General features: G+C 34.1%; 5 protein-coding genes across 11 annotated transcripts; 4 read left to right on the top strand and 1 right to left on the bottom strand.

Annotated features, from left to right (window-relative positions):
• LOC105162111 (fe-S cluster assembly factor HCF101, chloroplastic) lies at window positions 4,980-15,145 on the top strand. The gene is made up of 15 exons (XM_011080056.2): window positions 4,980-5,185; window positions 5,270-5,413; window positions 7,482-7,618; window positions 7,705-7,755; window positions 7,936-8,091; window positions 9,204-9,347; window positions 9,424-9,566; window positions 10,528-10,597; window positions 10,726-10,821; window positions 10,983-11,072; window positions 11,265-11,318; window positions 12,697-12,820; window positions 12,920-13,044; window positions 14,111-14,233; window positions 14,795-15,145. Exons 1-15 carry the CDS (start codon window positions 4,984-4,986, stop codon window positions 14,861-14,863), a joined length of 1,728 nt encoding a protein of 575 aa, XP_011078358.1. The 5' UTR covers window positions 4,980-4,983; the 3' UTR covers window positions 14,864-15,145.
• LOC105162109 (2-oxoglutarate-Fe(II) type oxidoreductase-like) lies at window positions 17,271-25,052 on the top strand. Of its 5 annotated transcripts, none has more exons than XM_011080051.2 (12): window positions 17,271-17,433; window positions 19,137-19,298; window positions 20,262-20,457; window positions 20,572-20,670; window positions 21,269-21,320; window positions 22,380-22,501; window positions 22,578-22,678; window positions 22,759-22,817; window positions 23,293-23,349; window positions 23,953-23,998; window positions 24,421-24,500; window positions 24,749-25,052. In XM_011080051.2, exons 2-12 carry the CDS (start codon window positions 19,179-19,181, stop codon window positions 24,825-24,827), a joined length of 1,011 nt encoding a protein of 336 aa, XP_011078353.1. In that variant the 5' UTR covers window positions 17,271-17,433; window positions 19,137-19,178; the 3' UTR covers window positions 24,828-25,052. The 5 variants fall into 5 exon arrangements, with proteins under 5 accessions (XP_011078353.1, XP_011078357.1, XP_011078352.1 ...); XM_011080055.2 differs by having other exon boundaries at window positions 19,133-19,298; window positions 20,262-20,406; XM_011080050.2 differs by having other exon boundaries at window positions 19,128-19,298.
• Window positions 26,181-30,957, top strand: LOC105162108 (trihelix transcription factor ASIL2). 2 transcript variants are annotated; one of them, XM_011080049.2, is made up of 2 exons: window positions 26,181-27,234; window positions 30,322-30,957. In XM_011080049.2, exon 1 carries the CDS (start codon window positions 26,301-26,303, stop codon window positions 27,201-27,203), a length of 903 nt encoding a protein of 300 aa, XP_011078351.1. In that variant the 5' UTR covers window positions 26,181-26,300; the 3' UTR covers window positions 27,204-27,234; window positions 30,322-30,957. The 2 variants fall into 2 exon arrangements, with proteins under 2 accessions (XP_011078351.1, XP_011078350.1); XM_011080048.2 differs by having other exon boundaries at window positions 26,182-27,242.
• Window positions 32,562-48,036, top strand: LOC105162107 (DNA mismatch repair protein MSH7). 2 transcript variants are annotated; one of them, XM_020694087.1, is made up of 17 exons: window positions 32,562-32,931; window positions 33,332-33,884; window positions 34,464-34,568; window positions 34,701-34,756; window positions 36,328-36,394; window positions 37,313-37,408; window positions 37,588-37,716; window positions 37,807-37,840; window positions 37,930-37,977; window positions 38,481-38,671; window positions 38,760-38,886; window positions 38,966-39,243; window positions 40,103-40,297; window positions 41,621-42,016; window positions 42,111-42,207; window positions 46,355-46,482; window positions 47,326-48,036. In XM_020694087.1, the coding sequence occupies exons 1-17, from the start codon at window positions 32,711-32,713 to the stop codon at window positions 47,800-47,802; spliced, it is 3,198 nt and encodes a 1,065-aa protein (XP_020549746.1). In that variant the 5' UTR covers window positions 32,562-32,710; the 3' UTR covers window positions 47,803-48,036. The 2 variants fall into 2 exon arrangements, with proteins under 2 accessions (XP_020549746.1, XP_011078349.1); XM_011080047.2 differs by having other exon boundaries at window positions 32,563-32,931; window positions 34,473-34,568.
• On the bottom strand, window positions 51,322-57,138 carry LOC105162106 (aldehyde dehydrogenase family 2 member C4). Its single transcript, XM_011080046.2, has 9 exons — window positions 56,960-57,138; window positions 54,706-54,848; window positions 54,235-54,618; window positions 53,788-53,877; window positions 53,489-53,662; window positions 53,047-53,184; window positions 52,103-52,240; window positions 51,957-52,018; window positions 51,322-51,872 (listed from the first exon to the last, which is right to left on the bottom strand). Exons 1-9 carry the CDS (start codon window positions 57,060-57,062, stop codon window positions 51,599-51,601), a joined length of 1,506 nt encoding a protein of 501 aa, XP_011078348.1. The 5' UTR covers window positions 57,063-57,138; the 3' UTR covers window positions 51,322-51,598.

Here is a 57,186-nt window from a genome sequence, read left to right as displayed (position 1 = left end):
TAATCATAAAAATTGAAGGAAAAAAAAAGAGCATAAATATCAATTTTGCTCCCTCAATAATGTCACTATTTTGAATTTGGTTCCTTACTTTTTTTTTCCGGGAGAATAGCAATTTATCCCCTGTAATATTGAAAATGAGCACATTGCCCTCTTATAAAAAAAAATAGCAATTTACTCCCCTGTACTTTTTAAAATGAAGCAATTTACCTCCTTATACAAGGAGGTAAATTGCTTCATTTTAAAAATCATAGGGGGGTAAATTATTGTATTTTAAAAAATACGGGGATGTAAATTGCTATTTATTTTTTCATAAGGAGTTAATGTGCTCATTTGCAATATTATAAAGGGGTTGTTTGCATTATTTTATATTTGTGTTATTTTAGTTGGTTATATTTTAATTCTTTATTATCAAGATATATAGAGAAACTTGAAATGGTTATTAGTATGATTTTTTTTATTTCACTTTTAGGTTTTAACAATGTTTTATTCCAACAAAAGATCAGAATGTGTTTTGTGAAGTCCTGAGGTTAGCATCTCTCCAATGGAAGAGCCCGGGTTTGAATTCTCCTAAGCCCTTACATGATTTTTTTTTCTTTTTTTTGCAAATTTGGTAGTTTTAACGAAATTTTAATGTCAAGGGCCAAATTTAATAGAATTTTTAAATGTAAGGGACTAAGTCTGATGAGAAAGAAATGTGAGGGATCAAATCCGTATAAATGGCATAATTGAGGAATCAAAAGTGATATTTACTCCAAAAAAATAATAATGTTATCATAAATTGATACGGGAGGGGGAATTTCTTCTTGAGTTAAAATAGTCCAAAATACATTTGAAAGAACACTGATGCATATATTAGTAACATTTATTTATTACAAGAGTGAAAAAGTAATCTTTACATACAAGCCACGTGATAAACACATACACATTACCACATTATAAAACTCGATATCATTATAAATATCCCATATATTATTTTTTTAAACCGACTTTGATATTTACGATTTGACAACTCAATACTTTCTCACTCTAAAAAACTCTCGCTACGGATATTTGACTTAGAGCAGTGTGTGTCGAGGATAACTCTGGTTAAACTACTCATTTAATCCACAACTGCATCATTTTTGCCATCTGTAGAAAATAGTTACCCCAGCATTAAGAGCACAGACCATGTGTCGGGCACGAGATGTTCAGGGGGTGGACAATACTCATGAGGCGCAAGAAAATGGAGTAGGGTAAGCAACACCCCGTGAACAATCACCTTGTGAACCAACGCTACTTAATGGAGAAGTCCCACCACCACGTAGCAAGACCCGTTTTCATGTGCAAGGCCGACCTTCATGAGCAACCCCATTTCTGCTGGTAGAGAAACCCCCTCTAGGTGTTCCACCTCAAGAAATGATGACCCAGTTAACAGTAGAAGTTTTATCGGCCCTGATTTGTGATGCGCCCACTAAAGTGACTACACAAGTGACCTCTTAGGTTCACTCTAGTGATAGTAATGGGTTCACAACTATTGTCACTCACCAAATTTAATTAATCATATTAACAACATTATTTTAAAATCAACACCATAATTCAAAATAATAAACTCAATAATCATGGTTGGTGCCTAGCAAAACATCATGAAGACCTATATCTAGATAAAGGTGGTGAACCTTTAGACAACGAGTCTCGTGCAAGTAAAGTCCTTTCATTAATTATCTCCTAATAGAGTTCAAAGCTTTGATAGTGAATCAGAACCCTTGTTGAATCAATAACTATGCATCACTTCCTTCCATTTCTTGATTAAGACGGTCAACCTAGAAAACTCTTGCCTAGTTATATTAGTGTCTCCACACCAGCGTTCATGAAATGAGATGTTCTGTAACGTTCATAGATTCTTGTATATAATTTGGAGATTTATTGATAATTATTAAAAAATTCTATATTTATTAATAAATGAAATTTGAATAGAAAAATTGCATAAAACCCCCCGCGTGTTATCAAAATTCAACTAAAAACTCCCCGTGTTAAAAATATAAGCAAAAAACTCCTTGTATTTTTAAAACTTGCACACGCTCCCCTTACTGTTCGTTTGACTTAACGAGATCAATTTTTTTTCCTATTTTTTCATTATACTCCTATATATTATAAATTATTATTATTATAATAATCTTTGGATTCTCTATAATCGCATTAGAACTTTAAGATCTAATCAATTTTTAATAATCATTGATCTTAAATTGTTAAAAATGAACAGTCTAAATTTCATGTATTTTAAAATATATTTTATTTATATATAAGTGTTTAAATATATCATAAAAATATAATATTGTATAATACATATATTTACTATCTGTATTGTATATATATATATATATCATGTATATATGCTGGTGGAGGGCCATTGCTCCACCTCCACCAGCCATCGTTGTCTGGGTAGCGATATCGTGCCCAGATTTGGGTAGGCGACGATGCTCATCCAGGGCCGCCCCGCCATAGTGGGGCAGGGGGGGCCGCGGCTTGGGGAAGACGATGTTGTACCTTTTTTTTTTTCTCTTTTTAATTTTATAAATTTTAATTTATGAATTATGTTAATTATGTATTTTTATATTTAAATATAATTATATTAAAATATTAAAATTTATTTACTGTAATTTATATAAATAATATAATTTCAAAATATATTCAACACAAAATCAAATAAACTAATCATATTTAGGAAAAAAGGATACTATATTTGGTCCGTTAAGTTTTTATTTAAAATCACTTTAGTCCCATAAGTTCATTTTTTGACTTTAGCATCCCTTAACTTTACTTTTTGTCTCAGTTTGATCTCTTTAACCATTTTTGGCAAAAATTTGGCCGGATTTTGATTTTTTTCACTTAAATTTATAAAAATTATCAAATTAATCCTTTCTTACATGAAAAAATAACTTTTTATATTATTTAATGCAGATATATTGTAATTATCTTATGTGAATAATGAAAATTTTGAACTTTTGTAAATATAATAATGATATATTGCAACTTAAAATAAACAGTTTTATTTTAGTAGTTAAAAGAAACCAAAATTATGAATAAGTTTAATAAAACTTATCTAATATGAAAATATAATGCAAAAACCTAAGTCAGTAATTTTTTTATTTCAAGAGTTAAAGATAAGTTTAAAAAAGTTAAACCTTAACAATATTTATTAAATATTTGAGTTTTCGAATAAAAAGTTGGTATAATATGCTTTTTAACTAGATTATTTGGTGGATTTTAAATATATAAAATTTATTTAAGATGTTTTTTAAATATGTAGTCACATTTTTATAGAAAAAGATCTATAAAAACCTGTGAAAAAGAATTTTATATATATTTGAAATCCATCAAATAATCTAATTAAAAGGTACATTCCACCAACTTTTTCTTCAAAATTATAGCTGTTAATATTTAATAACATTGTTAAGATTTAATTTTATTTGACATAGATCGATTAAAAAATCAACTTACATTTTTTTATATTTTTAGATAAGATAAGTTTTATAAAATTTATTTATAATTTTGATTTTTTTGGTCACTTTTGAAAGTGAAAAAAAAAAGAGACTATTTTATTTTGAGTTAACCAATATGTTAATATTATATTCACAAGAGTTCAAAATTTTTATTTTTCATATAAGATAATCACATCATATTCACCATATAAACATATAAAAAATAATAATTTTCTTCCTTAAAAAGGACTAATTTGATAATTTTATAAAGTTAAGGGACTAAAGTGGTAAAATCAAACTTAAATTGACCATTTTACCCTCCAAAAAGTGAAACTCTAGCCACATTTTCATCGAAAAATAATCTGAGCTGCCAAATTGAGATAAAAACTAAAGTTTAGGGGTGCTAAAGTCAAAAAATAAACTTAAGGGACTAAAATGAATTTAAACAAAAACTTAAGAAACCAAATATAACATTTACCCAGAAAAGAATTATTTATTTTGATTGTAAAAACTTATAAATATTAAAACAATCCTACAAAATTTTTCATATGTAAAATATGTATAATATTTAGTTTGATGTAATAATATGTTTTACATATAAATATTTCATGATACTAATTGTTTAGTATTTATAATATTTCTTAGTAAAATATGAAAAATATAAAGAATTAATTAAAAATAAAAAAAGAAAATAATTAAGGATAATTTTGTTCATTCAAAGAAGTCAAAGGCTGAAATTAGGTCAAAATATTATCTCGCTCTCATTTATAGCGCGTGTAGGCCATTCTCTATTTTTTTAACGGAGAGGGTTTGTCTTTTTGCAGGGTTTATAATTATAAAGGCTTTTTTTAGGCTATTTATTGAACACGAATAAGGTTTTAGCAATTTTTGTATAACACCAGGGGTTATTTTGCAATTTTTCCATTTGAATATATTAAAACTTTAAAGGACTAAATAAAAGAAAGTGTATAGGTGGGGAAAATTAAAATAAGCAACGAAAGGTGTAACTTTATTTAATCCAATATTCAAATAAACTAAAACCCAACTCCAATAATTAATTAATTAAATCAAGCACAATATTTATTTAATTTGTAATAAATTAGTAATAAGTCAATCGAATGTAAACATATATTTTTTTTCAATTTTTTTTGTTAATATTAGTGAATTCAGTCAAAATTTAACGGAGTGACTTATTTGTTAGATGAAAGTAAATATCAAGGGTGTTAATTGTAATTTTCTAAATTACGGGAGGTCTACGTATAATTATACCAAATTTTAGGAGAGGAGAGTCTACTTATCTATAAATAAAATAACTCATTATGGAGTGCAATTAGGTTAATTTTGTCTAGAAATATAATGAAAGTCAGTAAATTAGGGTTTTTAGAATGAAAAATTGATGAAGGGATGGTTTTGATTAATTTCAGAATTCGAGAGGCAAATTCACTAATAATGAAACGTTAGGGACAAAAATATATAAATTCTACAAAAAACAAAAGCCAGAGAAAAGAGAGAGTGGAGTTTGCAAATGGAGAGTCTGACAAGAAGATTACATGCCACCCGTACACACAAGAGCGAAAACGTGAGGCCCCAATTCTCTGCTCAAAAAGGCTTGATTTCTCTTCCACAAACACACATACACACGCACAACGGAAGAAAAATGCAGCTTCTTCACGCTCCGTTTTCTTCTACTCGGGCGCTTCACTGCTCCATATCGCAGTCAAAAGAGAGTGAGTTTCTTTATATTCAGTATCTGTATATTGAGAACTCCATTCTCCACTCAGAAGCTAAGATCAGTTCTTGTACTCACGTAGGACCTGTGCATGTCGCTGGTAAATCTCTGCTTGAACCCGTTACTGCTACGTTATTTACATCTAAAAGACATTTGAGGCGAGCATGGTATTCGTATAAGGATTCAGGATGTAGTTCAGTCACACCTAAAGCTGCTCCATCCCAAGGTGAACTTCTTCTCTGATTATTATGACTGCCCTTTTCTGAATTTTATACATTCCCTTTGTCCAAGAGCTATGTTACTTCTTTGTGGTCTAATGAGAGAGGAAATTATTATAAGGACGTGTTCTGGCACTATGGCCACATTCTAATAGTGGCACTTGAAAAATATGAAACCTTGGTTCAATTGCATGAGTGTTTCTTTGTTGATGAATTTTATTGAAGCTGCTGCTTTATGAAATCGTGTTGAGTTGTTAATCTGTTCTGTAAAGTAACAGCTGCTATTGACTATGAGAAGGCCTAGTGAAGTTGGAATTTGCCCATTCCAAATGTTTTTCAATGAGAAGTGCAATACCTGCTGGACAACTTGAGAAGGATTGCTAGTGTGTCCATAGCAAGGGCGGAAACTTGATTAGATCATATGGGTCCTAAACATAAAAAGTCTAGATGTGCTACCTACTTCAAGCTTGAGAAATGCATTCTAGTTTGCTTTTGAATTTTCCAATTGCTTTTGGCCTATTGAGCTGCCGCATGGTTTGTGGACAGTACAGGTGGTCTTTAATAAATTGGACAAGGTTTACAAAAAGGAGATTGAAGGAAAGTTTAGATATGCCCAAGAAGTGGAAAGGACAGGGGAGAAAGAATGAGACTGGAAAATAGATAATCTGGGGAAAGGAAAGGCAGTATGGAAAGTGAGCTGATTATTAATATGGAAATGAAAGATTTTAATAGCTGTTTGAAAGGGTCAGGGTGTATTACGGACTAAACTATCCGAACAAATCAAGGGAGGTTTTTGCTGTTTGTTCATTTGATTTCCTTAGAAATATTTTCCTTCTCCTGCACTTGTATTCAAACAAGGACTTAAAGATTTGAATTGAAGTCTTTCATATGTCCAAAACAACTACTGGTTTACTCTGTTACATGAGTATGTTAGTGTTTGTTTTCGCAATATACCAGCTAGTATTATTCTTTGATATACCTCCTACCCAGTCAATTGCATGGGAAAAAATCGTGCATACTGGAAGAGTCTGCATTACATTTTACCGCTTAGATCTAGCTTCCATTACTCATGATTGAGATGAATGCTAATGTTCATCATCTTCTCATCAGTTGATTGTATATGTTAATAAAACTATTTGTTATTTAACAAGGAAAGTTTAGATATGCCCAAGAAGTGGAAAGGAAAGGGGAGAAAGAATGAGACTGGAAAATAGATAATCCGGGGAAAGGAAAGGCAATATGGAAAGTGAGCTGATTATTAATATGGAAATGAAAGATTTTAATAGCTGTTTGAAAGGGTCAGTGTATTACGGACTAATCTGTCCAAACAAATCAAGGGAGGTTTTTGCTGTTTGTTCATTTGGTTTCCTTAGAAATATTTTCCTTCTCCTGCACTTGTATTCAAACAAAGACTTAAAAATTTGAATTGAAGTCTTTCATATGTCCAAAACAACTACTGGGTTACTCTGATACATGAGCATGTTAGTGTTTGTTTTCGCAATTACCAGTTAGTATTATTCTTTGATATACCTCCTACCTAGTCAATTACATGGGAAAAAATCGTGCATACTGGAAGAGTCTGCATTGCATTTGACCACTTAGATCTAGATTCCATTACTCATCATTGAGATGAATGCTAATGTTCATCATCTTATCATCAGTTGATCATATATGTTAATGAAACTATTTGTTATTTAACACTAACTTGTACAGGTTTACTTGGGAATATAGCTTCTGCTTATTTGCTCCTCGGTAGTTTTAAGTAATACTTTGTCAAAGATTTGTAGGAAAGTTCCTGGACTGCCTTAGCAAGGAAGATGGAAATCTTCTTGCATATCGCATTAGAGTCTTGGACGAGTTACTGATCATGTATATGTAACAATAATTTGCAACCCTTATGAGCATCACTGTTTGGAGATACTTTGTTTAGCAAATCAACTGTTTTTATGTTTGTATATCAGATTACCTGGCTTAAGAAGCACGTCTTGAAGCTGATTGCTTTTACCTCAGAAACCACTGCTTATCTTGATATATTTCTGAAAGTTCATCTAATCAAAATAATAATTGCTGCTGCAGTTTCAGAAGTAGCAAGTGGAACAGCTGAGACTGATGTCCTAAAAGCCTTGTCCCAGATAATTGATCCAGATTTTGGCACTGACATCGTCTCATGTGGGTTTGTGAAGGATCTTAAAGTCAGCGAGGAGTCAGGAGAGGTCTCTCAAGAAATTGGATTTGAATGAGTTCTTCAATTACATATGGAGATAAATGCCTCATCCGTCATTCTCACTTTGAATCTCAGGTTTCATTTCGGTTAGAGCTCACAACACCAGCATGTCCAGTGAAGGATATGGTATATAAAACACAATCACTAGTGACATTCTTTCTTCTCACATTCTCCTTGAGTAGCATCTTCACTCAGCTAGATCTTTCTAATACAAAATGATAGAGGATAAATTTTTTGTCTTCTTGGTGAATACTGTAAATCCTATTTAAGAAATGATCTGCTAAACTCGGATATATAACCTTGCAGTTTGAGAAGAAGGCTCATGAGGTAGTGGCAGCACTTCCCTGGGTCGAAACGGTCAAGGTGACCATGTCTGCGCAACCAGCGAGACCTGTTTTTGCTGGTGAACTCCCAGCAGGTCTACAAACAATATCAAATGTGGTGGCTGTTTCTAGTTGCAAGGTAGCATGTCTCTGTACTTAGTTCCAGTATATGCCTGAAATATGTTATCAGCTTTACTTTTATTTTCTCTTGTTCTTTCCCTTTGGCCTTCTCCTTTTTTCGCTCTATCTTTATCTACAAATAGGTGTGATAATGTTGTGAACATAAAGTTCATGGAGGATGCGGAGTTGTTTGTGATTTGTTTTCCATTGCTCATCAGTCATTTAGTTTATCTAGCAGAAAATGATAAGATGGTGGGCTCGTTCACATAAAACCTATTAGATCTACTCATGATGGATCTTAAATCTGGATAGGATTCAGAATACCAAAATTGCACATAGTAAAGAGTGATAAAGAAAATAGGAAAGACATGATTATTTGGATTTAGTGACTTCTTAAAACTACATGAACCTCACTCTAGGAAACCCTAACATCCCCATAAGAAAATAGAGACTCGATTTATCTCCTTTAGTGTGGGATGAAGATGTAACATAGGCTACATAAGCCTATGGATGCCGTAGAATGCGTCTGGAGAGTGCTCAACGTAAAGGAGGGCATTGACAAAGAACTGCCTTTCAATTACCAATTTTGGATAAATTTATTGGATGGATATTGGGTGATTTGGCTGACAAAGAAGATATTGTCTTGTGATAGATGTAGGGGCAAGATATCTCAAAGAGCCCACAACAACCTTCTGCCAATTGTAAAGGGATCACTTCACTGCATACATTTATTTTATTCAAGATTCTTGGTGGTCATTTAGCCATATTGGGGTAGTCATAAGGATGTTGGATACCAGAGTAACTTGGAAAGAATCACAATGTCTTGATGTTGTCTCTAGCTGAAACTTCCGATGAGACAACTATATGGAGGGGACAGGTCCGAACTTCTGAAAGTGTAGCTTTCATATCACCATGTGTGTTAGCACTTGTATGCCTGTATCTAGTCCTTATCAATACTAGCTCTCTAATAGATCTGGCACTTCTATAAAGACACATGTACAATGTATTTATTATTACCTTGAATGTAAGTGATTCAACCAGCATTCTTATGTTGTTTGACTTCAATGTTCATAATTTCTTGGAGGCTGCCCTACAATTTGCGTTACAAAATGATCACTCCAAAAACTGCAGGGAGGGGTGGGAAAATCAACCGTAGCCGTAAACCTTGCATATACTTTGGCAGGTATGGGTGCAAGAGTTGGTATCTTTGATGCTGATGTATATGGTCCTAGCTTGCCAACAATGGTGTCCCCAGAAAACCGGTTGCTTGAAATGGTAATTCACCAATTCTTGCTATAGATTGCCTGTAGCAGTCTGTGTCACCATATCACAGTTGAATGATATCTTGTAGAATCCGGAGAAGAGAACTATCATCCCAACTGAATACATGGGTGTTAAACTTGTATCTTTTGGATTTGCTGGACAAGGCCGTGCAATAATGCGTGGACCAATGGTTTCAGGGGTCATCAATCAACTACTGACTACTACTGAATGGTATGGTGTGTTTCTTGCTGCATCATTAACTAAGTGTATCTTATAAGCTGCTGAGATGTAGTTGTGTTTCCATTAATTTTTGTTTTCTGATTTATGGAACATACTTTGTATCTTTCATGACCTTTCCCCGCTGCAGCTAGTTGTGCTGCATCCCTCCTGCAAAAGATGTCATGGTGGGCTTTTTGTACCAAAAAATAAGTCAATGTTGTGACTGTTTCTTCCAAAATTACCCCATCATTTACCTAGGAAAAGTTTCAAAAGTATTTACAATATCTCTAGTTCGTTTTTAAGGACTTTCCAACTGAAAACATAAAAAATATATCACCTACATAATAACTCAAAAAGGGAAGGGAATGCCTACGTGATTATGGTTAAACTGGGAAGAGTGAAGAACAAATTGCCTTGCAGAATGCTGGCATGATTTCTGTTAGGTCTCTAGACTCTCTGCTTCTTGTCTCCTGTCCATATGTAAGACCTTCCATATTTAAGAAATTACATTACAGCAAGAAATTATTTAATTTCCGTCTCTTTAAATTAATATCGAGTATTTATGAGACATGCTTTCTATCGGAGTAAAATAATTTGGAACAGACATGCTTTCTTTAGGAGTAAAATAATCTGGATATATTTTTATGAATACATGATAACTTCTCAAGTATTTTCAGGAAGTAGGTGAAGTCCAGAAAATGATGATCCTGTTTAATTGTGTATCAAGGGTTAACTTAATACCGATATTCTCACAGTTAAAATGTTTTTACATTGTGTGGCTACTCTTTCATTTATTGTGTTAAAATATAGTCCAATCCTACTGTATGCATCCTGACCTGGAGAACCTAATTAGTTATCTTCACGTACCTGGAAGAATTCTGTACTTGATTTCAAGTATCACTGTAAATTGTATTTCGTCCATTTGATCATCTATTGCATATTCTGACTCAAGTTGTATGTTCCTATTATATAGGGGTGAACTTGACTACCTCGTCATAGACATGCCCCCTGGAACGGGTGATATTCAACTTACATTGTGCCAGGTGTTCTTTTGACGCATCTCCTAGTTTATGATTAATGAAGTTGATGTGTTTCCTTTCGGTATACTTTATGCAGTTATTACTAGTTCCTAATGACACTCATAATTAACTGAGGTAGATTAAACTTTCAGGTCGTCCCATTAAGTGCGGCTGTTATTGTTACCACACCTCAGAAGCTAGCATTCATAGATGTTGCCAAAGGAGTCCGCATGTTTTCTAAGCTAAAGGCCTGTTTCTTGTATCCTATCACTTCTTTTCCATCCATTTGAACTATAAAATTGACTTTTCTATTGAAATCAATATGGGAGTGACACATAAATTAGATACCATTATACCAAAACTGTTTTAGTCTATCTCGCGCTACATTTGAACTGTATTCTTTGTACAGGTTCCTTGTGTTGCAGTGGTTGAAAACATGTGCCATTTTGATGCTGATGGAAAACGATATTATCCATTTGGCAGAGGTTCAGGTTCTCAGGTTTTTCTAATGCTTCAATATCTTGCACATGTTTAACCTACCTTTTGGTGTACTTAAGAAACTAACATGTCATGAGTAAAACCCTCTCATGAAACATTGAGAATAGTAGTTAAATACATGTAAACAATATGAGAAGTTTCCATACATATCTTTTGCAAATATAGCTTGCTCATTCAAAATACATATCTGCAGGTTGTCCAGGAGTTTGGGATCCCCCATCTATTTGAGCTTCCTATCAGACCAACTGTGAGTTGCTCTCATGATTGTGTAAATAGTGTAGATATACTCAGATAAATTGGATTTCATTTCTTAAAATTAGAGTATGAGTGCATTTCCCTGAAGAAAATTTCTCTACTTTAAGGCTTATTAGCAAGCTGTTCACCATCAGATGTTGTACGTCCTCCTCCATGAACTAGAACTTGTATATGATGACATATAATGCAACTGCCCTGAATGTCAGTATTCTCATAAAGTATTGATGTGCTAAGGGGACAAAAGATTGAGTATTCAATTGTAACTCGTAATTGGAGTTTCTTATAAAAGAAAAAAGATGAGGATTCTTTCAGTTATTCTTTTCTGACTTCTTTCCTTTCTGTTTTTAACTGGAGTATTTCTTCACAATGTAAATAAATCGCTCGTAGAACATAAGCACAATGACAAATGTCCCATTATGATATCTGACTCTGTAACTCTAATAAGGTGTCATAACATGTCTTAAGATTTTACATTCACTCTTGTGTTTGTCTTTGCGTGGTATCATTTTTAGTTGGATTTGAAATCTTTTTAATACAAGTGTTTACTTCACTTGACATGGTCAAAGGAATACTGGAAAGGATGAGTCCATTGTTTTATATCTTCCCTTTCATTTGATGTCAATAGTTTAGACTCCGTAAAGAATGCTGCAAATGATTTCATTTTTGAGATGCCAATTTAGTTGTATACTGTAAAATTTATTAATATTTTAAATATTTTCAAATGCTTATAGTCCCCACGTAGCTTATCTCAGAATCCTTCTCATTTTTGTTTCCATTTTGCTTGATCTCTGCTTGTTTTAGATGAAGATGCTTGAGCTTAATGAAAATCATCCATACTAGCTAAGTAATTGGATATTTTATGTGCTTTATGCGTTAAATTTCACAAAATTAACCTCTAAAACATTGAATTATCACTGTGCTAGGTTCGATGTGCTAATGTCATATTCCATCATCTTGAAATAAACATCAGCATGTTGTGCATTCCTTGTAGTGATAGGCTTGTTACTAGTAATGAGAAACTTTTTGGGATACTTCACAACTTGAAACATTTTAACGAATACAGGAGTTGCTATTAGTTGTTCCATCTGCATGACAATAAAGTCTGTTCTACATCTAGTATCAAGCACATTAACCCATAAATAACCATATTAATAGGTTATGCAACATGATTTGGATCAGAGTGCAGGGTAAACAATATGTTCCTTGTACTATTAGACTAAATCAAGGGACCACAAATAACCATTCTGCTCTATTGATCTTCCAACTTAAAGTGACAATTACCTGTCATTTTCTATTTGAAAATATCAAACATATTGAAATTAATACATCAAAACTATCCGCATTTCTGACATAAGGTGATTGCTTGACAGCTATCAGCTTCTGGAGATAGCGGAGTACCTGAAGTCGTGGCTGATCCTCAAGGTGAAGTTGCGAGAGCATTTCAAGATTTGGGTGTCTGTGTCGTGCAACAGTGTGCCAAAATCCGCCAACAAGGTAGCTTAATATTTTGGTTCATTAGTCAATGAATGATATTCTCTCTATTCATGAGTCCATGGCTACCGATCTAAGGCTTGTTATGCTTGTATGGTGCAGTCTCAACAGCAGTCACTTATGACAAGTCTATGAAGGCAATCAGAGTCAAAGTACCTGAATCAGATGAAGAGTTCTTTTTGCACCCTGCAACTGTGAGGCGAAATGATAGATCAGCTGAAAGTGTGGTATGGCAAAAATCTTGACATTTGAATCTTTGAAGTGATGAATAATGAAACACCTAGTGGCATATCAGCAAATTTGACAACTAAGATTGATTGTTGCGAACATGAATTTTAAGGTACTTGTGTGCATGTTAAGTTAAGAATGGTCACATCTGTCAATTATGCATTTATAGTCCTTGAAACGACAACCGTTACCAGCCAAAAGTTCTGAAAGCCAGTGGATATTACTACTAAAATTACTTCTCAGAAGAAAGCTTTTATGGATACAGCATGCTTTTACAGTATACTCTGGTAATTGACTGATACATCAAGTATATTGTTTTGGTGATTGAAAGGCCAAGTGTGCTTTCCCCAGACACACGAATGTAACTGGAATATGATGTAAACATTAATAATAAAACTGATAAGCTGACTCCCTTAGCAGACTTTAACCATTTTCTTTCCTAAAATAGTCCATTAGTTTTTCCCTAGTGGCTTTTACCCAAAATTGAGCTCCATTCTGGTTTCCGCTTTAATGATGCTTTATAAGAACAATTCTATTGGATCCTTCTGTACCTATATATTTGTTCATCAAGAGTGTACCAGGAGGTGGTGGGGAAGTTGATATTATTTCGTTGCATTAAACAATTTTAGGCTGATATGTGTAATTTTTATGCAGTGTGCACATACCCTATGTCATAATCGTAGTTTGGGTTTACTGAATGAGCATCAACCAATTGGTCAAACTTTGTCCTGAATTGCTGTCGATGTAACCGAACATATATAGCTCTATAAAGATATACTTTCAGTAAGGAATTTTCAGTCTCCTGAGGAAAAAGAAAACCACAAGTTTAATTAAAGAAAAATAATAAAGCCCTTGACAATACCGTCAGATTTAGCTCCAGAAAGGGATCAGATTGAGATGTTGATAGACTGATTTCCTATAATAATAAATAGAGTCAATGATGACTCTGCCGTGGGAAGAGCCGCTTCCTGTAGCCATTGCTGTGGATCCAACTGTCAAAAACTCTGGATCCATCATAGAGCTACCTGTACCTTTCGTTGAAGCTTTTGTTGCTGGTCCAAACAGGATGAATGGACTGGTGAGCAGAAACTACAGTATGCCGACATCCCTGAGGACATTGAACCTGAAGAAATTCGGCCAATGGGGAATTATGCTGTATCAATAACATGGCCAGATGGTTTTAACCAGGTATTTTATTTATCATTCCAGTTGTCACTTACCAACTATCAGCATTTAAAAACTATTTCTGTTAAATGAACATTCATGCTAGAGCTTTCCTAAGTAGGCTGGTTGTGATTTCTTAAAAGATGTATGTATGTAAGGATTAGGGACTTGTTTAGCTGCCAACCTTACCATTAGGTAAAGTAAAACTCTCATTGTTAGCGATCAAACATATTAGCAATATCAATTGTTGTTCAACATTTCAGTGGTGGCGCTAGAGAGTTGGTGAACCATTGCTTAAGATACATGTAACTAGTCACGAGTTTTAGTTATAACCACTGGAAAGCCAGTTAGCTGATAACCTATTGCAAAAGCTTGGGAACCTAAAAATGGGGTAATGAGAGATGCTTGCGACCTTAATTGTCAGCTACAGGGGATTAGGCTAATATCTATTGTTAATTACATGATAAATGGTAGGTTGTAGCCGCTTATCATTGCTTTTGATTGCATCTAATGGTAGTTTGCAGGGCTATATTCATTTTCATGGTAATGCTTCAGGCTCAACACATTTGGTTCTTTCTACTGCAGATCGCTCCTTATGATCAACTGCAAATGATGGAGCGTTTGGTTGATGTTCCTCAGCTTCTGCATCAATAAAACATCTTTGATGACACTCAGAAGTCGCGCTCATTGGTTTTTCTGGAATTTATCTAAAGTTTACGGTTGTGGAGAATCTCTCTGGGTTCCTTTGTTGATTCACTAAATTCTTTTTTACACTTTGAGCGGCATCAATAACTCAAGTATACTGCAGAAGCTCATATTTCATTCCTTCATTCAGGCATAGGCTGAACTTCAAGTTGTATATAGATATAGTTTAAAGATGCTCTTAACAGTGGTTACTGCAATCAAAGAAAATTAATGTTACAAATTTTCATATTCTTTAGGTTGCATTTGGTTTTATTCTTGGGCTCTCCTCAGACAGTACAAGACCTATCCGATGTTTGGAAGAAGTTTTGCTAGGCATGAACACCAGCGAAACATTTTTAAAATCCCAATCTGCAGAAAAAAAATTGTGCTATTTTGCAAAATGGCTAAAATGCATAAACGTTGTCTATGTTTTAAAAAGTCCGTTAAAGATCCTCATGTATTTTAAAAATAGGTGAAAAATCCCTTTCTGTTTTTTTAATGTAGCTCAATTGCTCTTCTCCGTTAAATCGTGTTAAAATTTTCATAAAATAACCGTTATACCCTTACTTAGTATATATTATTTTTTATTTTACTGATCGTTTGCTCTTTTTTGATTAAATAATGATCGTTCGATCTAATCGATTAATTCAACCGTGAGATTTTAAAAATGAAAGGACTGGATTCAACAAATTATCTAACTTATATTATATATAAATAATTTTAAATTATAAAAAAAATATTATTATTATATATTAAAAAAACTATAAAAAAAAAAAAAAAAACCTAACTACCCACCCCCATCGCTGCCTACCATATATAAATAATTTTAAATTATAAAAAAAATATTATTATTATATATTAAAAAAACTATAAAAAAAAAAAAAAAAACCTAACTACCCACCCCCATCCCCAGGCTGCCTACCCCCTCCCTAACAATTTAAAATATATAATTTATTAAGGATAATTTTACATATAATTAAAATAATGGAGGGGAGAAGCATACATTTGACAATTAGCCCAAAACTGAAAAATAACTCTCCGCAGCGCAGGCAAATGCGTCTCCTATCATCTATTGGAGCGCTTCCTGCGGCAACTACACTATTCGAGGTTAGGGTGCTGGAGGTCTGAAGCCATCCTCACTTGGCCCAATTCCTATTATCTCTATCTTGATTCCTGAAGTGGGTCTCTGTTCATATTCTCCGAAGCTTCCCATTATGTTGTCCCTCTACCATAATTTCCTCGTTTGCCCCAGAGTTTCCCACTCGGGATCGCATTTGCATCCTTAGAATTGAGGTTGTAAGTTTTCCACGTACGACGCCAAGTTGATATTGAACAGAAATAAATTTACACAATAATCTAATTAAATAAGATAAAATGATTTATTTAATATACAAGACAATTACAATCACTGAAACATAGCAGACTTCCCTTTACAACTGAAGGACTTTCCAATACACTTAAATAAATGCCCATTGCAGAGGTTCTACTTTCCAATCTTTCATCAACCTATTCCCATCATAGAAAAGAGAGGTGATATTTATACTATCGATCTATAAAAAATACAACGTGATCCATTACAATCCTGCTTTTTCCCTCCAAATTCTGCTAAAAATGAAAAGTTCGTGAGGATTTAAAGGTATAATTTCCCTTGATCCCCTTTAATATCTTTAATCCCAACTATCATGCTTCAATTCTATGACTCTTGCCCAAATACCCCAATTTTAGCATAATTCTCATGATTTTAGCCCTATTCTTGATACTTAATATTCTTGTAGTACATAGAGTTGACTTTGTATTCTTTCAACATGACTTTTTTCTCCATTTTTCAGTAACTTCTTATAATATATTTTTTTTTATTCAATTAAGATAAAATAATGATATTTTTAAACTTTAATCAATTGCGTCACACACATTAATTTATTTTAAAGGAAAATCAAGAAATATGTTGACCATTCGGGCTTTTTAAGTAAGCTGAACAACTCCCGCTAATTCATATAAAAGTTTATTCTTTAAAAAAATTATAAGTTCAGAATTTTTTAAAAATCCTATAATAAATAATTATCAGAGCCCGATCGATATAAGAAAAATTAATTATAATATTTTTAAATTTCTTTCACACGTGTCATTTATTCTAGTAACAAAATAAAAGTACATTATATGATGATTATATGTGTGTTTTATTCATTTGGGATTTATTGGATAACACAAAATCTTGGAAGGGTGCTTGAATTTTGAGAAGAATATATTAAAGTTGAAATTAGAATTGACTAAACTAATTGGGGGGATCAAAATTTTCCCAAAAGAAATATACTTTCCTTCTTGTCCTTTTTTTTCTTTTTTTTTGGAGGAAATATACTTTTAATATTGCCCAAATAGGTATAAGCAGCAAATGAAGGGGAAAAAAAACAAAGAGAGAAAAAAGAAAGAAGGGGAAGAGAAAGGAGACAAGAAAAGTGAAAGAACAAGGGAAATCTTATCCTTTTTCACTAAATTCACTAAGAGATGTGAAATTCATACTTGCCACAGCTGTGATTAGTAAGGTATCTTATTTGTAATTTGTTTGTTAGATTTTTGAGTTTGGGTTTATATAGAATTTGGGGAAAAAGATGGATTAAGTGGACAAGTAGTAGCAGGACATTTTCCTGTATCAGTTAGCTTCTGTATTTTGTGTTATCTTCACTTTCACAACTTTATTTTAATGATTCTTGTGGCGTTGGAAATTTCTGTGTGTCGGCTAAAACTTTGTGCTTTTGGTTACAAGCTAGTTCCTTTGTTCAGATGATCAACTTGAATAAAAGTTTTTGTTGCAGTTCAGACCATGCTGTATTGAAATCTTAGTAACTTACAATCTATAGGTCCAATTTGTGTAATTCTTGTGGGACTTGAAACTAGAGCGATATTAGAGGGTGTGGGTGAAATGGTACTTATATTGGATGTATCAAATTTTGGGGAGAATTGTGAAGTCAGTACATAGATGCTTTCTTGTTATATGAACTTAACAGTGATGTAAGTATTTGAATTTTATTCTTATGAATTGAATAGAATTTCAAAATGAATCAACATTTGAAATATCATTAGGAGCCGGAAGTGTTGGAAAACACACTAGTGACAAGCTAAGACCTCATATTATCTAGGATTTCTATAAGTAAACAATTAGCATTATGTCCTAATTCCCTGTATATGTATTAATTCCTCTGCATTTTACTTTTATATATGAAGCCCAATTTGTGCTAGAAGTAATCTACTGGGACTTGTATAGTTGATTTGGGATTCGATTTGAATGAATATGATGTGAAAGTGGAAGCAAGAGAAGGAAGTGTATAGCTATGTTCATGTTTTGAATAAAAATGTTTCCTCGTGCTTGTAAATGATGTTGTGATGAAGTGGAATTAATTTCTTAAAAGAATGGTGATTAATGAATTGTTAGGATGATGAAAAATGAAAAATGTGCATGAAGACCCCTTTATGTGGCCTCGAATGGTTTTTGTGGATGATAAATGGCCTCTATGACTTTGTGTGGAATATAAATGGCCCAAGAAGGCTCTGCGTGATTATAAATGGTTCTCTCAATGGGTAATAAATGGCATTGCTTTCTGTCGATCATAGCCAGCTCTGGAGGCTTTGTATGGATTATAACTGGCCCGAGAGGCTCCTGTGGAGAATAAATGACCTCAGTGGCTGTGTGTGGATTATAATGGGGTGGTGGTGATGAACTCATGGTAGAATATCATGTCTACTCTCTTGTAAGCAAATCATTAAATGATGATGCATTTGATTGTGTCAGCATGATTATGAAACAACTTATGAATTTGTGTAATTTTGTTGGCATTCGATGGAAAGGAACTAATGAGTAAACCCAACATGTGGTGTTTATAAGTTTTTTTATAAATTGTATTAATGGATTTGTATAGATAATATTGATTATTTGAGGTGCAATTCATTCATTTTCTAATAGTATTAGGTGTAGAATTTGTGGTATCCACACATTTTAGCTTGGTCCAAGGTGGTATTCGAGTCAAGTTTGGCCAGTATGCATTTTACTCCTTGCGTATCATTATGAATAATGCTCATTTACATGAGAAACATTAGTTGTAAAATAAAAGTTATGGTGGTATATAAACTATTAGTAGAATTATACTTTGTTATGTTTGATAAATAGGGCTCATGTGGATGAACTGAGGAGTGAACATTTTGTGGTGATGGTTATATATATACATATTTATATATATTTTAGTGCAGACAGGTTTATACTCACTATAACAAGAATAACACGCAACCAAAGAAGATGGAGAATTCTAGCAACGGAAATGATCAACAGGTTCCAGGAACCACCAATATCTCAGTTCTGAATTGCATTGATCTCTCGAGCCCTGATATTCAGTCCTCTGTTTCCCTCCTTAAACAGGCAACCCACTTCTCCTTCTCTTACTTTTTCCTGCTCGAATTATTGCTATGTAAACATTTTTTATTTGTGTGTATTTGTATTTTGAGTACTGATGGATCAGTTGGATTGTAGGTATTAGGTCTTGGGTTAAGTTTCTTTATTTGCAGATAAGATTTGCTAGAATTGGTTATTAATGCACTGATTCTTGTGAAGAACATACATTATCTTTCAGTCAACTGCCGCCCCCACGTGTGTTTATGTTGATATGAAAGAATTTTGAGCCTGTGAATAGTTTGAATTAAAAAACAGGAAGGCAGTGGTCAACCTCTGCAAATTAATTATGCATATGTAATTTCCACCAGTTGTTCATCAGTCAACTTAACTTTTTCCTCTCTGAGTGAAGTTTTGCTATCTCAATTTCAGTTTTTCGCGACCTGGGGCTGTAGCATGCTTCAGGGGTTATAATATTAAATAACTTAGTGTTTTTATCTAAAAGATATTTTATGGTAAATACTATGTTTTGAAGTTCTGTTATAATTTAAAATAAATTTATTTCTTTAGTTAAAAGGGAACATTCACTTTTTGCTTTAGCAAATTGGACAATAAGAAGTGAATGAAGATGTATACAACAAGAGAATGTGATACCAAACCACATCAACCTATAGGGTGTATTGAGTATGATATGTGTATTTTGTTAAATGGCAAGAGGCCTTGATTTCATTTAAGATCTTTCTGTCTTATTTTTGGTTTTATGCCTAGGTGGAAGATCTACAAACTGAGAAGACATAAGTTCTGTAGTATTTATCTGTACTAGATTTAACGTTAGATTTGGCCAACTGGTTTTATTATTCTTTTATACTAACTAGTCTCTTAATATGCCTTTCTGGACGTGTTGAATGGCTACTTTACTTTAACCTGCCCCCATTTTCTCATCTTGCAAGTAATGTTTGATTCTAGTTCCTGAACTTGTACCATGAATTTTAGGCTTGCTTGGATTCTGGGTTCTTCTACGTAACGAATCATGGAATTGAAAAGAAATTCATGGATGAGGTTTTCTCCCAAAGCAAAAAATTTTTTAGTCTGCCCATGGAAGAAAAGATGAAGCTTTTAAGGAATGAGAAAAATCGAGGTTATACTCCTGTTTTTGATGAACATTTGGACCCTGTCACTCAGATACATGGTTTGTGCTGTCACTGGTTCATTTTTTTTAATGTTTTTTATCTTATTTACAAAGTGCAGGAAAAGTTCATTTACAATTCATATTTCCTACTGAGATTCTACATTGACATTTCAGGGGACTATAAGGAGGGATATTACATTGGCGTTGAAGTATCTGAAGATGATTCGGATTCACAGAAACCATTCTATGGGCTGAACAAGTGGCCGCGTGCAGGTAGATTTAGAAAGAAAGTGATCTTATGAAGAAAAACTGGTTTGAACCATAGTTGTTACATGCCCAAGGTAAATGAAGGTGCCAATATCTTCAGGCAGTTAAATGCATGCACAAGGAGAGGAGTCAAATGAAGCACAAAAATAATTTTTTTACAACATTTTTTAACAACAAACATTTATTAGCCAATTTAGGACATAAATAAAAAGACTGAGAATGTAGAGAACTTAGTAGAGTGATTCTATCAGCTACACTGCATAATGGAACCAATTTAGTCAGCTAAAATAATATGATTTAGCCAAACCCACCATATGACACATATTCATGCATATAACTTGCAAGCTATTACAAGCAAGCATTCCAGATCCCTACCAAAGTTAGTAATGTGTTCTTTGCACCTTAACGAAACAGCGCAGGGCTTTAAGAAAAGCACAAACCTCAAAGAAAAAGTTGTCCACTAGCATTTCACGCTGCTTCTTGCACCTAGGAATGCACAGCTTCACCTTTGACAACTATGGTTTAAATTGGACTGTTCTAGATTATCCAAGTTGATTATTACAAAAATGTTTCGTACTTATCGAGTTCTTTGGATGGCTAAAAGATATCTTGCCCACATGGAGGGAAACTATGGAGAAATATCATCAGGAGGCACTGTAAGTTTTATATTGCCTATCATTTATGATAGTAGCAGAGACATTTCCATGCAATTTCTCGATGTGAATCCTTCATCAATGCAGCTAATCAAGTTATTTATTTATTTTTCCTTATATCTATAGTGCTTTATTGTCCTTGGACATTTTTGGGATTGCTAAAATTGAAAGTGAGAGAAAATGTTTACTAGTTTATTACAGCTTGCCTGCCACTTTTGGAAATTCAAACACAGATGATGCATATGGTTTTTCATGTTTTATTGTTTTGAAAGGCAGATTGGGATATCGCACTTTGATACTCATTTTGGTTGTCTTCTTTCCCAATCCTATGCTTTTATATTGGCAGGCACCCTAACTGTTCACTTATTCCTTTTGGGAGTTTTTAAGATTTATCCTCTTGTTCTAGCTACAAGGACAAACTAGCTGGCAAAACAGAATGAAGAACTGATATTTTCTTATGAGATATGAATTAGTTGAACTCATCTCAACAAAATCTCATCACCTAAATGCCTTAGCATATGTTTCCATTTCCTTTAGTGCAAGAACCTTTTGTGACAGCCTCATGGTTCATGAAATTTTTGATAGTGAGGCTTTAAGTTAACATTATCCTGTTAGAGTACATAAATGCTTTTAGAGACTGTCCTCACACTGATACTTTCATTATAAGGTGGCCTCATTTGGTTTATAGTAAGTTAGTAGTTAAACAAATTTTGCTTTTTGCACCAGATAATATTGTATATAAAGTCTAATGGATTTGACATATGCAAAAAACCAATATTCTTTCCATTATCACATGGTATAACAATAGCATGATGTCACTAGTATTTCTGAAGAGGTTTTCCAAGATAGAAGGAAGTGATTGATACATATTGTCATTTTCTTAAGAATGAAGATTGGTGATACAGTATTGTTCAAATATTTCTATAATTATCCTACAAAGAGTTTAAAACTTGGTACCTGTTTTCTTTATGATCACCAGCCTCTAGTTTCCTGTAGATGAAATTCAGTGCAATTAATTTTTCGGTTCATGTCATTCGTCCTTCAATTTGTTGATCCCCACAGAGAGGTAGCCAGAAAAGTTTCACGGTTGATAGCCCGTGCACTTGAACTAAATTTTGACTATTTTGATCATCCTGAAATGCTTGGAAAACCTATTGCTACTTTACGGCTGCTACACTATGAAGGTATTGAGATTTAACCAAGACAGATAGCATTTCATAATTGATATGTTCTTGTTTTAAAAGTGCTTAACTACCACAGATCGAGCTTCTGAGCCTGATAAGGGAATATTTGGAGCTGGTGCACATTCTGATTTTGGTTTAATTACCCTTTTGGCAACAGATGATATCGTTGGTCTTCAGGTCTGCACAAGAGAAAATCTTTGATGTGCCTTCTTTCCCATTTTACTCAAGTTACATAAGAAAATTTCCAATATTTGCAGATATGTAAAAACAGAGATGCCAAGCCTCAGGTCTGGGAGTATGTACAACCACTGAAAGGGTGTGGCTTTTGTGATCTGTATATTTTTGACTTCCCGGGCAGAATTTTGTATTAGTTTGAAGGTGTTTCCGACACCAATTATTCATGCATAATATGATTTATTGTTGACTACATTCAATCTTTAGCTTTGCATGAAAATACTCATATAATCATCCAATTACTTGTGCAAAGATGTTTTTCTCTAAATGCGGCAGTCCTTTGTTCTTGACTTAAGGAATCGATTCAAATATAGAAACGGTTGTGTGCCCCAATTGAAACTTGGAAGAAGTAGGTGATCCGATTATGTCTCGGTTTGATCTTCAGGTGTGATTAAGAATGATGCTTGTATAGGTCACCTCTGGCGTCATGTATAGAGGCGTCATGTATAGAATGTGGATATCTGGATTTCAAATGCACCTTCTTATGGTGTCAATTCAGACATTATAAATGCATCAGGCTATGAACTCATTCATTTAATTGTCAATATATTTTTCAGGGCGTTTATAGTTAATCTTGGTGATATGCTGGAGCGATGGAGCAACGGCATTTTCAGGTAGTATACAAGTATATAGAAGTTGATTTGGAGTTTAGTATTACGTACTTGTGCATCACATTAGTCCTATTTCTGTTATATAGAAAGTTGCGTCGTTTGGTTCAGTTGTACTTTTCGTCTTACATTTTCTGGTTTACTAGTTCTTTCCCTCCCTTTTTCAGGTTCCCTAATTTAAAGCTGAAATAATAGCTTGACAGTTGAAACTTTTACCTACTTGGCACCAAAATATTGCAAATATTCTATGATGGTTCCGTGAAAGAATCTTTTAGAAGTAGTGATAGGGGAACATTTGGACTTAGCCCTATTGTCCAGGATAACGATGAATACTCATCTTTCTTATTGCTTGAGCCACTTAATTCTTTTATTTGTTCGCTTACTATACGTATTTTACCAAAAAATATCCAGTCATGGTCTTACTAGCACCTAGGTATAGAACTGCATATTGCTAGTACTTTTTACATACATTGCAAGAAATTCAGTGTTGAATTTCTCTGTAAAAAATCCAGCTATTTCACCTATTTAAGAAAATTACAAATAGTTTACCATCTACTCGTTCAGCTCATACACCGAAGGAATGTGACTTTTTTCTATATCTGAATGCAGGTCTACGTTGCACCGAGTCTTGGGTAACGGCCAAGAAAGATATTCGGTAAGGCTTATAGCTTTTGAAATCTGTTCATGAGACAACTCTTCACGCAAAATCTCTATCTTTAATTTGGGTAATGCTTTCTCTTTTTTTTTTAATTAATCATCAACCATCCATTTAACCAAGCAGATGTAAATGTACAATGATAAAAAATGGGATAATTATATAAACACTGCTTGAGGCCTAGACATGTTACCAATAGAAACCTTCAATTTTGCAAAATTAGACTACATGACTATAGTCATGTTTTATATTACGAATTCCCTGAAAACCAAGGTTGTGGTGAATTCAGTTCCAAGTTTTCATCTAACATTTTCATAGGATGGAAAAGCGGGTAATAGTTATTTCTGACATCCTATGCGCTCTGTATCATCATTAGAAGAGACAGCACGGATGACTCTTGATTTATTTTTCTTCTTGGGCAGATAGCTTACTTTGTTGAGCCTAATCATGATTGCATTGTCGAATGTCTTCCTACATGCCAATCAGAGAAGAATCCTCCAAAGTGAGTACATCAATTATCAACTGCTCTTGTATTCCTTAAACTCCTACCCCTTTTTTCTCACAGCTGATACTGGACCTAAGTTGCAGCTTTTTGCCAAAACATTGTATTTTATGCAAAATGCCGTTGCTATTTCTAATGAAACATTTAGCATGAGACGGATTGTCTGGAAGATATAGCTACTTCAAAAAGCATCTCTTTTGACTCTGTAATTTCAGACTCTTACTGGTGTCAATGTGATGCTTTTCTAGGTTCCCTCCAATCAAATGCCAAGATTACATGCTTCAGAGGTATAAAGATACGCATGCAGATCTGAACTCCTACAAATGATTGAAGTGTAATTCATGAACAGGATGCTCTTCTAACGATGGTGGCGATACCATCTGAAGGAGAAGCGGATGAACACAATGACTTTATCAGAATACACATCACACACCACACTTGTATATAGCAACCAAACCTATGAACTTGTATATTGGATTGACATTCTACTACAGTTTCTGCATCTTGGGAGATTGATGATTGGTAAAAGAGTGCTTGTAGCTTCTGATTCAATGTAGTATTTTCCACTGGTAAATATCTAATAACTAGCAATGGTAGCTTTAAACAAAGGGCATCATGATACTCTCTAGAGGTTTCTTCCTGAATATGCTGCACTGTGAAGTTGGAATATGAAGCTAACATGTTAACATTTAGGCTGACCTTTGGGATCCAACTCTTTTGGTAGTATTTAATTCTCAAAGACAATTTACAGGTGACTTTGTATAATAGCTTATTGGTAATCGTACGTTGTACATGCCTGAAATTGTATCCTAATTGGATTGCTTGAACGGCCTTAGATATAAATTGATATCAACCATTGATCTAAATACGAAAAGATCTTGATCATTGACTTATTTATTAAATTTCAACTGTTGATTTATATATAAAATAAGATCTAAAGGTTCATGTTTAAGGACGTAAAAGTCATTTTGAAGGTAAAATTTAAGCAAAATCGCCCATATGAACACTCCATGGTATAAGGGAATATTTTACTTCTTTTTTAGAAATACAAAGGGATAAATTGAGACTTTTTTTTGTAGGGTTAAATTGCTATATTTGAATAACACAGGGGTGGGATACATTTTGCCCTTTAAAAATAGGCATGCACAACTAAAATAATTTTAAATACAAATTTAAAAACGGCTTATAATTATTAACAGTAGATTTATAATCAGTTGATTTTTATTTTTCTAAATTAATGGGAATTTTATCCATTTGTTTTGAATTTGAAGAATCAGTACTATTAAAAGAAAATTCACACCAACTTTTAAATATTGGAATTTATCCCTTATTTTATTTTTATTCTTTTAAAAAAATTTGATCGGGTTAGTAATTTCAATATTTTATAATTATATTTTTTCTTTTTGTTATTAACTACCCATTGCTTTATATTTCTCTATCATCTTACCACATTTATTATGATTTATAATTATAATTTGTTCTTTTTATAAATTTTTTTATTTTTTTATCATCTCACATTAAAATTTTTTTGATGCGTCTAAGAATTGCGTGAAACGATAACTAGTTATTTAGAGACGGAAGAGTAATTGAAGAATTTTTTTGTACAGAAAAATATTAATGAGAGTAGTATATTTCAAAAGTGTTTGCATTTAGCCCTTAAAATAGCAAAGACCTATACTATCAGCTAATATATTAAACGCGGACGTTTCTGGCAACAAGTTCTCTTCCCCAGGTTCAGTTCTTCAATTTCTTGGATAGAAACAAAACACAGAAGAACTTTTCAAACAAAACCCTACTTCGATGAGAAACCCCAATTCCTACACTTACAGAACCCACAATGGAATCCAATTTGAAGACAGTGATTCTGATGAAAACGAAGAGAAGAACCCAGATCAGAGCTACACCCAAAACGGGAATTTTTACAATTATGAGGATTCCAAGAGGCACCCTAAGAAGAGAAAGCTTGAGTCTTGCGTTTCCAATTATGAATTCGCTCCTCGGAGGGATATTTGGAATGAAGAGGAGAGCTTTGCGCTATTGGAAGCGTGGGGAGAGAGATACATGGAGTTGGGTTGGAGGAGTTTGAGGGCAGAGGACTGGGCTGAAGTGACTGAGAAAGTGTTGGAGATGAGTGGAGTTGAGCGGACGGAGGTTGAGTGCAGAAACCAATTGGACGTGCTGAAGAACAAGTACAAGAAAGAAAGGGCCAAAGTGGAAAGTGGGCATGGGAGCAAGTGGGTGTATTTCAAGAAAATGGATGCCTTGTTGAACACAAGCACAAGAGGCCATTGTGGGTTGGGCTGTGGGGTTGATTCGGGGGAGTATGTGTTTATGAACCCACGAGTGTACTTGGACAAATCTAATGTGTTAGATGAAATGAGGGATAGTCCGGGGCAATCTGATGAGGATAATGAGGATGATCAGGATGAGGATTTGGGAGCCCACAAGGAGGATGATGGGGAGTCTGCTAGATTGTTGGCAGATTCCATTCAGAGGTTTGGAGATATATATGAGAAGATTGAGGAGAGTAAGAGGAAGCAAATGCTGGAGTTGGAGGCAATGAGACAGGATTTTCAGAGAGAGTTGGAGTTGCAGAAGAAGCAGATATTCGAGCGTGCACAGGCTGAGATTGCTAGAATAAGGGAAATGGATGATGAGGAGGATGATAACACTGATACTTCTGTGGAGAATCTTGGAGATTGATGCAAGAATTTGGCTCAATGATTCATATGAGGTATTCTGGTATGAAGGAAAGCTGACTCCCTTATTGAATGGGAATGTAACTAATGCTCTTTTGTTTATTTCTGATGTCCTTTCAGTTTCCTGTTCAGTTGGTTGCTTTCTTGGTTTCGTTTACTTGTATTCTTTATGGTCGGGTTGTCTATCATGCTTAATGAAGTTCATAAATTATGATTATTGACTTTGTTTGACATTTCTAGGCAAAAGGTGTTATAGTAATACAACTCATAATGGTTCTCATCTTGAGGTAGTAGATACATGATGTCAATATTCTTAATACATTTTTTTTCTATATACAGAAGATTGGTGTGTAATTCTTAGCCAACTACAGGTGGATCTCTGACTATTTTGTATAAAAGCATTGGTTGACCACTTGTTGATATCATCAAGACAATGCTCTTTGACAAGTTGCATAGTTTTTTAAAATTTTGAGTATATTAGATGGTGCTCTCTTTGTTGTCTGCGATATAGAGAAATCTTTAAATTAGTCACTAGGTGAGGATTAATTTAATGAACAGACATTATTTGTCTTGTTCTTACTTTTTCCTTTCATAGAGAACTTTGCAAGTTATAAATATCATCAATCAATTGCCTTAATATATATCTGGTTAAATTACTGAAATAATGTCTATCAGAACCCTTGGCAATAAACATAGTATACCTTGGATATTGAAATTATAGATAAGTTGTCCAGTGACAAGTAATTGTCATCCGTGAAGAAAATTAATACACATCGTATAATTATGATGTAAGTAGTGGAAATACCAACCTCAAGAATCTTTTACATGGCTCGAATTAGAAACAAATTTGACTTGATATACCTCGTCCAGTAAGGATTAATATCTTTCTTCATGTCCTTCAAAAGAAGGCAACCAACCAGTGTCGTCTCTATGTTCCCATATTAAATCCCCATGAGTTCTTTCCTGGTTCCCTCAGGATAGCTTGTTGTCTTTGATATGGTGAAATTTTTCTGTGTTCTGTCTGGACTGAAGGAAAATATCACTAAGGGGAGATATATATATATATATATATATATAAATGTATTTATGATGGAATAGCATGAATTTATACGTCATTTCAGATGCTTTTGGCTCTAATTCATTTTTTCAACTAATGAAAAGATGGCAATCTTTGTCTTATATATTAATTTGGATTTTGGATAAATAATTATAATCTATTAACTATTCGTCATGTTTGTGAAAGGAAGGCAACCATTGTCTTCTTCTAGGTCCACAATTTAACGTACAAATGAAAGCATGAGTTCTTTTATTGGTTCTCCTTAAGATTGCTTGCTTAACTTTTTATCGTGAAAGATTCCTCTATATGGAGCACACAGAATTACACCCCACTTCAAACTCTTTTTTGCTCCATCCATCTTATCAATTGATGACAAGATGGACTCAGTCATAGTCTTATTTATAAATGTGATGAATAACTAATTTTTAAACTTATCATGTATGTAATTATCCTGAGTGTTGAAATGACTAGATTGCAACAAGAAAGAACGTCCCGTATATAATCAGGGTAAAGTACGTCCGTACCCCTGAGGTTTGCATAATTACAGAAGTCCCTTCTTAGCTCGAAATCACACTTACATCCCTTGAAGTTTGTAAAGCCTTATAAACAGAAACAGAAAATAACGAAAAGAAAAATGGCCTTCTAGAGCTCCAATGAAAGATAAAAAGTTTTAAATAATATTAAATCCAAATGATAAATACCTTTTGAACCCAAACCTAAGCATAGTTATAGGGTTTTTTGTAAATAATAAAAAGATAATGTCATTTCGTAATATTTTTAACCGTTCACGTCTTGATTACAGAAATCAACTATTTATTTCTTATTTGATTTATAGAATGGTCCAGATTTAAAAAGTAAATATAACAGAATGTATGTAATAGAATTTGCACCATATTTACATCTCTAGGATATAAAATTTATTTCATTGATATTAATATATATAAGTCTTCTATTTTTATTTGTAATAGTAAGGTATGTAATATGTGTAATGATCTATATATATATCCATCCCCCACAATCCACCTATTCCTGACCAAGCTCCTGTTATACTTTGCATATTCTTGTATTATTATAAATTTTTAAAGTTATATATATGAATGAGCATATATTTTATATTACTAATTTTTTTAACTAAGATTTCTTTATGTTTTTATATATAATAAACTTATACTTTGTATTTTTCTATATTGTATTTACTTTTTTTATATATTATTGAACATTCTTATATAATTTATATTCATACATTAAAATATATGCATAAATGTGTACTTGATATTTGATAGTGTGGACATATTTGTATCTATTTGTGTGTATAAATTCTCAGATTTGAGTAAGTGCTGGATTTTCCATCAACCATTAAGCAAGCATGTTTTTAGCTGTAGAGTGTATATTAGGAATTGACACTGTTCTTTTTCCATTCTCCTCTTTTATTGAATCCCTTGGCTCTCGATGTTTGCTGTAACCTCAAATGAATATGTGAGATCATGCCATTTCACAAAATAGCACATGCTTTTGCCGATCTCAAGGGAATATTTGGAACAGAGCCAACCCCAACATCAGGTAGGCAAAGTTGGAAAAAAGCAGAGTACCCAAAATGCTGTTCTTTCTCATAGTTTTGACCGAGTTATTTTCAAATGAATCAGTTAGGTATGGATGTAGATATCGTGTGTGGCTTGCCAGTTATATTTGTTCAGATACACAAAATGTTAAATTGCCCTCTTCTTTAACTTCTATAACTTTGTGACCAATATATGGAATATCTTAGTTGACTCAGTCCATTTGATCTGTGAATTGAATCAGTTGTACCCTCATTCAGTGTGTTGGGTAACTTGGCCATGTATACATTTTATGCATAATTTTTTCTTATGTAACTAAAAATGATTCTGCAGTTCTAGATATGATCAATAATTTTCTACTTTACCCTGTTCATACTAATAGGTTATGATGAAATGGTCTACCTGTTTGACTATATCTTCATATAGTAGCTTGTTAATTTGTGGGCATAATTGGTGGCATAATTCATGTCCTTTCTTCCATGACGTGGCTGATTTTTCCTATTTCACAGTCTACAGAGAACTGTGACTTTTCTCACTTGTTGCTCGAGATTTTGGAGGAGAAGATGACAAGTAAATATTGCTTGCAATTGTATGAAAGTACTTTCCTTGCACTGACCATGATCAGGGCCAGACTCTAATGCAGGCGACATCAATATAAATGGTAGTAGATGGTGGGTGATGTTGGCATTTGCCTGCCAACTTATCAGGTGCATCGTTCCTTTGTGCCAATATGTGCGTTTATGTTTCGTTACTGAAACTTTTTGTTGCCCTTCTGCATAATCCCCTGGCGGACCTTTTTGTTGCAAATTTGTATCAATAATTCCAGGGGTTTTTTACTTTGAATCTAGCAAACCACTGAAAGTGCATGGTCAGAGTTGGAAAAGTGGCACAAACACGTTGGTTTGGTTCTATGCTCTCAGTCTAATTATTTTTTTGACCATAAGCTTTTGTGTGACGTGGAATGTCTGAGAACTGATTCATTGTGCTTCTGCTAGTTAGTAAGTTATGTTCCATACTTGGCTTCCGCACAGGTAATTTACATTATATTTGTAATGTAATTATTTTCAAACCTTCAAACTTTGGAAGATTTGGGAACACTTTGGAGGTGAAACTATGAGGAATGCAACTCTATCTGATTTCATTTCGATCTTTTGTGTGTATTTTGGTTAGTGTTTTTCCCCAACAAAAGAAAATGTGATTACACCAATTACATAGTAATGTTGACTTGTAGTATTAACCTCTTCACTGTGAAGAGGTTAATATAATGTGCTCTTTATGAGTTAAATAATATTGGGTTGAGAAATATTTAATTTATTTGGCTTCCTCCAAAATGGATTGGATTTTTATTGTAAATTATCACACATTGTATGTGTAAAGATTACATTATCTATTCTATTAAGGAAAGATTTGTACACATAAGTGTACATATTGAATGCAGAAGGAGATGTAATACGATTTGAAATAAAAACTTCAATCCAACTTCAAAAAAGGGTGCAGCAAATACATTTTTTGTCCTCGAATATGGTCATTAATGCAATTTTGGTTTTTAAATAATTTAAGATGCAATTTTGGTGTTCAAATTTGAACTTTTTTGGCAATTGGTGTGAAGTAGAGTTGTCTTCTCTTTGTTCTTGAATAATCTAGATTCATGTCATGTGCCAAATATTTCAATGACTTTTGATATGTTGATTTAGAGCCTATAATTTCTTTAGAACGATATGTTTGATAGTTTATATAACACTATGAAGTATTTTATAATTGTTTTCGGAAAAGGTTTTAGAAGATCAAAAAAATAAGATTATAGGAGTTTATAAGCTCCTAAGGAAAAAAAGAAAAGGAGTTTTTTTAAATTATTTTTAAAATCTTGACAAGCTTGTTTACATTAATCACAAAGTTATCATTAATTAATCTTATAATTCTGTCTTTTAAATTTATTAACACTACGGCCATGGTTGGATCGAATAATTTGGATTGGGTGAATAGCAATTTATTCTCATGTGATATTGAAAATGAGCACACTACCTTCTTATGAAAAAATTATAGCAATTTACCCCTTATACTTTTTAAAATGAAGCAACTTACCTCCTTATACATGGAGGTAAATTGCTTCATTTTAAAAATCATAGGGGGGTAAATTATTGTATTTTTAAAAATATAAGGAGGTAAATCACTATTTATTTTTTCATAAGGGGGTAATTTGCTCATTTGCGATATTATAAGGGGGGCTGCTTGCATTTTTCCCTATTTGGATTAGAAATAGATTTAGAGGAAGGATTAAATGAATTCATATTAGATGGATTTTTAAAAAATCCGTCACTATGTTACAAAATATATCCAAAATGGGAATTCAAGAATTTGTAATTCTTTGCAACACTGAATCATCCAAGCAAGTTCAATGGTTGTGCTGTTATGAATTTGAAATTCTTAAGTTCAAATTCATCGATACAACTATAATATCAAAGATTTGTTTTTAAAATAAAATTTGACGTCTTATAATATAACCCTCTCAATCGGATTGGCAATAATTATGGTTCATTAGGCTTCATTCTCCTTATTTTTTTTTATTTTTTTTGAGGACTCTTAAGCCTGAGCTGATGACTCGATGGTAAATGCGGTGGCAGATCACAGTTAGGCCAGAGATTGGGCCCATTGACACCCCCATGACCTATTTTTAAATATGTAATGCCTTTATAACAATTATATGCATAAGATTTAAGCTCTTCATTCTTCGAAAAATCGGAAATATTTTGAAGTTAAAATACAAAATGAATTTTAAAAAAGAATAAAAGTTGAATCACCCCCCACCCCACCCCACCCCTACGCTGCCAAATACTTCCATTTGGCGCCAATTCTCTCCTTCCGCACATCGCCGGCCACTTCCGCCCTACGGCTATCAAAATGCAGCGACAGACATCAATACTTTCCTTCCTCAGGAAACCCGAATCCTCTTCCAGTGGCAAACCCATCGTTCTCGATGCTTCCGATGAAGAAATTAAAGGAACCGACACTCCACCCGAGAAGGAGCCGCGTCGGGTATTCACCGATAGCCGCCCTTCGTTATTCTCCAGCATTAGGCACAAGTTCGAGAAAGTCGACAACAGTAAAAACACGGAGTCTAGGTGCTTCCTCTTTCCAAACATCAGAAGCATGAGCAATGTTCAGGCAGTTTGTGATATTTTAATTTTATTTATTTGTGAAATTTTGATAGAAGATAATAATTCCTTGCACATTCTATAGCACCATCGCTTCGTTCTGTATGCTTCCATTGAGTGCTCTTGCATATCTAATTTCCTACAAAATTCGTATTGTGGATACTGAAAATTCAAGTCTGCAGACGAGGGTTCTATTCCGTGCAAAAAAAAATTGAGTGTACCCGTGGGAAAAACTGTAGTTACGGCGTTGGTAGTCTAAAATTTTAAGATGAAAGTAGTGATTATTTCCCAATTTAATGAAGTAATTTCCAGCATGCACAGGTTCATACTGAAGAAGAATTTGTTCCTCTTTTGGTGTAACATGCAGGTGCAAAGAGGATAATACTTCTACTGTTCGGTCTCTTCTGCTGCAATCTGACGGACCAGAAGATCTGAGCAACCTATATTTAGTGCCCAAGCAACACAACAATCAAAGCCTACTTAATAATAGCAGAACAATGAGTTCTGAAAGGGATAGCCGGAATTCATTTCTAACCACTTCTGAGGATGATGTTCTTGGGCCAGACACACCAGGCACGAGACCTCTTGTACCTAGGTTAAAGAGAGTCCAGGAAGATATTTCTAATTTCGAGGACAAGGCTGATTTTTCTTTACCAGATAACAAGAAGAGAACAAAATTTCTGCAGGGTTCCGATGTTTTAAAGAAAAATGGTGAGAAGGACTCTGAAACAATTAGCAAGTTTGAATGGCTCCATCCGTCTCGAATCAAGGATGCCAATGGAAGAAGGCTAATGGACCCTCTTTATGATAAGAGGACACTTTACATCCCTCCTGATGCTTTGAGAAAAATGTCAGCATCTCAAAGGCAATATTGGAATGTCAAATGCAAGTATATGGATGTGGTCCTGTTCTTTAAAGTGGTCGGTCTTTGTTTTATTGAGTTCTTTTCTCTTCTTTCTGAAACCTTTCCTTACTGACCAATAGTCTAAATCTCTGGTATGGGTCAGTGAATCATTTTACAGTCTCATGCAGATTTATCTTACTTCCGAAATTAACATCATCTAATGATTTTAGATGACTAGAGAGCATAGACTAGTAGAGAGTTGTTTTGCGTGGGAGTATTTGTAAGAATTCATGCCTAACCATGTAAAAATGGATACAAAATACTTATTCTTATAGCATAACATGGTTATATTCCATTGAACTGATAATAATTTATGTGATAGATAAAGGATATTTCATAAGGTGCATGTTCTCGATCTTACAACATGCGTATCAGTCATGAAGTTACAGATGAGGAAATAACTTTACACTGACATGGAGTGTAGTAATGCCATGGGTTTCTTTGTACTACATACATGAAATTTGTTTTCCTTTTTATTCTATGATATTTTCCTTTTCCTGTAATTTAGGACTAGTATGTCAATATACTACTGATTGAAAAGTTATGTTTGATGCTGTTATCTTTGTATTGCTAATATTTACATTAACATTATTAGATAATACAGGGAAAATTCTATGAGCTCTATGAATTAGATGCTGAAATTGGTCACAAGGAACTTGATTGGAAAATAACACTAAGTGGTGTGGGGAAGTGTCGACAGGTGAGCTTGGATTATGTTTTATGCTTATTTATACATGAATATGCATACGTGCACACGTTCGCTTGTGTTCCATATACATTGACCCTTGTCCTTATCGGTGATCCTTTTACAAGTTGTTAATCCTTTCTGTAGGTTGGTGTATCTGAGAGTGGAATTGATGATGCTGTTCAGAAGTTGATAGCACGTGGGTATGAGAACTCTCCTTGCAATTTGATTACTTTAGAGAAACTTCAGCTTAGTTGAAGAGAATCGGAATTTGATATTTACTAGCTATGCTTCAGAACTCGGGTTTTTTTTTTCCTTCTTTCCTTCATTTTTCTAAAACTAATGAATAATCATATTTTAATTTTTTGGGTAAAACACTATGGGTATGGTGGATGGTTACACTCCTACATGTGTGCTGCTAAATGTAAGACGAAAATTATAATACGTTGCCATTGCGTGCGTTTCATCTCATCTCAATAAACTAATCCCTTTGTTTGGTTTTGTTTTAGGCCAATTTTCACAATGGGCCAAAAATGACTCCGAACATAGTGTATTAGAGGTCTTCAGTGGTTCAAAAGCAACTGAGACTTTCACTATAAAAATTTCAAAATCAACCAAGAACCTATCCCACTCCGCTTCCCATATTATTACATGTAAAATTACGTGACATCCACTGGAGAGGCATGATTTGACTTCTATAGTATTTTTTTCTCCTCAAAAAACAATATCAAGTATATTTTCATCCATTTTAAACACTTTTCAACCACTGTCAAGGTATGATTCATCATTTTCAGTAAATTTTATCCCTTAAAAATAATACAAAAATATCATAATCAATTTTCTACAAATTTTAAACCTCTTTAGAAACAATACCAACCACTCATTACATTCCCCAAAACAAACTACAAGCTTTTCAAACCCAAACTCATTTTCTCAAACCTTTCAAAACTTACTTGAAAACCACTCAAACAAAGTGAATGAGATGAGACGGGTTTAGATGAGATGAAAACAAGTTTTGAATGCATTTGGATGTGAGAGAGAAGTATCATAGTTATAGCTTATTTGATGTGTAAAAGGTGTTAGGTAAAATACCAAGATTTTTTTTTCTTTTACAATAGTGAAATGTATTCCAGATATATTGTAGAAAAAAACAAACATATATTTGGATGAATTTCATGAGATGAGGCGAGATGGGATTTTTCTCAGAAGCAATCAGATCCATAAACTTACAATTTTTGGGAGGTTCACAAGCTTCTCCAAAATTTGAATGCTTAATATGCCATCTCCAATATACTGCTTTTGCTAAATGAGCACAGGCCTAACGAAAGTTCGCAGTGGCATTAGAAACAATAGTTGACAGTCACGTTTTAGAACTTCTGTCTTGCACTTTAAGTACAGCACTTATTGCTTCTTGTAAACCAATATGAAATCATACCTGTAGATGCACTTGCATTTGCGCTCCTCATGTTTGTTGTAGTAGAACACGACTAGCACAACTGTAGCAATAGCTTGCAACTTCCCTGCAATCATTGGAACTGTTCCCCTTTTATTACTGTCTTTGTCAACTGCACTCGATAATGCTTATAGCAGAACATCAATAACTGACATCACAAAACAGCACCATAAGTGGTGCCGCATCACTTTATTGATTTCTTGATGGTCCTTTACTTCTATAAGTTTTCCATAGGTTGTGTGATTTTAACTCAATTCAAGTACTTAGTATGAGTATACTTTTCTGATTTAAATGGTGATAAGCTAAGTACATTTCTGAAAGGTACAAGATTGGTCGGATGGAACAATTGGAGACATCTGAGCAAGCAAAATCTAGGGGCTCTACTTCCGTAAGTTCAGCATGAGTTTCTGACTGTACTTGTTATATCCACCTCTTGGAGATTGGTGATTTTCATTGTTCAATTATTGTGTAATGAGGTGAACATGTTTTAATTTCTACACTGTGTTAGAAAGGAGTGGGGGATAATTTAATGTCTACTTTGTATTGTAGCTTTTGACTCTAAAAGTGTTCGGAATGCAATAACGCCCAAATTTTAATATGAAAATAACACTGTGTTTAATACTTATGATGTCATGGATTCATCCAGGAAGCAGGTGCCTTTTCTTAATTTCAACTTTTCCACAAATAGGGCAGAATTGGGGTATGTTCGGCAGGGCGTGGGCAGCCTGGGGGGTTCGGGGATAGGTTGCTGGGTTCCTACCTATAACGCGATGGAGATGCTTCAAAAAGTTGACACATATCTGACGTGCCACTTGACTTGCTCTCCAGATGTTTTAGATGCAAAGAGTTCTTTTAATTTTTTTTAGGAAGATATGTTATATAGTATCACATAAACTACCAGTAAGATAGTTCTCTGTCATTTAAAGTCTTTCGTTTGTTCGAGAATAGTTTATTAATCATAATTGTAAATTTTCAGCATCATCACCAATATTAACTTTTTTCCTCTGTACTCGCACCGATTTTTCCAGACAAATCTTTTGCCAATTATATATTTGCATGTCTGTATGTACATAATAGCATATTTATATATATGAACAGTGGCGTCAAAGCCAAATTGCGTCCTAAATTTTTTTATAGGTGTTCGTCGTGTCCATGTCTGTAAATCATAGAGTCCTACTTGTCTTATGCTATCTCTATTTGCATATGGTGTGTTTCTCAAAAGGAGCAGATCATTATACCATCCACTATCTATGAAGCACTTTGTAATTACCTGAGGCATACAATGATCAGCAAGATGGTTTTCCAGGTTATTCAGAGAAAGTTGATTCATGTAATTACTCCTGCAACCTCATGTGAGGAAAATATCGGGCCTGATGCTGTCCATCTTCTTGCCATAAAGGAGGTTGATTCAATGTTTTTGCCTTTCTTCTATTTGCTGATACATCATGCATATCTGCCATGAATAACAATGCAAGGTCATGGATATTGAATTTGATATATTGTAAATACATGAAACACCAACCTGAAGATTGGCATAAAATTATGATTAGTGATTCTGTAATGTTGCCTTTTTGCATTTAGGATTCCCTGCTAAAGAATGGATCAATTTCATTTGGGTTTGCATTTGTGGATTGTGCTGCATTAAAATTTTGGATTGGTTCTATCAGTGATGATGCTTCATGTACAGCATTGGGGGCCTTGTTGATGCAAGTATGCTCTTATATCTTTTCTTTTGTTCCAATACCTGTGAATATGTATTTATCATAACATAATGCATATTGCTTTGATCATTATCCTTAGGTGTCACCAAAGGAGATTATTTATGAAAGCCGAGGTAAAACTGTTTTTACAGATTGAACGTTGTGGTTTTCCTTGTAATGTTATGAATGATTCTCATGGCCGCTATCTTGATGTCCATTATAGGGCTGAGTAGAGAAGCTCATAGAGCACTTAAAAAGTACACTTTGACAGGTGAGGGTACTATAAATCCATTTAATTGCACACTTATAATGCATATTTTCTGCTTTAGCTAATTCAGTTTTCCTGCACAAACTTAATCTTTTCCTTTGAGAGGGTTTAATGTGTATATTTGGTTAATATAAAACTATTGATCTCTCTGTCTCTTCTTGTCTTGTGTGGTGCTGAATCTGTATGGTGCCCGTTTTCAGATACTATCTTTTCGTTTGAATTGTCTTGCGTCTTGAGCAGAAAAAGTTTCTCAACCTTCCTCTTAAAGAAAATTGACTATCTATAGTATTTACTCATGTAACTTTCTCTCTCTTGTTGGAACATGGAACTGAATATTATGTGAGTAGAATTTCCAGACATGTTCAGTTCATCTTTTGTGGTCAGTATTGACAATGTTGCATGACAATTTTGGCTTCCTAGTAGAACAGGCCTTCAAACTTCCTGTTGAACAGGAATAGGTATCAGTGCCAGTAGGAATTTTGTATAACCTAATAATATTTTTGTAGGATCAACTCCATCCCAGCTAAATCCATGGGATACTTTTGGTGAAGCCTCGGAAGTTAGAAATATCATTGAGTCCAGTAGATACTTCAATGGGTTTTCTGATTCCTGGCATCACATCTCTGATGGAGCTATGCTTGGTGATCTTGAGTTATGTGCTCTGGGGGGACTTATTAGTCATTTATCGAGATTGATGGTAAATACATGTACTTTGAATTTGAACTGTGTGTTAAAATTGAAAATTTTGGTGGTTTTCCATTGATTAGCAATCTGTATTTGTTCAGTTAAATGATGTGATTCGCAACGGGGATATTTTGTCTTATGAAGTCTATAAAGGTTTTCTCAGAATGGATGGGCAGACGCTGGTAAATTTGGAGATCTTCAGTAATAATGCTGATGGTGGTCCATCAGGCTAGTAACTTCATTTGTTATTATCTCGCTCCCTGCTTTCTCTTTACGCATGTGAAATAATAGTGTAATACTGTTTTAGGCACTCTGTACAAATATCTTAATAATTGCATAACATCATCTGGTAAGCGGCTCTTAAGGAACTGGATATGTCATCCTCTTCAAGATGTTGAGAAAATTAACAACAGGCTTGCTGTGGTTGAGGAGCTGATGGCAAATCCAGAAATCATGCTACTCATTGCCCAATCGCTTCGCAAGCTTCCGGATTTGGAAAGGTTGCTTGGACGCGTGAAGTCTAGCTTTCAGTCCTCTTCTGTGATATTGTTGCCCTTAATTGGCCAAAAAATACTGAAACAGCGAGTAAGATCTTTTTTCTTTAGATTGAAGCTTCTTGGACTGCATCTTTGTGTTCATCGCATAGCTGAATTGGCAAAAAGTGATTTAATTTTGCTTCCTTTATCCAATTCTTCCTGTCAATTTCTCTTTTACATGAAAAGTTGCCATGAGGAAGTTCTTATATGTTTTAACCTTATACTGTCTTTTGATGGGAGTCAACGCTATGCTATCCTGTTCATTTGCCTCTAATCCTGGGTTGACAGCTGCAGGGACTTTTGTTGCAATATAGTTACTTTAATAGCATTTTACCTAAATCCCTCTAACTGTTCAGTAAAATCTTGGAGAGAGAGAGACCTATACCTGTGATTGTTGTTAAGTGTAGTAATGTTATACCATATCCACAATTCAACACATTCAACTTAGTTATCAAGAAGCTGCTTTCCTTATTCATAGAAACAATGCAATTATCTTGAAATTTTGAACATGACTGATGACTGTGCGGAAATGTCAATCTAACTCAGTTTACTCTGTCCATGTATTGTTTGATCATTCTGCAATTTAATTAAAGCTACTAACACTATCTTGCTTATGTATGACACATCATGCCTTGAAATAAAGAAAGGCATATACCTTTTATTGACAGAAAATTACTGTGAGAAACATTCGTCATGCCAGTGAGATGTGTTGTTAGGTGTAGCATATGCACAATTAGTCGCATTTCGACTGTCATCCAAAGCTGCTTTCCGAGATGAATCTAATGCAATCTGTTCTGTCCATCTATTGTATGATGCATGCTGCATTTTAATTAAAGCTATTTTATCTAGCATGCATATGACACATCCTGCCTTGGGATAAAGAGAGGAAAATTGTCTATGATCAACAGGTAAAAGTGTTTGGGTCCCTCGTAAGAGGTCTGCGAATTGGAATAGAAATGTTAATGCTTATGCAAAAGCATGGATTGTTGAGTACTTCGTTATCCAGAGTTGTATCCCTTCCTATGCTAAGTGGCAACGAGGGGCTTGATCAATCTCTTGCTCAATTTGAAGCAGCGATAGATAGTGACTTCTCCAATTACCAGGTGCGATTCTTTTGTTTCTGGACCAAGATGGACATTTGACATTTCTTATTTTGCACACGTGCTTGCATATGTTAATTGGGATCTATCTTTGTATCTTTTGTCTTCAGTGTTATACATAAACTATGTTTCTTACACAAAAGACTAGTTGTGTTTTGTGATACCTATAATCGAACCTTGGTCCATCTTGTAAACCTTCTACTGAAAATTGCTCTAATTTGATTAATAGAATTTGTTGGTTACGTCGCATGACAGAAGAATGAAAGTATTATATGTTCTATCCTCCAGAAATCAATGTAAGCTTGATGCTATATGGTCCTTGGATTTTAAAGGTTGTACTGCAAAATAAAATGCACACACTAATAGCTGGAATTTTATAATATACAAGAGGATGAACTAGAAGATAGGAGAGAAATAACCTTGGTTATTCCCTATGCTAAAGTAAAATGATTGCTTTAAGGCTTTCCAAGAATGTCTCTTGGATGTATATTGTCATGATTGCAATAGTAGAATTGATCACTCAAATATATATAGGGATTATAACTACACTGCGAATAGAGGGATTATAACTACACTAGGAAATGTGAGGAATCCCCATGGGCAAGGATTCCTAAGCTAATGAATTCCCAATCAAATTCCAATGAAAAAGATTTGGAAATATGAAAATAGTCACATGGTGGTAAAATATTGGACGTGATTAGTTTCCTTGGGAACCACCAACTAACCCTAATTGATGAATTAACAACATGCTACTGAAAGAGCTAGCAACAGTGCTCTCTTTAATTAGTGTTTCCAAACTTTTTCTTGTTTTCATCATCTACAATAAACTTTCTGAGGGGGAGTTCCTCAGAACTGATGCTCAGATCTCCTTTATCTTGAAGCACTCCAAGATTCTCCACTCCATCTCTTAAAAAGATCTGACATTTATAGGTTCACTTCTCACACGGAACTATGACCTTTTACATTGTTGCACTGGTATCTTAGGTTTTCACTAGCAATGGTGAATGGTCAATGCCCCTTCTTTCTACTGGCTTTTGTGAACCAATTTTCCCATTAGCCAACATAACTAACTTTGGTCCATGTAGGTTTACATTAGCCATTGAAGCTGTAAACTTTTATGGATTAGTACTGCCTCAAACTGAAGCCTCATAAGTAATGCTTGAGAGTTGCCTAACTGAATCATCTCTCTATCTTTGACGATACTTCTTCATGTAATTGTTTTTGTAAGTGTAATTTGTTATTATCCTTCAGTGACTCTGTGTTTCTTGGGAAAGAAAAAAAAACTCAATTACATATGATTTACATCCTTTTCTTTTGTGGTTACAGGACCATAATGTTACAGACTTGGAGGCTGAAACACTATCTATTCTGATTGAGTTGTTCACTGAGAAGGCGACCCAATGGTCTCAAATGATACATGCCATAAACTGCATCGATGTACTGAGATCTTTTGCTATTTCTGCAGTCTCTTCTTGTGGAGCAATGTGTAGACCTAAATTCACAAATTCTTTTGTGGAGACTATGTCCCCTACACTGCATTTAAAAGGGCTATGGCATCCTTATGCCCTTGGTGAGAATGGGGGGCTGCCTGTTCCAAATGATATCCACCTTGGAGGAGATGGAAGAACTCACAGCCCCTGCTCATTGTTATTGACTGGGCCTAACATGGGTGGGAAGTCAACCCTTTTACGGGCCACTTGTCTGGCTGTGATAATGGCTCAGGTTGGTTTGTTTTTTAAAACTGTTATGTTGTGCTGTTTTACGCTTTCTTGGTTTCTGAATTTTTGTCAGCATAACATCGATTTGTGTACCGCAGCTAGGCTGTTATGTGCCTTGTGAAAGTTGCACTCTATCAGTTGTAGACATCATATTTACTAGGCTTGGCGCAGCTGATCGAATCATGACAGGCGAGAGTAAGTTTTTAAATTAAATTCTATACCTTTTCATTACATCTATAAAATACAGATAGGTATAAATGCCTGAAATGCGTGCTGTGTTTGTTTTCATTGTGAAACTATGTATATGTTTGTTACTTAAATTTAGTTGCATATCTCAATTAAAATTATTATTAAATAACTACACTCAAATACTACAGTTGTTAGGTTTCTATAATAATAATTAATAAATAGCTATGGAACAAAGGATGGAGTCCAGTGTAGATATTCCATATCTATCCTTGAGAATGAGTTCTAGAAAATTTGGAATACCGGCAACAATTTATGGAGGAGTAATAGTTGAAATATAATCATTACAGAAGTAGGTTATTGTAATTTAAGCTTCTAGATTTAGCATTCACCGGCCTTTGATTTTTGATCCGTCGTGCCTTTCCTTTTATTGCTTTTTGTTTATCTAACCTACAAGTAGAAGTTTGTTTTTAGACAAATTCTCAAACATTGTCATTTTTTCTAGAACATTTATATTATTCTTAAACTTGTTTAATATAGTATATTTGAACTGTAAATGTTCAGTCACACATTTGTTGTTGCTTTATAAACCTTTTATGCTATTTTACTTCACCATATTTACCAAATTGCACTAAAAAACTAATGTGGTATTATTAGTATTATTCAAATGACAGATCTGTTGTGTTGGTTGATTTAAAAATTGTAAATGGCCACTTCTGTCCAGTCCACTAGCATGAACGAAATCGATCATTCAACTTTCTTTGGATCGATATCCAATCCATTTTCTGACTTGGCCAATTATTCAACCTCTGAAGAACAAATTAATGGCCTTCTGCAATTCCTTATACGTGAAAATTCTTACTCTTTTAAGAAGTAAGTTAGAATTGGAACAAAAAAATAATAGAAAATGCAATAGTTTTGATAATTTGATACATTTAAGCTTAAGAAAGAAAAACACTAAAGCAGTACATTCAAAATGTGTGCATATTAACTTATTTTCGAAATTAAAGCAGTTGGTATTTAGTATGGTTAATTGAGGTCAAACCGATACAGAACCCAGATGAAAGTAACCTAATAGGGTACAAAAATTATTTTGTATTGATACATATTAAATATTGGTTTATTCAATTAATCTAAAAATTCTATATTACACAAAATATGTGTTAAGTCATTTTTTTAAGCTCGAACTAACATGTACTTTTTAAGTTTATGAATTTTTCCATAAAAATTGTATCAAACACATTGTATATGTGATGCTTAAAATATTAAGTTGTGTATAATTTGCACTTCTCTTCCTATTTAATGTTGCTTTGGAGCTATTTTCCGTTTTAAATTTTAAGTTCAATTAGAAAAAATCACTCCAAAAAGATAATACAACAACGACGTAAGATAGTATTTATTTGTTCTTAACTTGCTCCAGTCCAAATTATAAGAAATGCAAGGGTGGGTTTATCCTTATATTATGATACGAACTTTCTTCGTCCAAATTGAATGAGACCTTTAAGTTTATATATTGTGCATTTAGATGAATATGTTATAACAACTAAAACCTATTAAATAATACTAGAAATTATAGATAATCTTTATTGTTATTTCCAAAAAAATAGCCAATTTATTATTTTTATTATCAAGATATGCTAATAAACAGGACCAAATTTCAAAATAGACCTACTTAAGCTATTTTCAAGTTTGCAAGGTGTGAATCAATTACATTCTGAGTTAATTTATATTTCGGTGTCAAGCATATTTTTCCACATAATTCATCATCCGGTGAAGAGCATGTGCCATAATCAAATGAAAGGAGAATAGTGCTGAGATTAGGTAAAACAACTGCTATGATTACAAGAAGTGATGTAATATAGCTGCTCTCTTTTCTCTATTGTATTTATAATTAACTATATATTTTGTAATATTTGTAAAAGTATTTGTTACTTTATTTTTGATTTGTTATTCATTTACATCTTATAACATGATTAAAGGTGATCTATATCATTTGTAAATATACAGTTAATTGATGTCCACCTGTATATTCTATGAGATTAAGTAACTATTATTCATAAATTCTTTGCCAGTTAAGTGCACTTACACTGAAAGAATATCTGATCCTTTTTCTTACATCGAACATAAGTATTTTAAATTGGTCAAGAAGAATCGATTTTACATGAACGTCTCAACAACCATATAATGATTGTTTCAGTATTCAACTTGGCAAATCGAAAACAATGATGGGGACCAAGAAAAAAAACCCAGTTATTTCTAAACAATACACTCAATGACTATGTTTCTGTGCTATAGTATACTATTTACTTTTTCATTTGTAAATTCGAGAGCATGAACAGTTAAATGTGGTGTTCGTTTGTCAGATTAACATCTCATAAAACAAGCTATGTGAGTCTAAATATAATATTTTGATAAATTATGAAATCATGTTATGGGTGCTTTGCTTTGATTAAGGTGATTGTGCCATGTTATATAGTCTATTCATCAATAATTTTAGATGATTTCTTAACAAAAAAATTCTATACCAATAATATCAACTAAGATTTTGCACCACGTAATCCTTTGGACCTTGACATTTATTTCAACCACGTATGTTATTGATACGTGATGTAATTTTTTTGTTTGGTACAAAAAGGAAATATATGATATATGTTGTGTGGTGTATGGGAGGAAATTAAGGAAAACCGATGGAGGATTTGAGTGATATGGGATGGACGCGGTGGCCTTAAGAAAAATTATGTCACAAAAAGTCAAATATAGGATATTCATTTTATAGTTCTATGTTGAATTTTTAAATACTTCCTTTCAGACTTGGTGATCCTTAAAATTTTAATTATAACTACTAGTTTTACCATGTGAAGTCTTGAAGTTTTCTAGTAAACATAAAAGCCAAAACTTTTCAATAAAGAGCAAACATAAACATCATATACTTGCAGAACTCACAGAAAAGGTAAATGGTATCTGAGTTATGTTATACAGTGATTGTGACAACTTGGGTCTGAATAATATAACATCATCCTGAAGCAATTAGCATTGCGGGCATTATTAAAGTAATAATGTCAGGCATGTGTATGCATGCCAAAATACTCAATCAACCTTTGGCACCTGAATACAAACACTGCAGCAGTCAAGGTGCAAGCAGTTGAAGATTTATTTACTGTTGTTTCCCTTAAATTGGTGGAGTAAATTGGATTTGTGGTGCTGTTTCTTCTGCTTTTCTACCTATTCTGCTGTACTAGCTATTCTCTCTCCTTCCTCTCTACCTTTCTTCTTTCCTTTAGTTTTAGATACTTTCCACTTGCCAATATCTTACACAAACCATTAACTAGGGTGAGAATGTAAAGATGTATTATGTAAAGCTAAACAAATTTTGCAGAGAATTAAATTTGTCGTTTAGTAATGGTACTGCAACAAAAAGAAACTTGAAGAATATATTATTGAAGCACCCATTCTCAAATATATGGTGAGGGTATTAAGAACCGTATAGAAATCAGTAAAAATGTACCGGTCTACCCACCAAATATAACTATTCAAAAATAGGAAGATATGTATACCCTAGCAATCTCCTAATAATCTTCTAATAGGTACCATGAGGTAATTATGTTTTAGCATGTGATCAATTCTGAAGTTTAAGATTCCTATGCTTAAAAAAAAATTGAAATATTAGTATTAGCATGCCCGAGTAACAAAGACTCTAGACCTTATGGGGTTCAACCCGTTATTATCTCGCTCCATTCATCAGTCATCAATATCTTCCTCGCAGCAATCAACTTTACTAATTCTCTTTTCATACTCCCGACTCAACTCTACGAACAATTTCCCCATCAATGTTTTTTATGTATTGGGGCTGAATGTTGCTTCTCTGTTCTTTCTTTAATAAAAATATTGACATACATTGGTCTCAAGGAGTATGCCTGCTCCTCTTTACTGGAGATTAGGTGTTATTAGTCATGTCAAAAGTCAGACTGGATGGTTATGTCAGGCAAGGACTTTCAACGCCTATTTCTCTAACTTCTAATTCTGCATTTATCAGGGTTAATGTTCTTCTATGGTCAGTTGCATTCAAGAACTCCATGACATCTAAAATCCAGAACAGACATTATGAACAATGAAGTTTTCTTCTCATTTTTGGGATATGCATGCCTTCTTGTTGTAGGTACCTTTCTTATCGAGTGCATGGAGACAGCATCAGTTTTACGAAATGCTACACAGAAGTCACTTGTTCTTCTTGATGAACTGGGCCGAGGGACAAGCACTTTTGATGGATATGCTATAGCATATGCTGTGAGATGCCTTCTTCCCAATGTTTTAAGTTAACATATCTGCTAAGATATGTGCTTTAGGAATTGCTTTTCCATTCCTAAAATAGAGAGAAAAAAAATGGAGTTCCTGATATTTATTGCAATTTACTTCTTGTGGTACATATTGAATTGCTTCAGTCTAATATTTAATTTTTTTTTGCTTCATATGCTAATCATGATAATGCTTATGTGTGCATTATGTCTATCTATGTGTACTTATAGGTGTTCTGGTTGTATATGTATAGAGTAATCAGGATAATAAGGAAGTAATTATTCTTTTAAATTTAAAACTGTTTTGCTAAATGTTAGCTGCATGAATTTCCATTGCATGCAAAATTATAAGAAAACTTCCAATTTTGCTCCCTTATATTTTGCTAATCATAGTACCTTGGTAAGATTTTGGTGGGGGGTGGGGGATAGAGAGACGTAACTTGAATCCTATCTTTATGGGTGAGACATATTGGTTGCTGGTACTACACACAGAAAATCAAAATTAGTTAGAAGTTAAAAAGCTCATAAAGTTGTAAGTTTGCATTCAATTTTCTTTTACAAGGGCAAGAAATGTACTTTAATGTTTCAGCTTCTTGTTTCCACAGGGTAGGGCTTTGAGCAGCTTTGAATTAGGTCACAAAATATAACACATACATATATTCATTTAGTTATGTGGACCTAAACTTGTTGTCTTGAAATGTTTTAGTATTTTTGAACCATTATAAAAAATGATTTTCAGCTTAAGGAAGTCTATGGGCTTCTAAACAAATGTTGGTACTAACAAATTAAAATGAATGCATTATAATATAACTCAATGTTTGATTATTGTGTTTAGGTATTTCGTCATCTTGTTGAGTCAGTCAACTGCCGTTTGTTGTTTGCTACACATTATCATCCTCTCACAAAGGAGTTCGCTGCCCATCCTCTTGTACTACTGCAGCACATGGCCTGCTCTTTTGATTCTGCATCTAAATTGTCATCTCAAGTCGATCAGAAGCTAGTTTTTCTCTACCGACTCGCATCTGGAGCATGCCCAGAGAGCTACGGGATGAAAATAGCACTTATGGCTGGTATCCCAAGCTCAGTGGTTGAAGCAGCCTCAAAAGCTGGACAAGTTATGAAGGAAATGGTTGGAGAAAGTTTCAAGTCAAGCGAGCAAAGGGAGAACTTCTCCACGTTGCATGAAGAGTGGTTGAAATCTGTTCTATCTCTTTCAGAGACAGCGGAGGTTGACTTCGACAATGATGATGCATTTGATTCCTTAATTTGCCTGTGGCATGAGCTGAAAAGATCATGCAAAGAGATCACCTAAGGAAAAGGAAACATGCTCGTCGCGTTCTTATTTACTTTATTTTTCTGTGTTCTGCACTCTTATAGCTTGCTCTGCCAATCCAACTGTAAACATATTTTGGAATTCTAAATGTAAAGGGCATTTTGTTGTTCGAACTGGGTGAACATGTTTTCTCTGCTACACATAAAAGTAGTTGTAAGCGATCATGTGTATACATATACATGCGCTGGTGCACAAGAGCGCATACTTGTGTGAGACTGCGTGCTGAATCTTCATAAACAGGTAGCTTAGGATCATTCTGTATTATGCGTGGTTCTCTATCTGAGTGGTAACGAGCATGCAAGAAACTGAAAACCAAGTTAACAGAGTTGCAAGAAACTTGCTTTGGAATGACTATATCAGATTTACATGAAATTGTCCGGTTCATAAGGGCTTAGTATACGGTGCAACAACTTCTAAAATTTGCAAACTCATCAAATATGATAGTAATTTATCACTAAATTAAGACATGATAACAGACATAACGCGAATTCCCGTCCTGGTGCAACTTAATATCATGTAGTGTTTAGTACTTAGAGTGCGTTTACTTCAAGTTATTGGGCCACATGTCTAGGGGTGTCTGGCCTAATCACTTGTTACTTGTGAAAGTTAGTGGATTGGCTTGAAAATATAGCGGAAGCAAAAAATGCGAGAATTAAATGACAATTAAAATTAGAGCCTAATGATTCGATATGAATTGCAAATCGTTTGAGACTTCATGTAACTGAAATATTGATTTGTCAAGATCATATCGAGTATGACTCGATAAGATGAGCTCAGAGGTTAGTGGGAGTTGGTTGTGTTCCAAGGTGTTCAGTGTATAATGTCTTACTAATTTAGAATGAGATGAAGATGTTAAGAAATACTAAGACACAGACATAGTTGTCAGAAAAGTTACCCATAATTAGGAATTAGATTCCCAAGTAAAAAAGGATAAGCTGTTCAAGAGTTAATCACTTTGGACTAATGAGAAAGTTTAAGATGTTCAAAGCTCAATCACGTCCAGTTGATGAGAATGCTTAGATGTCTCTTACATCCCCTACGTAATTGCCTTAGGCAACATGAAAATGTTGTTGGGTGCGTAGATGTGTGCTTTAGGCATGACACAACGGATATCGGGAATATACCAATGAGGCAGTAGATAGTTGTCGAGAGCAGTTTTTAATACCTAAATAAGGATTAAGAAGTGGTTTTGACGCACACGATTTGCGGAGAGTTTATTCTGGAAGGCTAAACAATAGCTTTCAGATTCATGTGAATAATGAATAAGTCCTCAAAGTATAGGTATCTTTGGACTTGATGGTATGCGAGGTCGCTTCAAAGAATTTAAGCAGAAGTCCCATCTTAAAGTCGAATGTATGACGACTTTTGTAAGTCGGTCTCGAGAAGTGGTTTGGATTGAAAAACTGCATCCACTATATAGATATGGTGCCTAGCATGACTGAGCTGGTTGTAGCCTTGGAGGCAAACGACAAGGCTAGGACAAAAGCTTTTGGGACCGGATCTTTTCATAAGATCCACAGATAATTATTAGATAACCACCATCTGCAGGTAGCCATGGTGAAGGAGGCGGGTAAGTTTCTATTCTGGGCCACTATCTCCTCTCGCCTTTTCAGTTCATATATTTGTAACACCAATCGTTCTATCTTTCTCTTACATCCTCTACCTCAGCCTTCAAAATGGTTCTCGCCTTCCTCCTTTTCCCTGGACCCTGCGCTGATAACTCTATCTCCTAGCCTTTCTCAGGCCCACCTTTACTTGTCACCTCTCTTGGCTCTTCTTCAACTTCTCTTCCTTTAAATAATTGCCTCTTCACACTGTCACGTGCTACTGACATGACAGTTCTTCTTTCATATTCGATACCGGCCTTTCTACTAGCTTCATCTATCATACATCCTAATCACTTCATGATAATTGTAGTATTTGGTCATCCTGTCTTAGAGGGGTCTCTTCCACCTCTAGATGAGTTTCCTTTTTTGGAGTTTCTTCCATCTTGAAACATGAGTCCTTTTCTTAGGATTCCCACAGATGGCGTCAAATGATCCAGGTCTAACTTAGAATCTCTTTGAAGCCATGATTCTCGATATCCTTGTCCTTACCTAAATTGAAGTATGGTTCTTGAGAAAAGAGAAACACATTAGGTTGGTGGGGATGTCCCCAATTAAAACCCTCTGATACTTAAGTCAGCTCAAAATCGAGATGATATTATTTAAATTTAGACAACAAATGGGTAGAAAGTAATAAATGTATCCCACCATAAATATAGTAGAATGAGGGTATTTATTGGGTCAAATTTACTCACTTGTTTGGTCCACGTAGCGTCATCTCAAATCATTGAACTGTCAGAAGATTGTAGTTCGGGTCTTGGGTCCTAGCGCGGGTTGCTGGCTCGACCTGACCTGAAATAAAAGACACGGATCCTAGTACTCTATTGATATTTTGGTATTATAGGAGAGTCATTTATATCTTTTCCCAAATAGGCATGAAAAGTCCTTATCATTACGTAATTGCTCACCTCCCTCTATCCCCGCTTTCTCGATTTTTATTATGATATTTTCTCTCTTATTCCACATCATTATCCTCTTCAATAGATCTAATACTCCTCAAGCTAGTGGCATTTCAGTGTTCCCTAGGATTCATCGCAAGTTGGCCAAATAGCTTACCAAGTTTCAAATTGAGACTACTAGCATTTTGGGCTATTTGTGTTTTAGCATCTTATTGTTACTATGAATCTATATTTTATGGCCTAATACATAGCTTCATATATAGATGGCCTTTCTTGTATAAATTCATCATTTTGTTTCTTCTGAGCAACTCAACTTGTTGGCTACATACATTCCAGAGGAGGTGTGGATGTGGAGGAAAGTTTTCTTGGGGGGGTTGAGTGTTATTGTAGAAGTTGGGATGGTTCCTCTAATCAGGCTATAAGTGTCTAAGAAAGGATCATTTACCCCTTTCCAGAACTACTAGTGATATAATTCAGTAGCTTCATGCGTCGGTAAATTGTAGTCTACCTATCTGTCATATGAAAAATACACATATAATCTTTTTATGAAATACAAAACTAACAATTTATCCTACTCAATGTTTAAAAAAGGTGCAAAATAGTTCAACGCGAGTGGTGTTGTGCAAGCGTGATTTGTCTTCTTTTTTCTTTATTCACAGTTGTTGAATTTTATGTAATATAAATCAATGGTTCATATTTTATGTTTACCAATCTACTGCCCAGATCTATTTTACTTAATCTATATGTGTATATGTATACTTTACATTTTATTTATTGTACAAATTTATTTTTGTAATTTAAATAAATTTGATTCATTGATCTAATTCACATGGACGTGAGCCATTACTTTGTATATCAAATACAGAACGTTTTGATTTAAATCAGAAAAGATATAAATTATTGATTTGTTTACAAAATCTGAACCATATATATATATAACAAGATCTAATAGTTTACAACTAAGAGTATAACAGTCTTTTTATAGCTAAAAATAAAGCAAAATCACATCCAAGGCGCGTGATCCATACCACCCGCTTGAAATGAGCGCTTCGAGGGAGGTAAGTTGGTGTTTCTTTTTCCACCGGAGAATTGGTTACCTAATTTCTATACGACAGGTAGATAAATTGCAATTTACCCTCAAACATGCAACAGTAGTATAAGACTGAACGGCATGCAAATTCAGATTGGTTCTCATATTCTATGCCTTTAATTTTGTTCTACTACACTCCATATTTTATTTTTATAATTACCAAGTAATTAAATCAAAAGATTCTAGAGCCAAGGGGAGTCATATATTGGCATAGCCACAGACTTAACTTGGAGGTACTTATCAAGAGATTCCATCCCCATATCCCTTCCGAAACCACTCATTTTATAACCTCCATACGGAAGGTCTCTGTCGAAAGCAAAATAACAGTTGATCCAAATCACGCCTGCTCGGATCGATCTTGAGACTGTGTTGGCGATGTTCAAGTCGTTCGTCATAATGCCGGCTGCTAGTCCGTACTTGGTCCCATTGGCTCTCTTTATCACTTCCTCAACCGTCCTGCCAAATGAAATCACAAGTGGGAAGGTCCTAAATAAACGCTGTTTTTCAGTACTCGTAAATTTTAAAATCTGAAGTACTCACTTGAATTTCATGACCGACATTACCGGCCCGAATATTTCTTCCTTTGCAATCGTCATGTCGTCCTGTAAGAACAGATTTGTTCATGTTATAACAAGATTGTAATGAGGTCAAAATTCTTGGAACAAAGTCGAGTTTCAAATGCTTACTGCAACATCGATGAAAATTGTGGGCTCAATGTAATACCCCTTCCTGTCGGAAGGCTTACCACCAGTTAACAAAGTGGCACCTTCCCTCTTTCCATGTTCTATGAATGAAAGTATCCTTTCATATTGATTCTTGTCCACCTGTTCAAAACTGTTGTGGTCACACGAGCTTACAACTCATATATCACTGCACAACAATAGCTTACTTCCTATCATAAATGGTCATATGTTAAAAAGATAATGATAAATGAATATTTTTTATTACGACAAAATACGATTAAGAAAAAACTTTATTTGATCATGATTAACCAATATTTATTCTGATTTTTAGCTTATATACGACAGATATTTTTGCTTCACATGCAAAAATAATAGTCGTTGCATAGTCGTAGTTAATTAATATTCATTACGATTTTTTACATTTACCCATATAGTAATTAACCATATACGAACGGTCATATTTCTTCTAGTGTGTATATATACTTATAGTTAATTTGTACATTTAAAGATGAAGTAATATTTTTCAACTATACTGATCAATTAATAAGTTTAGAATTCTAGTATTAAATTTAGTTCAAGTAATATTAACCTCGCCCCATTTATAGGAAGTGACAAATTAATATCAAACACTTACTTTCTGTCCAATACCTATAAATCAGAAACAATATTTTATTACAATTACATCATTTTTACCTTATATATTTACATTTACCCCTAACTAACAAGTATAAAAGTATTATTAAGAGAATGTTGAATGAGAACTAAAATTGAAAATTTCTATAATTTTTTGCTGACGTCATTGTTTTCGTCCAAATCCTATAAAGAGTGAACTTTTGGAAATGTAAATATAATTTTAAAAATTATTTGAGAAAAAGTATAATTTCACATCGTTCGAAGAGGGTATCATTATGCAAAAAATTAGAAGGTTGAGTGGGCGAGAGTTGTACTTGGGGTCCTTGATGAACATTTGGATCAAAAGGGTCGCCCACCACCCACGTTTTCACCTTCTCAACCAACTTAACAAGAAACTTATCATATATCCCTTCTTGAACAAAGACCCGAGAACCAGCAACGCACACTTCCCCCTGCAAAGATGGTGAGAGGGAGACAAAAAGCACCAAATGTTAACGGCTGAAGTTGTAAGAGAGTACTACTCTTTATTACAGATTTAAAGCTACATATTCCTTATAAGAAAAGTAAGTACTCTCAATGACTGAATTGATCGTTTTCTATCGAACATCAATTACTAATATCGGGTAATAGGCCCGTGCCAAAAACTCGGCCTAGACACAAGCGACTTTAACCAAAAAAGAGAAAACGTTACGGCCTTTGGTGGGTGAGAAGTGAATTGATGATCTTCAAGAAGGGTGCAAGAATGTGTGGACTTGCCTTGTTATATAGAGTTCCCAGGAGCGCAAGATCTGTGACTTTATCAACATCCACATCGTCAAAAATAATGAAGGGGGATTTGCCTCCAAGTTCTAAGGAAACAGGTTTTAAGTTGCTGGCTGCTGCTGCCTGCATAACTAGACGGCCTACTTCTGTCGACCCTGTAAAGCAGACCTGGTAAACCAACAAAAGGGCCAGTCGGAGATCAGAAAGAAGAGAGACGGTATGAAGATACGGAAGCAATGTTTTGTTCTTTCTTCATCCGATTGTGGTGAATAGAAATCTTAGTCATGCATCACCTTGTCAATGTCCATGTGTGAGCTAATAGCAGCACCAGCAGTATGTCCATATCCTGTTACGACGTTAAGCACTCCGTCTGGGATCCCCGCCTGCAGTTTTACGAGACAAGTGTGAAGTTGAACAAATACGATAGAAGAGCTGTTATATCATATTTAGCTAGCTCGAATCCCGTCGATCTATGTGCTCGTAGGTGCAACATTAACGTATGCAGAAACGAAAAATTTGAAGTTATTAGCCACGGTTAATCAACGTTTGCATGGTTGTAGCTATGCCCAACGCATTTACCAAGATTCTCCGGTAAAACGTATTCGAGTTTTTATCAATAATTAATATCTTGGCCCCACAGGCATGCTGACATAACGGCCGTGGTCAATTAATATCCAACATGTGATCCTGTGCAACAAGTTTGTGACAAAGACAGGCAAGTTGCAAAGAATCATGCTTACCAACTTGGACAAATGGGCATAGTAAAGAGCAGAAAGAGGTGTCTGCTCAGCAGGCTTGACAACCATGGTACAACCAGCAGCCAAGGCCGGGCCAACTTTCATGGTAAACATTAGAGAGGGGAAGTTCCAAGGGATGATATGCCCCACAACCCCTATTGGCTCACGCAGTGTGTAGCCATGCAGCTCCCTCGACATCTTCAGCGTCGACCCGTGAATTTTATCGGCAGCGCCAGCGAAGTAGCGTATGCTTTCAGCTGCAGAAGGAATCTCCATTGTCTTCCCAATCTTGTACAGTTTTCCACCATCAATTGCGTCCAATGCTGCTAATTCCTCTACGTTTTCATCAATCAAGTCTGCGAATTTTAGCATTATCCGTCTTCTTTCCTGGTGTGATAACAGACAGGTTGTTGGAAAGAGATATTGTGAGCATTGAAGTGGGGAATGGGAGAGATGGAAGATTGATGAACTTACACATCCAGTCAAACGAGGCCATGGCCCATTATCGAAAGCTTCACGGGCTGCCTTCACTGCCAAATCAACATCTTCCTTCTCCCCTTCTGCTATATCTGCTATCACTTCTCCTGATCTCGGATCTACACTCTCAAACCTCTTCCCTGTGTTTTTACATTTTTACCCCAACGTTTAACATATAGATATATACACACACTTATATATAAAAATATAATATAAAAGAGATATAATTTGAAAATAAACAGTGATTTTTGTCTCTTAAATTTCAATATCAAACCTATATCACTTATTTTAAAATATTTTGAATTATCTTTAAAAATAAATTCAGACATTCACAACCTATTTCTAACACACAGTTCTTTATCTCTATTTTTCTATCTGTATCTCCAAAACACAAAATAAAACATTCAAAAAAAAATAAAAAATCAAACATAATATTGAAGCTTCTTGGATAGGAATTATTTTGAAATGGCAAAGTATTCAAACACGAGAGTGTTGGAAAATAAAAAGATTTGGCGTTATTTTGATAGCGACTTTATTTTCGTCTTCTTTTTGGAATATAATAAATAAATGGGCCTAACTGTAACCAAAGACTTCGACAGAAAAATAAAATAAATAAAAATCTCCAGCTACTGATTCTGAACAATCGCTCTAAAAAATGACTTATAGCTATTGAAAAGAAAAATTAAAAAATTAAGTTAATTAGCAAACAAAATTTTCATTATTAATTTATATTATTTTAATATAAGAAATTTATTTATCAATGAGTTTAGCAGTCAAAATTTACTTCCTAACGAATTTAGCAATGAATGTTTGAAATATAGGAAAAAATACAAATAATTTCTTGTGATACCCTCTATGAAAAAAAAAGTTAACAATTTATCCACTTTGTATTTTTTAAAATGCAGCAATTTGTCTCCTGTATTTTATAAAATAAAGCAATTTACCTCCCTAAATAAAAAAATAAAATGCATCATTTTAGAAATCACATGGGGTGAATTGCCATTTTTTTTTATAGAAAGTTAATTTGCTCATTTACAATATCATAAGGGGATAAATTGCATTGAACACTTGAAATATATATTAAATAATATAAATTAACAATAAAAATTTTACTTACTAATTTGCTCTACACTTATTTTAACACTAACCATTTTCATAATTATTTTCTTATAGTAAATGATTCTGAAATATTGTCGTGATAATTACCGCTTAAGACAAACCAAAACAGTTCCTTGTCAAATGGTTTTCCCATCTCGTTTTATCCGACTCTGTCAAAGATGCGTTCGGTTGGTGTTGGCACCAAAAAAATACGGGTAAAATGTAATTTACCCTCATGATATTAAAAAAAAAAAAAAACAACTTTCTGAAAAATAATAAAAAAATTATAGTAAAATATTCTCGTATTTTAAAAAATAAAAAAATAAAAAACTCTCTGTCTAAATCACTTTGAGGGATAATTTATTTTATTTCTCAATGCACGAGGATAATTTGGTAAAAAAGTATAAAATATTTATTTGCTCAATTACTATATTGCAGGAAAATAAATGGTGTATAATTCAAAAAAATATATTTTCAAAAATATTTAGTTATTGTCGAGAAAATCACACTACGTTTATGTTAATTATTACATTATCTGATTTTTTTTACCCATCATCTCAGCTATCATCGGATGTCTTTATCTCAAGTACAAACATTAAAAATATATATATATTTCAACAATAAACATTTGATATCTTTTTTGTTTTTTTTTTTTTTCAAATGAGATGAAATTACAAGCAGTCGACCTACACGAATCTTCTTCAGTTCTTGGTTAATAAGCTAAGGAGCCATTAGAAAAAAAAATCAATTAAATTAAGTAGAACAAATTAATTCTCTCGAAAAATTCCCTTAAAAGAAAAATAAAACCAAATCGACCCGAAATCAATGGGTGTGAGCGTTGAACAGAGGTCACATTTCTTGTTTTTTGGGCTTAATGCATAGAGATTTGGTGCAGTTTTAAAAAAGGTAAAAATGCAAATAACCCCTTAGATTTGTAAATAATCACATCCGCACACCTTTCAACAGAATCGAAATAGTGGGCGTAAGGCGTAATGTAAACAAGTGGAACAAAAAGTGGACAAGAATATCAGTAGATTCATCCAATCAGGACTTCAGACAGTCAAGAAACAGTGTAAGAAAAGAGACACAGAGAGAGAGAGAGAGAGAGAGACTATATATATATATATACATATACATATATGAATATATGAACCTGATATGGAGTCAACGAAGTGTCCATTGATGAAGAGCTTTGTAAACTTGATTTTTGGTATGTTGATGTGAGAGTACTCCGCACTTCCATTTTGCACTGTCATCTTCTCTAATTAAGATGTGCCTGTGCTCTGTCTTTCTGTGTGTGTGTGTGTGTGTCTATGCCAAAGGTAGGCAGACTCCATGAGTCTTAAATAAAAGAGGGAGAGTTGGGTGGTGGGGGTGGGG

This window comes from Sesamum indicum, linkage group LG5 (genome assembly GCF_000512975.1).
Source record: "Sesamum indicum cultivar Zhongzhi No. 13 linkage group LG5, S_indicum_v1.0, whole genome shotgun sequence".
Lineage (NCBI taxonomy): Eukaryota > Viridiplantae > Streptophyta > Magnoliopsida > Lamiales > Pedaliaceae > Sesamum > Sesamum indicum.
The sequence above is the reverse complement of the archived record's forward strand: the minus strand, read 5'-3'. Positions and strand labels throughout refer to the sequence as shown.

What these genes read in the sequence shown, in the direction of transcription:
- LOC105162111 (XM_011080056.2), top strand. Translation starts at nt 4,984, where the DNA reads ATGGAGAGTCTGACAAGAAGATTACATGCCACCCGTACACACAAGAGC. An exon ending in AAAACCGGTTGCTTGAAATG is followed by an intron (nt 9,348 to 9,423) that starts GTAATTCACCAA and finishes GATATCTTGTAG; the next exon opens with AATCCGGAGAAGAGAACTAT. An exon ending in CTACTGACTACTACTGAATG is followed by an intron (nt 9,567 to 10,527) that starts GTATGGTGTGTT and finishes CCTATTATATAG; the next exon opens with GGGTGAACTTGACTACCTCG.
- LOC105162107 (XM_020694087.1), top strand. Translation starts at nt 32,711, where the DNA reads ATGCAGCGACAGACATCAATACTTTCCTTCCTCAGGAAACCCGAATCC. An exon ending in TGGTCCTGTTCTTTAAAGTG is followed by an intron (nt 33,885 to 34,463) that starts GTCGGTCTTTGT and finishes TAACATTATTAG; the next exon opens with ATAATACAGGGAAAATTCTA. An exon ending in GTGTGGGGAAGTGTCGACAG is followed by an intron (nt 34,569 to 34,700) that starts GTGAGCTTGGAT and finishes TCCTTTCTGTAG; the next exon opens with GTTGGTGTATCTGAGAGTGG.
- LOC105162108 (XM_011080049.2), top strand. Translation starts at nt 26,301, where the DNA reads ATGAGAAACCCCAATTCCTACACTTACAGAACCCACAATGGAATCCAA.
- LOC105162109 (XM_011080051.2), top strand. Translation starts at nt 19,179, where the DNA reads ATGGAGAATTCTAGCAACGGAAATGATCAACAGGTTCCAGGAACCACC. An exon ending in GAACAAGTGGCCGCGTGCAG is followed by an intron (nt 20,671 to 21,268) that starts GTAGATTTAGAA and finishes GATGGCTAAAAG; the next exon opens with ATATCTTGCCCACATGGAGG. An exon ending in ACGGCTGCTACACTATGAAG is followed by an intron (nt 22,502 to 22,577) that starts GTATTGAGATTT and finishes TAACTACCACAG; the next exon opens with ATCGAGCTTCTGAGCCTGAT.
- LOC105162106 (XM_011080046.2), bottom strand. Translation starts at nt 57,062, where the DNA reads ATGACAGTGCAAAATGGAAGTGCGGAGTACTCTCACATCAACATACCA. An exon ending in CTTCGTTGACTCCATATCAG is followed by an intron (nt 54,849 to 56,959) that starts GTTCATATATTC and finishes GTAAAAACACAG; the next exon opens with GGAAGAGGTTTGAGAGTGTA. An exon ending in TGGGAACTCTATATAACAAG is followed by an intron (nt 53,185 to 53,488) that starts GCAAGTCCACAC and finishes CCATCTTTGCAG; the next exon opens with GGGGAAGTGTGCGTTGCTGG.